General features: G+C 24.0%; 11 protein-coding genes and 2 pseudogenes across 11 annotated transcripts, besides 2 other annotated features; 4 read left to right on the top strand and 9 right to left on the bottom strand.

The window, feature by feature from the left end:
- Positions 1-18,973: 18,973 nt before the first annotated feature.
- PF3D7_0733000 (erythrocyte membrane protein 1, PfEMP1) lies at positions 18,974-27,620 on the top strand (the record flags this gene model as incomplete). Its single annotated transcript, XM_001349183.1, has 2 exons — positions 18,974-25,318; positions 26,178-27,620. 2 exons carry the CDS (start codon positions 18,974-18,976, stop codon positions 27,618-27,620), a joined length of 7,788 nt encoding a protein of 2,595 aa, XP_001349219.1.
- A 1,904-nt stretch (positions 27,621-29,524) lies between these two features.
- PF3D7_0732900 (rifin) lies at positions 29,525-30,774 on the bottom strand (the record flags this gene model as incomplete). Its single annotated transcript, XM_001349182.1, has 2 exons — positions 29,525-30,490; positions 30,721-30,774. 2 exons carry the CDS (start codon positions 30,772-30,774, stop codon positions 29,525-29,527), a joined length of 1,020 nt encoding a protein of 339 aa, XP_001349218.1.
- Positions 30,775-32,976: 2,202 nt separating this feature from the next.
- PF3D7_0732800 (erythrocyte membrane protein 1 (PfEMP1), exon 2) lies at positions 32,977-34,773 on the bottom strand (the record flags this gene model as incomplete). Its single annotated transcript, XM_024473150.1, has 2 exons — positions 32,977-34,233; positions 34,702-34,773. 2 exons carry the CDS (start codon positions 34,771-34,773, stop codon positions 32,977-32,979), a joined length of 1,329 nt encoding a protein of 442 aa, XP_024329055.1.
- Positions 34,774-35,232: 459 nt separating this feature from the next.
- Positions 35,233-36,427, bottom strand: PF3D7_0732700 (rifin; the record flags this gene model as incomplete). The annotated part of the gene is made up of 2 exons (XM_002808757.1): positions 35,233-36,243; positions 36,359-36,427. The coding sequence occupies 2 exons, from the start codon at positions 36,425-36,427 to the stop codon at positions 35,233-35,235; spliced, it is 1,080 nt and encodes a 359-aa protein (XP_002808803.1).
- Positions 36,428-38,142: 1,715 nt separating this feature from the next.
- On the bottom strand, positions 38,143-38,355 carry PF3D7_0732600 (Plasmodium exported protein, unknown function, fragment; the record flags this gene model as incomplete). Its single annotated transcript, XM_024473149.1, has 1 exon — positions 38,143-38,355. The coding sequence occupies one exon, from the start codon at positions 38,353-38,355 to the stop codon at positions 38,143-38,145; it is 213 nt and encodes a 70-aa protein (XP_024328952.1).
- Positions 38,356-41,229: 2,874 nt separating this feature from the next.
- PF3D7_0732500 (rifin) lies at positions 41,230-42,585 on the top strand (the record flags this gene model as incomplete). Its single annotated transcript, XM_002808756.1, has 2 exons — positions 41,230-41,298; positions 41,536-42,585. The coding sequence occupies 2 exons, from the start codon at positions 41,230-41,232 to the stop codon at positions 42,583-42,585; spliced, it is 1,119 nt and encodes a 372-aa protein (XP_002808802.1).
- Positions 42,586-44,525: 1,940 nt separating this feature from the next.
- On the top strand, positions 44,526-45,756 carry PF3D7_0732400 (rifin; the record flags this gene model as incomplete). The annotated part of the gene is made up of 2 exons (XM_001349178.1): positions 44,526-44,594; positions 44,677-45,756. 2 exons carry the CDS (start codon positions 44,526-44,528, stop codon positions 45,754-45,756), a joined length of 1,149 nt encoding a protein of 382 aa, XP_001349214.1.
- A 1,812-nt stretch (positions 45,757-47,568) lies between these two features.
- On the top strand, positions 47,569-48,771 carry PF3D7_0732300 (rifin; the record flags this gene model as incomplete). The annotated part of the gene is made up of 2 exons (XM_001349177.1): positions 47,569-47,637; positions 47,824-48,771. 2 exons carry the CDS (start codon positions 47,569-47,571, stop codon positions 48,769-48,771), a joined length of 1,017 nt encoding a protein of 338 aa, XP_001349213.1.
- Positions 48,772-53,164: 4,393 nt separating this feature from the next.
- PF3D7_0732200 (rifin) lies at positions 53,165-54,497 on the bottom strand (the record flags this gene model as incomplete). The annotated part of the gene is made up of 2 exons (XM_001349176.1): positions 53,165-54,211; positions 54,444-54,497. The coding sequence occupies 2 exons, from the start codon at positions 54,495-54,497 to the stop codon at positions 53,165-53,167; spliced, it is 1,101 nt and encodes a 366-aa protein (XP_001349212.1).
- Positions 54,498-56,170: 1,673 nt separating this feature from the next.
- PF3D7_0732100 lies at positions 56,171-57,455 on the bottom strand (annotated as a pseudogene).
- Positions 56,171-57,455: a sequence feature (erythrocyte membrane protein 1 (PfEMP1), pseudogene).
- Positions 57,456-58,581: 1,126 nt separating this feature from the next.
- Positions 58,582-59,573, bottom strand: PF3D7_0732000 (stevor; the record flags this gene model as incomplete). The annotated part of the gene is made up of 2 exons (XM_001349175.1): positions 58,582-59,403; positions 59,505-59,573. The coding sequence occupies 2 exons, from the start codon at positions 59,571-59,573 to the stop codon at positions 58,582-58,584; spliced, it is 891 nt and encodes a 296-aa protein (XP_001349211.1).
- Positions 59,574-61,683: 2,110 nt separating this feature from the next.
- PF3D7_0731900 lies at positions 61,684-62,798 on the bottom strand (annotated as a pseudogene).
- Positions 61,684-62,798: a sequence feature (rifin, pseudogene).
- Positions 62,799-64,438: 1,640 nt separating this feature from the next.
- Positions 64,439-66,590, bottom strand: PF3D7_0731800 (alpha/beta hydrolase, putative; the record flags this gene model as incomplete). The annotated part of the gene is made up of 2 exons (XM_002808755.1): positions 64,439-66,409; positions 66,534-66,590. 2 exons carry the CDS (start codon positions 66,588-66,590, stop codon positions 64,439-64,441), a joined length of 2,028 nt encoding a protein of 675 aa, XP_002808801.1.
- Between the last annotated feature and the right edge of the window lie 3,283 nt (positions 66,591-69,873).

Raw genomic sequence — 69,873 nt, 5'->3', positions numbered from 1 at the left:
TGAACCCTAAACCCTAAACCTAAACCCTAAACCCTGAACCCTAAACCCTGAACCCTAAACCCTGAACCCTAAACCCTGAACCCTAAACCCTAAACCCTAAAACCCTGAACCCTAAACCCTGAACCCTAAACCCTAAACCCTAAACCCTAAACCCTAAACCCTAAACCCTGAACCCTAAACCCTAAACCCTGAACCCTAAACCCTAAACCTAAACCCTGAACCCTGAACCCTGAAACCCTAAACCCTGAACCCTAAACCCTAAACCCTAAACCCTAAACCCTAAACCTAAACCCTAAACCTTGAACCCTAAACCCTGAACCCTGAACCCTAAACCCTGAACCCTGAACCCTGAACCCTAAACCCTGAACCCTAAACCCTGAACCCTGAACCCTAAACCCTGAACCCTAAACCCTAAACCCTAAACCCTGAACCCTAAACCCTAAACCCTAAACCCTGAACCCTAAACCCTAAACCTAAACCCTGAACCCTGAACCCATGAACTATCTTTCTTACTTCTTCTTTTACTATTTCTAGGTCTTATGTTGTATTTAGAGTAGTAATATTACTTGATTAGTAGTTCATATTCATCTTATGTAGGTCATATGTTCTTATAAGGTGCACCTACATGCATAATGTCATCCAATATATGTCATTTAGTAGTACTATGATGACTTATATGAGCATTATCCTGCTCATTACTTCATCTACTATCCTTATGGTACCTTACTATTACTAATTCTGTCTCTTCAGGTGCACTAACATGCACAATAATGTCAATTGTAACTCAATTTTTACTACTATCATGACTTATATCATATTTATTGTACTTCTTAGGTCAATTATGGTCTATATCTTACCCTTTTATTACTATTTTTATGTTCTATGTAGCACTTATGTGCACAATTATGTTCAATATTAGTCATTTATTACTACTATTCTCACTTAGGTCATCATTATTCTACACTTAACGTCATCTACTATCATTATTGTACCTTACTATTACCAAATCCAGGTCTAATGTTGCACTTACATGCACAATAATGTCAATCCTAAGTCATCTTTTACTACTATCATCACTTAAGTCTTCATTATTCTACTTGTCAGGTCAACTATCATCTTTATCTTACCTAACTATTACTATTTTCATGTACTATATTGCACTTACATGCACAATAACATCCAATTTAAGTCAACTACTACTACTATTCTCACATAAGTTGCCATTCTTCTACATTTAACTTCATTTACTAACATAATCTTACCTCACTACTACCAAATTCATGTTCTTAGTTGCACTTACATGCACAATAATGTCAATCCTAAGTCATCTACTACTACTATTATCACTTATATCATCATTATTCTACTTCATAAGTGAATTATAACCTTTATCTTACCTAAATATAACTCTTTTCATGTCCAACATAGCACTTATATGCACAATAATGTCCAACATGAGTCATTTACTACTACTTTGTTGACTTAGTTCATCATTATCTCACTTATAACGTCATCTACTAACATCATCTTACCTAACAAGTACTAATTCCATACCCAATTACTACTTATTATTGTCATATGTTGCACTTTAATGCACAATAATCACCAACATAACTCATTTACTACTACTAACCTCATTTATATCATCATAATTCTACTTCTTAGGTCAATTACTATCATTATGTTACCCAACTACTACCAATTTTATGTCCTACGTTGCACTTAGATGCACAAACATGTCCAATATAACTCATTTACTACTACTAACTTCACTTATATAATTATCATTCTACTTCATGGGTCAACTATTACCTTCATCTTACCCAATTACTACTAAATCTATGTCCAATGTTGCACTTACATGCACAATAGGGTCCAACATAACTCATTTACTACTACTAACCTGAATTATATCATCATTATTCTACTTCATGGGTCAACTATTACCTTCATCTTACCTAATTACTACTAAATCTATGTCCAATGTTACACCTAGATGCACAATCATGTCCAACATAACTCATTTACTACTACTATTGTGTCATTATTCATCACTATGGTACCTCTAACATCATCTACTAACTCCACTTCACTCAACTACTACTCACTTGGCCTCCATTTTGTACTACTATTTGTCATTTCATGCACCATCATGCACAATAATGTCCAATTTGTCTTCATTATTACTGCTTTTACCTTACTACAACATCATTTACTACTATAGAATGCCCATATATCTACGACTCCGGGTTTAGCTTTACTATAACTTGTTGTTTCTTACTACTACCCACACTTATAATTATACTACTTCCACCATTACTTACCAATTCCGGGTTTAGCTTTACTATAACTTGGTGTTTCTTGCTACTACACACACTTCTAATACTACTACTTCCTCTATTTAATTACCAATTCCGCGTTTAGCTTCAACATATTACAGTGTTTTACCACCTTGTGTTCCACCTCACTAGTGGTGTTGCACTAAGGTTCAAGGTTCTCGGGCTGTTTCTTTAGCTTAGGGGGGGTAAATATAGTGGTATGTCGTTGTATATGTGTGTGTGTGAAGGGGTAGTACCACTAGTTTTGTAGTTGTGGGATGTTATGTTTTTGGTTTTGTTATGTGTTTGTAGTTATGTGGATGTTGTTTGTTGGGTTAGTTGTACCCATTTGTGGTCATGGTTCACCAATTTTTGAAAAATTTTTTTTTTTTTTTTTCGGACTTCTAACTATCACATTGATGTCTCCTTGATGTGTTTTTAATGATGAAATGGTTTTTTTTAATTTTCATGAAAATTTTTCAAAATCGAAATTTTCAGCTACCTGCACCTCATGCATGGATGATGTTGTAGATGATGTCGTTTTTGTTATACTATGTTGTGTGCATGATATATATGTGATGTGTTGACGTTGTGGATGTGTCCTTTATCTACATTATGATTTACATTTATGCTTTTGTGTGCATTATGCTACTACTTATATGCATGGAGGTGCATTTTTTTACTTACATCGCCATTTTTACTATCATATGAGTTCACTCAGTTAATTTACTTCTGTTTTCATTCTCTCCTTGGTTGGACTAAATGGTTCCAAATGTCAAACAAACTGAGGAAGATGTGTGCAAACTGGAGGAATAAATTCTTTTTTTACAATTTATGACATGCACCTCTTTGCATTTAACAATGATGAACTTACTAACTGCCAATAATTACTACTTCCGAACAACATCTTCCTCTTTTTCATGAACTCATAATTATAATGTCCAAAATTACTATTCCATATTCTATTTCATGTCTCCTTTGCACACATTTTTACTAAAACAACCTCATTTTTTGCTCATCTATGGTCACTTACCAACTAATGAACACGTCCAACGTGAATTACTAAACGTCAACTTTCATCCTAACAACTCCAAATACGTCTATCTCATTTTTCATTTTTCATCAAAATTTCCATTCCCTAATTACCCCCAAAACACTGTCATTTGTACTTAATCATTCCATTATGGTGCATGGTAGTGCAATTCATACTTACTTTGACACTACTATTACTAACATATTAACTCATACAATACATAATCATCCTCTGTTTATTCATTGTTATGACATTGTTTTGATTTTGGACTAAATTTCCCCTTGCACTTTCCTTGCACAATTGACATGCACTTCCTCGCATCTAATTACTATAACATTGCACACACATTTTTAACATCAAAATCTTGACTTTTCATCACTTACTATGTAGGAAAATGGTCCAACATTCCCCAAATATTACTACTTTCCCATAGTAAAAATTTACCCATTTTTGAAATTTTTCATAGGGGGGGGTATTGCTCTTTTGGCCAATTTTTCATGAAAATTTTGGACCATTTTTTCAACTAATTGTCACAACTACTTCAATCAAAAGCTATTACTGCTGCATTTAGGTGCAAACTATTCCTATTATTATGATTTTTTGGTCATCCAAATTTTGGCCTTCATTTTCGACCAAAAAACGTCTTTACTATTCCCACACAAAATTGTATAGACAACATTCGAATATGTCATTACAAAATTATGGTTCGATATTTTGTCCTACAACTCATTAATAACATGCACGCTTAATATTTCTTTGTCAAAATGGTACTTCTTTTATAGGGGGAAATTGAACTGGAAATTCGGGTTTTAGACCCATTTTCTACAACATCATAAAAATTTCACACGCACTTCATTACTATTCCATCATATAGTCCATGATCAACTATACATACAAAATGGTAGCACATACTTCCCACTACGTTTATATTTTGTGTGCAACTGCTTTTTCCTTCATAGTCCATTTTCCCCTAGCACTTTGCTTGCACAATTCATATGCACTTCAAGGCATTTCATTACTATAACTTTGCACACACATTTTTAACATCAAAATATGAATTCTGGGTCACTTACTATATGGTCAAATACTCCAATTTTCTCTTAACATTACTACTTTCACGTACTAAAAAATGTCCCATTTTTCAAATTTTTCATAGGGGGGGGTATATCAATTTTTGTCAATTTTTCATAAAATTTTGGGTCCATTTTTTCACTTAATCGCAACAACTACTTCAATCAAAAGCTAATACTGCTGCATTTAAGTGCTTGATATTCCTATAATTACGATTTTTTGGTCATCCAAATTTTGGCCTTGATTTTCGACCAAAAGACGTCTTTACTATTCTCACACAAAATTATATAGACAACATCCGAACATGTCATTACAAAATTATGCTTCCATATTTTGTCCTACAACTCATTAATCACATGCATGCTTAATATTTCTTGGTCAAAATGGTACTTCTTTTAAAGGGCGAAAAAAATTGGAAATTCGGGTTTTAGACCCATTTTCTACAACATCAACAAAATATGGTACATAATTTCTATTTACTCCATCATATAGTCCATGATTAACTATACATACAAAATGGTACTATATGTGTCCAACATTGTCTATATTTTGTGTGCACTTTATTTTTCATTCATAGTCAATTTTCCCCTAGCACTTTCGCTGCACAATTGACATGCACTTCAAAGCATTTCATTACTATACTTTTGCACACACAATTTTAACATCAAAATATGAATTTTGGGTCACCAACTATGTGGAAAAATGGTGTACTGTTACCCACTTACTCCACATTTGTGGTACTAAAAAATCACCACTTTTTGACAATTTTCATAGGGGGGGGTATATCAATTTTTCTCAATTTTTCATAAAATTTTTGGTCCATTTTTTGGACACAACGTACAAAGTACCCCATTTTACTCGCAATAACGCTGCATTTTGGTGCCGGGGGTTTCTACGCTTATGTTTTGAATATTTCAATTTTTTGGCCGTTTTTGGGCAGGGAAAACATGGGGCAATTGTTCCTTTACATATACGTTTATCACTGTTGTGGTAATAGATATATATAGTTTATGGTCCAGAATTTGTGTTCCCACTATTTACTATCCCTTGAAACCATTATATTAGTCAAAAAACGACATCGAATTTATAGGGGAAACGAAACCGGAAATTCGGGTTTTAGGGCCAAATTATACAATATAACTGCCACTAGGTACGCCAACATGGATGTGTCTATCATATAGTCCGTGATCAACTATACATACTACGTGGTACTACATGTGTTCTACATCACACGCGTGGTGTTTAATCACCATTTTTTCATTGTACCCAATTTTCCCCTAGCACTTTGGGTGCACAATTGACATGCACTTCAAAGCATTTGATGATTATGATGTTGCACACACGATGTTAACATCGCAATCAAAATTGTGGGTCACCAACTATGTGGTAATGTACCCTACTATACCCCACATACTCCAGATTTCACGTAGTAAAAAATCACCACTTTTCCACATTTCCAATAGGGGGGGGTATATCACTTTTTGGATATTTTTCATAAAATTTTGGGACCAAAAATAAAAATTCCCGTAGCGACCAGTTCATTCGACTCAGAATACCGCTGCATCGCGGTGCAGGGGGTTCCCGCCACTGTTTTTGAAAATTTTGTTTTTTGGGCCCTTTTTGAGAAGGTGCTTAAACCCCTCGCCTGGTGTTTTTACCATATATTTTTTCCCCTTTTTTACTTTTCCTAATAGTTTTAAGTGGTTTTCCAACCTTGTGGATATCGTTAATTTTGGGGCCCGAAATTTACATGTGTCCAAATATTCGTGGTGGTTATACACAGTGGTCGACCGCACATAGTGGGGTTACATGATTCCACTAGGCCAAAAATTTAGTGGTGTAATAATATAGTACATTTTTATGTACCAAACAAAAACTATAGGTAAAAATGTGTGCAACTAATGTGGTGTTGTGCCAGTGGTGCAAACACGTACTGTTTTATATACCCCATATTATGGGTATAAAAGTACCCCACTAGGCCAAAAAGTGGTACATAAAATTTAGTGGAGGTATAATATGGTACATTTTTATAGTTCGATCAAAAACTATAGGCAATTTTATGTGTGATGGAAGTAGTAAAATTAGGGTAGTCCATTTACCCTATGTTTTATATACCGACATTTTGGTTCCCTTTGTACCCAAAAATTAGTACCCAAAATTGCATGCATATTAGAGGTAGTAAATGTGGGTGCACACATAGTACTAATATTTGTCCATGTAGTAAGTGTCCATCTCTTCGTATATCAAAGTTAATATGGGATATGTTGGGTCATTTTATGTCGAAAAAACGACATCATTTCTGCCATTTCTACACATTTAGTACTATCATAACTATACATGTTAATGTCATAAGTGCGATGTTAGTACTTCATTCTTCATTGGATGTAGTACACTTTGTGTTGGTGGTGTCATAAAATTTGCATGCTATGTTTTTAATCATTAATTTTATCATGCAACTTTTTTGTCGCACCTTTTATACTATAAACTGTTTCTTTTTGCATGCAAATTTACCTTTATTGCACACATTCATGCACCTTTACGCACATCATACCATTACTGTTGCACACAAGTGGCACAGAAATCATATGATGTCGGGTTACGTCTGACCATTCATCTTTATTCACACACAAATATTTGTTCAAACAATATTTATATATTTGTACATCCATTTTATCAATATTGTTTTAACTTATGTGTTCCATTATGTGTGCATGTCATGTATGTTTCTTCCAATATTGGTAGAACCTCTTTATGCGATGTTGTTTTAGAGGTGCCTTCCATTATTACTATCATCTTACTACTTCATTACTACTACGTTAGTATTACTTCTGTACTGCTGACTTAGTGGTATATTACTACTACCTTGGTATTACTTCATTACTACTAACTTACTGCTACATTACTACTACCTTAGTACTACTTCATTACTACTAACTTACTACTACATTACTACTATCATAACTATTTATGTTAATGTGGTAGGTGCGATGTTAGTACTTCATTCTTTATTGTTTGTGATGCACTTTGTGTGTGTGTTATCATAAATTTTGCATGCTCTGTTTTTAATCGTCTTTTTTATCTTGTAACATTTGCATATTCTATTATATACCATAAAATGCCTGTTTTTGCATGCAAATTTACCTTTATTGCACACATTTATGCACCTATGTGCAGGTTACATCATCATAGATGCACACACTTACTACTAACTTACTACTATTAACTTACTGCTACATTACTACGACATCATTACTACTTCTACAACGATATCATTACTACTTCTACAACGATATCATTACTACTAACTTACTACTACTTCATTACTACTTCTTCAACGACATCACTACTACCTTAGTACTACCTTACTACTACTTTTACAACGACATCATTACTACTTTTACAATACTTCGTTAGTACTATATGACTACTACTACATTACTACGACATCATTACTACTAACTTAGTACTACTAACTTACTACTACTTCTTTAGTACTACTAACTTAGTATTACTAACTTACTACTACTTCATTACTACTTCATTACTACTTCATTACTACTACCTTAGTACTACTAACTTACTACTAACTTACTGCTACATTACTACGACATCAATACTAGTTCTATAACAACATCATTACTACTTCTACAACTACTTCCTTACTACTATCTGACTACTGCTTCATTAATACTAACTTACTACTAACTTACTACTAACTTAATACTACTAACTTACTACGACATCAGTACTACTTCTACAATGACATTACTACTTCATCACTACTAACTTACTACTATATTACTACTACGACATCATTAGTACTACATGACTACTACTTCATCACTACTATCTTACTCCTACATTACTACGACATGAGTACTAATTCTACAATGACATTACTACTTCATTACTACTACCTTAGTACTACTTCATTACTACTAGTACTACAACTACTACTACGACATCAGTATTACTACCTTACTATTACATGACTACTACCTTACTACTACATTTCTACTACCTTAGTACTACTTTATTACTACTACTTCATTACTACTAACTTATTACTTCTACAACGACATCGTTAATTCTACATGACTACTACTTCTTTACTACTATCTTACTACTACTAACTTACTACTACTTCATTACTACTTCATTACTACTTCATTACTACTTCATTACTACTTCATTACTACTTGTAGAACCACATCATTACTACTTGTACAACTACTTCGTTACTACTATCTGACTACTACTTCATTAATTCTAACTTACTACTAACTTAATACTACTAACTTACTACTAACTTAATACTACTAACTTACTACGACATCAGTACTGCTTCTACATCGACATTAGTACTTCATTAATACTAACTTACTGATACATTACTTCTACTTCATTACTAACTTATTACTAACTTACTACGACATCAGTATTAATTCTACAATGACATTACTACTAACTTACTACTACGTTACTTCTACTTCATTACTAACTTACTACTAACTTACTGATACATTACTTCTACTTCATTACTAACTTACTACGACATCACTACTACTTCTACAACGACAGCATTACTACTATCTTACTACGATATCAGTTCTTCTTCATTACTACTAGCTTATTACATCATTAGTACTAACTTCCTAGTACATGACTATTACTTCAGTACTACTAACTTACTACTATCTTAGTACTACTTACTTACTACTATCTTAGTACTACTTACTTACTACTAAGTTACTACTACTAACTTACTGATACATTACTTCTACTTCATTACTAACTTACTACTAACTTACTACGACATCAATACTAGTTCTATAACGACATCATTATTACTACCTTACTACGACATCAGTTCTTCTTCATTACTACTAGCTTATTACATCATTAGTACTAACTTCCTAGTACATGACTATTACTTCAGTACTACTAACTTACTACTATCTTAGTACTACTTACTTACTACTATCTTAGTACTACTTACTTACTACTACGTTACTTCTACTTCATTACTAACTTACTACTCACTTACTGATACATTACTTCGACTTCATTACTAACTTACTACTACGACATTACTACTTCATTACTACTTCCTACCTTACTACGACATCATCTCTACTACTACTACTACTACATTACTACGACATCAATACTAATTCTATAATGACATTACTACTAACTTACTACTAACAACATCACTTACATGATTACTTACATGACTACTAACATGACTACTAACAACATCACTTACATGATTACTTACATGACTACTAACATGACTACTTACATGACTACTAACATTACTACTATCATGATCACTAACATGACTACTTACATGACTACTAACAACATCACTTACATGACTACTAACGTCATCACTAACATAGTAACTAACAACATCACTAACATGACTACTTACATGACTACTAACATAACTACTAACATGACTACTTACATGAATACTTACATGACTACTAACATCATCATTAACAACATCACTTACATGACTACTAACAACATCACTAACATGACTACTAACTTACTACTAACATGATTACTTACATGACTACTAACATCACTACTAACAACATCACTTACATGACTACTTACATGACCACTAACATCATAACCAACATAGTAACTAACAACATCACTTACATGACTACTAACATCATCACAACTAACATCATCACTTACATGATTACTTACATGTCTACTAACTTGACTACTAACTTGACTACTAACATGAATACTAACATCATAACTAACATGACTACTAATATGACTACTAACAACATCACTAACATAGTAACTAACAACATCACTAACATAGTAACTAACAACATCACTAACATGACTACTAAGATAATTACTAACATCATCATTAACATCACTACTAACATGACTACAAACATCATTACTAACATGACTACTAACATAGTAACTAACATCATTACTAACATGACTACTAACAACATCACTAACATGACTACTAACATTACTACTTACATGACTACTTACATGACTTCTAACATAGTAACTAACAACATCACTAACATCATTACTAACATCACTAGTAACTTAGGTCTTAATTGTACTAACCCTGTCTCATCATTACTAAGGTCTTTAGTTAACTAATGTGGATCTTAACTCACTAGGGTCTTATCTTAACTAATACAGGTCTTACGTTCACTAATATAGGTCCTAAGTTCACTAACTGAGATCATACTTCTTCTAACTTAGGTCATACTTCTACTAACATAAGTCTAAACTTGACTAACATAGGTCTTAGGTTGACTAACTTAGGTTTTACTTTCACTATGTGAGGTCCTTTTACTAACATAGGTCTTACGTTCATTAATTGAGTTCTTAACTTCACTAACATAGGTCTTAACTTGACTAACATATGTCCTAACATTAGTAATGTAGGTCTTAACTTCAGTAAGTTAGGTCTTACTTTTACTAACTTAGGTCTTACTTTCACTAACTGAGGTCATACTTCGACTAATATAGGTCTTACTTTCACTAACCTAAGTCTTACTTTTACTAACATAGGTCTTACGTGGACTAATATAGGTCTTACTCTCACTCATATAGGTCTTATGTTTAGTAACTTAGGTCTTAACGTAACTAACTAAGGTCATACAATTACTAACCTAAGTCATTAAGGTACTTACTTAGGTCCTAACGTAACTAATATAGGTCTTATAGTTACTAACTAAGGTCTTACTTTCACTAACTGAGATCATACTTCTTCTAACTTAGGTCTTACTTTTACTAACTTAGGTCTTACTTTTACTAACATAGGTCCTAACATTAGTAATGTAGGTCTTACATTCATTCATATAGGTCTTATGGTAACTAACTAACGTCTTACCTTCACTCATATAGGTCTTACTTTCACTAACACAGGTCTTACTTTCACTCATATAGGTCTTAATATTACTCACTTAAGTCATTAAGGTACTAACTTAGGTCCTAAGGTAACTAATATAGGTCTTAACTACAGAAACGTAAGTCTTAAGTTCACTAACTTAGGTCTTAAGGTAACTAGTATAGGTCCTAACTACAGTAATGTAAGTCTTAAGGTAACTAATATAGGTCCTAACATTATATACTTAGGTCTTAATGTAACTAACGTAGGTCTTAACTTAGCAAATATTGGTCCTAGCTACAGTAACGTAGGTCTTAAGTTGACTAACATAGGTCTTAACTTAGCTAACATAGGTCTTATCTTCATTCATATAAGTTTTACTTTTACTGACATAGGTCATACTTCGACTAACTCAGGTCTTAACTTAACTAAGTAAGGTCATACTTTTACTAACTTAGGTTTTAACTTCACTAACTAAGATCTTAACTTAACTAACTTAGGTCTTAATTTAGCTAACATAGGTCTTAACTTGACTAGCATAGGTCTTAAGGTAACTAATATAGGTCTTACGTCATCTAACTTAGACCTTAATTTCACTAATATAGATCTTAAGGTTACTAACATACGTCTTAACTTCAGTAAGTTAGGTCTTACTTTTACTAACTTATGTCTTAAATTCAGTAACTAAGGTCATACTTTTACTAACTTAGGTCTTAACGTAACTAACTAAGGTCTTAACGTAACTAACTAACGTCATACAATTACTAACCTAAGTCATTAAGGTACTTACTTAGGTCCTAACGTAACTAATATAGGTCTTATGGTTACTAACTAAGGTCTTACTGTTACTAATATTGGTCTTAAGCTTACTAATTTAGGTCATGTAGATACTAACATAGGTCTTAAGGTTACTCACACAAGTCATTATATTACTAAGTTAAGTCCTAACTTAACTAATATAGGTCATAAGTTTAATAACCTAAGTCATTAAGGTACTAACTTAGGTCTTAACTTCAGTAACTTAGGTCTTACGTTCACTGATATACGTCTTAACTTGACTAACATAGGTCTTAACTTGACTTACTTAGGTCTTAACTTAACAAATATAGGTCCTAACATTACTAACTTTCGTCTTAAGGTTACTATCTTAGGTCTTAAGGTAAGTAATATAGGTCTTAAGGTCACTAACATAAGTCATTAAGGTACTTTGTTTGGTCTTAACTTAACAAATATAGGTCCTAACATTACTAACTTTCGTCTTAAGGTTACTATCTTAGGTCTTACATTCACTGATATAGGTCTTATGATTACTAACTAAGGTCCTAACTTAACTAATATAGGTCATAAAATTACTAAGCTAAGTCATTAAGGTACTAACTAAGGTCTTACATTCACTAACATGGGTCATAACTTGACTAACGTGGGTCTTACCTTCACTGATATAGGTCTTACTTTTACTAACTGAGGTCTTACTTTCACTCATATAGGTCTTAATATTACTCACTTAAGTCATTAAAATACTAACTTAGGTCCTAACGTAGATCCTAACATAACCAATATAGGTCCTAACTACACTAACTTAGGTCTTACTTCTACTAACTTAGGTCTTACTTTTACTAACATAGGTCCTAACTTAACTAACTTAGGTCTTAATTTCAACTAACTTAGGTCTTAACTTGACTAACATAGGTCTTAACTTGACTAACATAGGTCTTAGGTTAACTAACTAAGGTCAGACTTGGACTTATATAGGTCTTAACGTAACTAACTAAGGTCTTACTCTCACTGATATAGGTCTTACTTTCACTAAGTGAGGTCCTTCTTTTACTAACATAGGTCTTACTTTCACTAACTGAGATCATACTTCTTCTAACTTAGGTCTTACCTTTACTAACATAGGTCTTACATTTACTAACTAAGGTCTTAACATGACTAACTAAGGTCTTACTTTTACTAACTTAGGTCATAACTTCACTAACTGAGGTCATACGTTTACTAACTCAGGTCTTACTTTTACTAACATAGGTCTTATGTTAACTAACTCTGGTCCTACTATTACTAACTTAGGTCTTAACATAACTAACTAAGGTCATACTTCGACTAACGTAGATCTTTCCTTAACTAACTTAGGTCTTACATTTACTAACTTAGGTCATACTTTCACTAATATACGTCTTAGCTTAACAAACTTAGGTCTTACATTCACTAATATACATCTTAAGGTTATTAACATACGTCTTAACTTCAGTAAGTTAGGTCTTACTTTTACTAACTAAGGTCATACTTGGACTAACATAGGTCTTAACTTGACTAACATGTGTCTTACATTAACTAACTTAGGTCTTAAGGTCACTAACATAAGTCATTAAGGTACTAATTTTGGTCTTAACTTAACAAATATAGGTCATAAAATTACTAAGCTAAGTCATTAAGGTATTAACTTAGGTCTTACTTTCACTAACTTAGGTCCTAACATAACTAACATAGGTCCTAATTTGACTAACATAGGTCTTAACTTGACTAACATAGGTCTTAACGTAACTAACTAAGATCTTAACGTAACTAACTAAGGTCCTAATTTGACTAACATAGGTCCTAACATTAGTAATGTAGGTCTTACCTTTACTAACATAGGTCTTACTTTTACTAACATAGGTCTTACTTTCACTAACTTAAGTCTTACTTTTACTAACATAGATCATACTTCGACTAACTAAGGTCTTACGTTTACTAACATAGGTCTTAACTTCACTAACATAGGTCTTATTTTCACTGATATAGGCCTTAAGGTTACTATCTTAGGTCTTAAGGTACTAAGTTTGGTCTTACCTTTACTAACTTAGATCTTAACTCAACTAACTCAGACTTTACTTTCACTAATATAGGTCCTATCATAACTAACATAGGACTTATCTTAACTAATTCTGGTCCTACTATTACTAACATAGGTCTTAACTTGACTAACTAAGTTCTTACTTTAACGAACTAAGGTCTTACTTTTACTAACTAAGGTCATACTTTTACTAACTTAGATCTTAAATTAAGTAAGAAAGGTCATACTTCAACTAACATAGGTGTTAAGTTAACTAACTAAGGTCAGACTTCAACTTATATAGGTCTTAACTTTACTAAGTGTGGTTCTGCGATTACTAACATAGGTCTTAAGTTAACTAACTAAGGTCACACTTCGACTTATATAGGTCTTAACTTTACTAAGTGTGGTTCTACGATTACTAACTTAGGTCATACTTCTACTAACTAAGGTCTTAACTTAACTAACTCAGACCTTACTTATACTAATATAGGTCCTATTTTAACTAACATAAGGTCTTAACTTGACTAACATAGGTCTTAACTTGACTAACATAGGTCCTAACATTAGTAATGTAGGTCTCACATTCACTAACTTAGGACCTAACTACAGTAACGTAGGTCTTAAAGTAACTAATATAGGTCCTAAGATCATGAAAGTAGGTCCAGAGATACTTAATGTAGGTCCTAACATAACTAATATAGGTGTTAATTGTGCTAACATAGGTCTTAAATAACTATTATAGGTCTTAAGATCATGAAAGTAGATCCAGAGATACCTAATATAGGTCCTAATGTAGGTAATATAGGTCTTAACTTAACTAATATAGGTCCATAGATACCTAATATAGGTCCTAAGATCATGAAAGTAGATCCAGAGATACCTAATATAGGTCCTAAGATCATGAAAGTAGGTCCTAACATAACTAATATAGGTCTTAATAAACTAACCTAGGTCTTAGGTTAACTAATATAGGTCTTAATAAACTAAACTAGGTCTTAAGTTAACTAATATAGGTCCTAAGATCATGAAAGTACATCCAGAGATACTTAATGTAGGTCTTACTTTAACTAATATAGGTCCTAATATCATGAAAGTAGGTCCAGAGATACCTAATATAGGTCCTAATGTAGGTAATATAGGTGTTAAAGTAACTAACGTAGGCCCTTATATACCTAATATAGGTCCTAAGCTTACTAAGTTAGGTCATATAGGTACTAATATAAATCGTAAGTTCACTAACTTAGGTCTTAAGCTTACTAATCTAGGTCATAAAGGTACTAATATAGTTCTTAATAAACTAACCTATGTCTTAAGTTAACTAATATAGGTCCTAAGATCATGAAAGTAGGTCCAGAGATACCTAATGTACGTCCTAATGTAGGTAATATAGGTCTTAAAGTAACTAACGTAGGCCCTAATATACCTAATATAGGTCCTAAGCTTATTAAGTTAGGTCATATATGTACTAATATAAGTCGTAAGTTCACTAACTTAGGTCCTAAACTTACTAATTTAGGTCTTAAAGGTACTAATATAGGTCTTAATAAACTAACCTAGGTCTTAGGTTAACTAATATAGGTCTTAAGCTTACTAATTTAGGTCATAAAGGTGCAAGTATAGGTCTTAATAAACTAACCTAGGTCCTAAGTTAACTAATATAGGTCCTAAGATCATAAAAGTAGGTCCAGAGATACCTAATGTAGGTCCTAATGTAGGTAATATAGGTCTTACTATAACTAATATAGGTCCTAAAATCATGAAAGTAGGTCCAGAGATACCTAATATAGGTCCTAATGTAGCTAATATAGGTCTTAGGTTAACTAATATAGGTCTTAATAAACTAACCTAGGTCTTAGGTTAACTAATATAGGTCCTAAGATCATGAAAGTAGATCCAGAGATACCTAGTGTAGGTCCTAATGTAGGTAATATAGGTCTTAAAGTAACTAACGTAGGCCCTAAGCTTACTAATTTATGTCCTATAGGTACGAATATAGGTCTTAGCATTACTAAATTCCGTCTTAAAAAGTAGTGCACCTATGGTGCACCTTCAAAAAAATAGTGGATCTAAACCAAGTGTTAGATAAACACTGGTTCGTGGTAATACAACACATGTGGTGGTCATACCACACAAGTGGTGTTTTGTCACATGTGTTGCTTTTACCTAAAACCAAGTGTTGGATAAAGACTGGTTCGTGGTGATAACACACAAGTGGTGTTTTGTCACATGTGTTGCTTTTACCTAAAACCAAGTGTTGGATAAACACGGCTTCGTGGTAATACAACACATGTGGTGGTCATACCACACAAGTGGTGGTTCTTCACAAAATAGTGGTGCTTTTACCTAAAACCTAGTGTTTAAAAATAGTGGAGCTACCTAAAACCAAGTGTTGGATAAACACTGCTTCGTGGTAATACAACACAAGTTGTGGTAATACCACACATACGTGGTAATATAACACATATATAGTGATACCACACATGTTGGTTATACCACATATATAGTGATACCACACATACGTGGTAATACCACATATATAGTGATACCACACATACGTGGTGATACCACATATATAGTGATACCACACAAGTGGTGTTTTGTCACATGTGTTGCTTTTACCTAAAACCAAGTGTTCAAAAATAGTGGATATACCATAAACCCAGTGGTCAAAAAAATTGTGTGCATGGTGGTGTAACTTTTTTTCCATGCATAGTGGTGCGACTTATTATATTGTGCATGGTGGTGCGACTTTATTGTGCATGGAGGTGCGAATTTCTATTTTCGTGCATGGTGGTGCAACTTGATAAACACTGCATGGAGGTGCGAATTTCTATTTTCGTGCAACTAGGTGCGCTTTAAAAAAATTTTAGGATCTAGGTCTTGTCTCAAAAAAAAAAAAAAAAAAAATTTTTTTTAAATCTTAAAAATAGGAAAAACAAATGTACGTTTTAAAAAAAAGAAAAAAAAAAAAAAAAAAAAAAAAAAAAAATTTTTTTTTTTTACGTCTTAAAAATAGGAAAAACAAATGTACGTTTTAAAAAAAAGAAAAAAAAAAAAAAAAAAAAAAAAAATTTTTTTGTCTCAAAAAAAAAAATTGTGGATCTAGGTCCGGCTTAAAAAAAAAAAATTGTGGATCTAGTCTTAAAAAATAAGGACCTAGTCTTAAAATAAAAGGATCTAGTCTTTGGGGTTCCCATGTACCAGGGTTAAGGATATACTTTTTTGGGTTTAAAAATTTTTGGGGTTCCCATGTGCCAGGGTTAAGGGTATAACTTTAGGGGTTAGGGTTTATATATGGATTATATGTATAATTGTTGAGTAGGTATATATTTTGTTTACATTTTCATGTATGTTTTGTATCTTATATGGTTTTATTGTTATATATGTAAAGGATCTATAGCTACTATATAAAGATCTGTATTCTCATAGAACGTAAGGATCTATATATTGTACCTAATTATATATGATAAGGATATATACATCCGCCATGCAAGTATAAATATATATATATATATGTATGTGGAAGTATAATGTTAACGAACATATCTGTTCATCAAGGTAATTTCATACATATGTGATATTCATATTACAGTGTCATAAGGACCAAGAAATAATAATTTAAAGTAGAATTAAGAGAAGAAGCCTATACTAAAATATGGAAGTAACGAAATCCATAGCAATGTAAGTACAAAAAATATGAAAATCGAAATGGAAGATACCATAAAATCGAAATCGTGCACGGACACATGCAGTAACCGAGAATTATTATATATATATATATATATATGTATATTTGATTGAAGAATACGTATGCCTTTATGTATATATTAATGGTATCAAGAATACGTATGCTTATATATATATGTATATATATATTTATATATTTTATATAAAACACTAAATATAAAAATTATTATAATTATTAATTTAATCATTTTTTTTTATCTTCTTGTTACCAAATATATATATTTTTTTTATTTCTATATCGATACGTTCTTGTTCTTGTTCTCGATGTTATATCTACGTTATACTACAGGATATGTCATATATTATATAATATATTATATATTACATTATGAAAAAAAATAAGAATAAAAAATATTATATTTATAATGTATTATTTTTAATATAATGAAAAATATAAATATATATATATATATATATGCATATATATTTTTTTATGTAGATATATGATAGATAGTATGGATAGAGAGAAACAGAAGAACATATTTGCCTCTTTTGTTATCTCTAAAATATATATATAATAAATTAAAATAAGGCGGAAAAAAAAAAATATATTAAGGTTTATAATTAAATATAGAAACATGTTGTATATTTTTATATGTTTGTATTTTCGTATTTTTTTTTTTTCTCATATATAATTTTACAAAATATATAAAACATAAGAAAATAATATATGTAATTAAATATATAAATAAAAGAATACATAATATATATAATATTTTTCATAAAATGTAATTGTTGTTTTTTTTTTTGTTAGAATATTTAAATTTATTATAAAAATATTAATATATATTTTTTTTAAAAATATATATATAAAACTAATAAGTATTATTATATACATATGAAATATTATTTATTAATATATATTATATATATATTATAATATTACTACTATTATAATTACTATATATATATAAATATATATATAATACTTATATATATATTTCAACACAATACTATTATTATTATTCTACCATATCACAATACTCCCATAACATACATAAATATATATATAAGGTTATATACTACTGGTAAACTACACTGACCATGTATTCCACATATTGTATGACATGACATAATGTAGTGCACCAATAACGAAAATGGCGAGGCCATCAGGTAGTGCTGGTGGGGGTGCTGGTGGTAAAAAGGAGGATGAAAGTGCCAAACATATGTTTGATAGGATAGGGAAAGAAGTGTACGACGAAATAGTGAAAAAGGATGTTGGTGCTGAAGCATATAAAGAGGCGTTGAAAGGAAAGTTGCAGAAAGCAGCAAGTACTATTTCGGAATTAGCTGGCATCACAGATACATGCAAACGTGTACAGAAATATTATGAGCACTTTAATGTTGGTGCTGCTCGCGGTAAAAGGTATCCGTGCACAAATTTAAAAAGAAATACAAATGAAGAACGTTTTTCCAATACACTTGGTGGTCAGTGTACTAACAAAAAAATGAAATGTAGTAATGGTGAAGGAGCTTGTGCACCATACCGACGTCTACATTTATGTCATCATAATTTGGAAACTATAGAAACAACGTCGAAGACGTCTACTGACACATTGTTGGCAGAGGTGTGTATGGCAGCATACTATGAAGGAGAATCTTTAACAAGACAACATGTCAAACATAAACTAACTAATTCTGATGTCAATATCAATATATGTACCGTTTTAGCACGAAGCTTTGCAGATATAGGGGATATCGTTAGAGGAAAAGATCTATTTTATGGTAATACATATGAAAGTACACAAAGAAAAGTATTAGACGATAATTTAAAAACAATTTTCGAAAACATTAAGAAAAGTGATACAAAACTAACTAAGCTTAATGATGAACAAATTAGGGAATATTGGTGGGAAGCCAATCGAGAAACAGTATGGAAAGCCATAACATGTAGCGACGACCTAAAAAATTCTTCATATTTTCGAACAACAGCGTGTGCAGGAACGCGGACTAATGACAAATGCCGCTGTACCAAGTCAAGTGGCGCAAAGGTCGACGACCAAGTCCCCACATATTTTGATTATGTGCCGCAGTATCTTCGCTGGTTCGAGGAATGGGCCGAAGACTTTTGTAGGAAAAAAAATAAAAAAATAAAAGATGTTAAAACAAATTGTCGTGATGAAAAAGAAAAATATTGTAGTGGTAATGGATATGATTGCAGAAAAACTATATACAAAAAAGGTAAACTTGTTATAGGTGAACATTGTACAAACTGTTCTGTTTGGTGTCGTCTGTATGAAAAATGGATAGATAACCAGAAAAAAGAATTTCTAAAACAAAAAAATAAATATACAAAAGAAATGAAAAAATATAAAAATGGAGAATCACGTAGTGGTAGTGATGGCAATAAGTATGATGGATATGAAAGTAAATTTTATAAAATACTTAAAGGCGGCTATGAAAAAGTCAATAATTTTTTGGAATTATTAAATGAAGAAAAAGAATGTAAAGGTATTAGTGAAGTAAAAGAAAAAATTGATTTTAAAACAGTTGATAATGGTTTTGATAAAAATATTAATAGTCCAGGAACGTTTTATCATTCGGAATATTGTAAACCGTGTCCCGGATGTGGGGTGAAACTTGAAGATAATGTTTGGAAAGAGAAAAAAGGAGGTACATGCGATCGTCGAAAACTTTATACTACTATAACTAATGCCGAATCTACTAATATAGATGTCCTTTCTTTCGGTGATAAACGCGAAGATAGAGAAACAAAATTAAAGGCGTTTTGTCCTAAAACAAATGGTGATACAACAAATGGTGTTCATGGTAGTGGTGATTGTGGTGGTACTAATAGTGATCCTTCTTTGTGTGAAAAATGGAAATGTTATAAACATGAACATGTACAGAAAGTTAAAAATGGAGAGGATGACGATGACGATGACGACGTCGACGGCAACTATGTAAAAAATGGAGGCGGATTATGTATATTGCCAAACCCCAAAAAAAAGGAAGAAGAAAAAACAAAAAAGTCTGAAAAAGAACCTGATGAATTCCAAAAGACGTTCAACGAATTTTTTTACTTTTGGATAGGACGTTTTTTGAACGATTCTATGTATTGGAGAGGAAAAGTTGGGGGATGCTTAAAAAATAAATCAGAAAAATGTAAAAATGAATGTAACACAAAATGTGATTGTTTTTTAAAATGGATTACACAAAAAAAAACCGAATGGGACAAAATAGTACAACATTTTAAAAAGCAAGATTTTGGCCCTCAAGTAGAAAATGGCGGAAGTGGAATGTTAGGCGGACTAATGAGTTGTCCTGATTTTGTTCTTAAAACAGTTTTGAAATTAGAGGATCTTTTCGAAAATATTAAATCGGGTTATGGGAATGTAAAAGAAACAGAAGGAATTAACAAAATATTGGATGAGGAACAAAAAAAAAATAAAGAAGAAGCAGATGATGGTGTTGGTGGTGGTGGTATCGATTTTGCTGCTTTTGCTGTTTCGTGTACTGAAGATGGTGTCGCTAAACAGAACACTACAATTGATAAATTGCTCAATCAGGAAGATAAAGATGCCACTGAATGCAAAAAATGCGAAGAACAAGCAGCTAGAGCTCGTTCCGCCGAAACCAACGACGAACCACCCGGCAGCCCACCACGTTCTGAGGAAGTCGAATCCGAAGAAGAAGAAGAAGAAGAGGAGGAAGACGAAGATCACGGCCCCGACGACGAGGAGGCGAAGACGGCGGAAGGTGCAGGTGAAGGTGAAGGCGCGGAGGCACCAAAAGAGGTGGTACCGGGACCAAAAGACGCGGAGGTACCCGCGGCAACAACAACAACACAAAACGATGTAAAGGTGTGCAAAACGGTGGCAGAAGCACTCAAAACCAGTCTTACTGACGCCTGTACCCTCAAATATGTTACTGGTAAAAACTACGGCTGGAAATGTATACCAACTAGTGGTGGTGACAAAACAGCCACAAGTGAGGGTAGTAGTGAAAGTGGTCGTCGTATAGCCAAACGTAGTGTTGAAACAAGTGGTTCTAGTGGTGGTAGTGGTGCCACTGGCAAAAGTGATGGTAGTATTTGTATCCCACCCAGGAGGCGAAAACTATACCTTGGTGGTTTCAAACGATTGACAGACGGCACCTCGGTGTCGAGTGAACCCACTACGGCGACCTCGTCGCCGTCACCAAAAGGTGACTCGCTCCTTACCGCCTTCGTGGAAAGTGCCGCTGTGGAAACGTTTTTCTTATGGCATAAGTATAAAGCGGAAAACACGAAGACACAAAGTGAGTCGCTACTACTACCACCACAACCAGTACCCGTTGTAGACAATGACAACCCCCAAAACCAATTACTTAGTGGTAAGATACCCCCCGATTTTTTGCGTCAAATGTTTTATACATTAGGAGACTATAGAGATATATTATTTAGTGGTAGTAAAGACGAGAAAAGTAGTACCTACAACGACATACTTAAAGGTGATAAAGAAATGAAAGCAAAAGAAGAGAAAATAAAAGAAAAGATAACGAGTTTTTTTCAAAATGGTGATTCCCAACCTCCTAATGGAAAACATGTCACCCAAACTAGTGACAAAACCCCCCAACAAACCTGGTGGCAAGCACATGGTCCCGATATCTGGAATGGAATGGTATGTGCCTTAACATACAAAGAAGACACAAGTGGCGCAAAAGGCGAAAGTGCCAAAATAGAACAGGATAATGAAGTGGAAACAAAACTTAAGGAAAAACTCCAAAAGGACAAAGACTACCACTACGACACCGTCACACTTAAAGATGAACAAAGTGGTGGTGACTCCACCCTCAACAACCCCAAATTAAAAAATTTCGTGGAAATACCTACATATTTTCGTTACCTGCACGAATGGGGTCAAAATTTTTGTAAAGAGAGGAAAAAGAGGTTACAGAAGATAGAGGGGGACTGTCGTGTAGAAGATGGTTCAAAAAACTGTAGCGGTTATGGTGAGGATTGTAAAGATAATCTTCTTAATAAGCCTTATGATACACTTCCGTCTTTTAATTGTCGGAGTTGTGGAATAGAATGTAGAAAATATAAAAATTGGATAAAAGGAAAAAGAAAAGAATTTGAGGAACAAAAACAAGAATATAGTAAACAAAAAACGGATGCTGAAGGTAATAATAATGGTAATGAATTTTATACAAAACTAGAAGAGTGCCCTGAGGTTAAAGACTTTTTACAGAAGTTAGAACCATGTAAAAAGGATAATGGAGAGGGTAAAACAATTTTTCAGGATGAAGCTGAAGCATTTGGACATAAAAAATATTGTGATCCATGTTCTCAATTTAAAATAGATTGTAAAAATGGTAAATGCAAGAGTGGTGATACAAAAGTGAACTGCAATCGTAAAAATACTATTGATGCAACAGAAATTGAAAATATAAAAACAAATACTAAAGAAGTTACTATGCTTGTGAGTGATGGCAATAAAAAATTTTTTCATGGTTTAAACAAATGTCGATTTGCTGGTATCTTTGAAGGTATTAGAAAAGATGAATGGAAATGTGGTGAGATATGTGGTTATAATGTATGTAAACCCATAAACGTTAATGACCTAAAAGTCAATGGAACACAAAATCAAAACCAAATTATAATAATTACTGCATTCGTTAAACTTTGGGTAGAATATTTTTTTGAAGATTATAAGAAAATTAAACATAAAATTTCACATTGTATAAATAGTGGAAATAAATCCACATGTACAAATGATTGTCCAAATAAATGTAAATGTGTGAAAGAATGGGTAGAAGAAAAAACGAATGAATGGAAAACATTAAAAGAACGTTTCAATGATCAATATAAGAATGATTCACAAATTTACCCAGTGAGAAGTATTTTGGAGGAATTGATACCTCAAATTGATGTTACAATTGATAAAAAAAATTATACAAGTTTAGAGGAGTTAGAGAAGACACTTAAATGTAATGGAAGTGATAAATCACAAAATGGTACACAAAAGGATATCATAGAATGTTTACTTGGTAACCTTAAAGATAAAATAGAAACGTATCCATCCTCAACTAGTGGTAGCGAACAGTGTACCACCCCACCCTCCAACCTTGACGACTACACACACACCGATGATGATGATGCACATGAGAAAGAAAAGCAGAGTCCAAAGTTTTGTAAGGATGGTGTGGTACCGGAAAAATCGAAAGTTCCAGAAAGTGAAGATGATTCAACCAAAACTTCAGAATCAACTAAAAAAGGTGAATCTTCTATTGAGGATATATTTAAAACATGTCCTTATGATAATGATACGTGTAATAATTATCGAAATAAAAATAACATTGGATGTCCACCAAAAACGCATCATACAAATTTGAATCATTGGAAAAACACACTTATAAAATTTGATAAAGGTAAAAGTACAGATATGAATGATGGTATTTTGATTCCTCCTAGAAGAAGGCAATTGTGTTTTAGAAACATTAGAAAATTTCATGGTAGAATAGATAGTGAACAAAAATTTAGGGAATATTTTATAGCTGATGTATACAATGAAGCAAAACAATTATCTCGATATTATGCTAAAGATAACGAAAAAATTTTGGAAGCTATCAAAAATAGTTTTGCCGATTATGGAAATATTGTCAAAGGAGATGATATGTTGGGAGATGGATTATCTGAAATAATACAAAAAATTTTAGTTAAATTAAATGAAAAGAAAAGCAACGCTGAAAAACTAGCTCTACAACAATTGTGGGAAAATAATAAAAAATATGTTTGGTATGTTATGTTATGTGGATATAAACAAGGAAATCATTCTGTTAAAAATATAGAAAATGAATGCACATTGCCAACTACTGAAAGTGAAGATCAATTTCTGAGATGGTTTCAAGAATGGGGAAAAATATTCTGTACAAGGAAAAAAGAATTAAAGGAAGAGGTAAAACAACAATGTAGTAATTCTATATGTACTAAACATAAAACAATTGAAAATAGATGTCAAAAGGCTTGTAAAAAATATAGTAATTTTATCTCAACAAATCAAAACGTATATCTGTTACTAAAGAGTCAATACGATAAAAATTATAAAAGAGATAAAACAGGTGGTAGAGAAGCTCATGATTATTTGAAAATTAAATGTAAAAATGGAAAATGCGACTGTATCGTTCAAAATTTTATTGACGACGATAAATGGGAAAAACCATATGAAACGTTGGATAAAAATCTGAAAAGTAAATGTGAGTGCATAAAACCTAAACCTACATGTACTACAAACACAGCTGAAACAGAAAAAAAAAAAGAAGAAGAAAACGATCAACTCCCTGCTCCAAAAGAACAGACCGATCCAGGTTCCGATACCCCTCCACCCTTACCAACCCCTTCAAAACCTGATGAGCTACTCCCCATCCAAGCAGACCAACCGTTTGACCCGACTATCCTACAAACAACCATTCCTTTTGGTATTGCGCTGGCTTTAGGATCCATTGCTTTTTTATTTTTGAAGGTAATATATGTATATGTGGTATATATGTATATATATATGTTTCTGTATATGTATGTGTGGGTATATTTGGATATATATTTGTGTATATATATGTATATGTATATATATGTTTGTATGTATATGTGTTTTCTGTATATATATCTGTTAGTATGTTTGGATATATATGTGTGTATATGTATGTGTTTTATATATATTTTATATATATGTATTTATATTAAAAAAGAAATATAAAAAAAAATTTATTAAAATAAAAAAAAAAAAAAAAAAGAGAGAAAGATTTTAAAAATAATAAAAATTAATATAAAAATATAAATTTTGATAAAATAAAAAATGAAAAATATTATCAAAAAAAAATTAAAAAAAATTTTATATATAAAAAAAATGATTATAAAAAAAAATTTATTAGAAATAAAATAAAAATAAATTTAATTAAATAAAAAAAAATAAAAAATAAAAAAAAAAAAAAATTAAAAAAAAAAAAATAAAATTAAAAAAAAAAAAAAAAAAATAAAATTAAAAAAAAAAAAAAAAAAATTTCTTTAAATAAAAAATAAAAAATAAAAAATTATATTTATCAAAAAAATTAAAAAAAAATTATACAAGGAAAATTAAATATAAATTTATATAAAAAAAAAAATAAAATAAAATTTAATACATGCACATATACACATAAATATACATACATATATATATATATATACCCATAACTACATACACATTTACACATATATATATATATATATATATATATATATATATATATACCCATAACTACATACATACATACATTAACAAACACATATATAATACCTAAGTACATATATACATATACACATATATGTTCAATTTTTTATTATAGAAAAAAACCAAATCTACTATTGATCTTTTGCGTGTCATTAATATCCCCAAAAGTGATTATGATATACCGACAAAACTTTCACCCAATAGATATATACCTTATACTAGTGGTAAATACAGAGGCAAACGGTACATTTACCTTGAAGGAGATAGTGGAACAGATAGTGGTTACACCGATCATTATAGTGATATTACTTCCTCTTCCGAAAGTGAATATGAAGAACTGGATATTAATGATATATATGCACCACGTGCTCCTAAATATAAAACATTGATTGAAGTGGTACTAGAACCTAGTGGTAACAACACAACAGCTAGTGGTAACAACACAACAGCTAGTGGTAACAACACAACAGCTAGTGGTAACAACACAACAGCTAGTGATACACAAAATGATATACAAAATGATGGTATACCTAGTAGTAAAATTACAGATAATGAGTGGAATACATTGAAAGATGAATTTATATCACAATATTTACCAAATACAGAACCAAATAATAATTATAGAAGTGGAAATAGTCCAACAAATACCAATATTACTACCACGTCACGTCATAATATGGAAGAAAAACCTTTTATTACTTCTATTCATGATAGAAATTTATATACTGGAGAAGAAATTAGTTATAATATTAATATGAGTACTAATAGTATGGATGATCCAAAATATGTATCAAATAATGTATATTCTGGTATCGATTTAATTAATGACACATTAAGTGGTAACAAACATATTGATATATATGATGAAGTTTTGAAAAGAAAAGAAAATGAATTATTTGGAACAAATCATACGAAAAAAAATACATCAACCAATAGTGTTGCCAAACTAACAAATAGTGACCCCATCCACAACCAACTGGAACTATTCCATAAATGGTTAGATAGACATAGAGATATGTGCGAAAAGTTGAAAAATGATAATGAGCGGTTAGCCAAATTGAAAGAAGAGTGGGAAAATGAGACACATAGTGGTGACATAAATAGTGGTATACCTAGTGGTAAACTAAGTGATATACCTAGTGATAACAACATACATAGTGATATTCATCCTAGTGATATACATAGTGGTAAACTAAGTGACATACCTAGTGGTAAACAAGTGTTGAATACGGATGTTTCTATACAAATACATATGGATAATCCCAAAACTACAAATGAGTTTACATATGTGGATAGTAACCCCAACCAAGTGGATGACACCTACGTGGATAGTAACCCTGACAATTCTTCCATGGATACTATCTTGGAGGATCTGGAAAAATATAATGAACCTTATTATGATGTGCAAGATGATATTTATTATGATGTACATGATCATGATGCATCAACTGTGGATAGTAATGCTATGGATGTTCCTAGTAAAGTACAAATTGAAATGGATGTAAATACGAAATTGGTGAAAGAGAAATATCCTATATCAGATGTATGGGATATATAATATATGTATGTATATATATATGTTTGAATTTTTTTTTTTTATGTGTGCATTATATTAAATTTTTTATTTGTTGATGTTATATTATATTTGATTTGTGTATTATATTATATTTTATATTTGTGTATTATGTTATATTTTTTAATTGTTCATGTTATATTATATTTTTTGTTTGTGTATTTTTTTTTTTTTTTGTATTTAATTTTTAGTGTTACAAATTATATTATATATATGTACATATATATATCATATTTATATTGTATTATATATATATATTTAATATGATAACAATAATAGTTAAAATTATTTAAATTAAAAAACATAAACTATTGGAAACGCATTGAATATAATAATATATTACTATTTGTATTATTGTTATTAATACTACTATTAATAGTAATATTATTAGAAGTAGTAATTAGTAGTATAACAATCAGTTATATTAGTGATAACAGTACTTTAAAAATTAAATATATTAATTTTTTAATTTATAATTTTTACTTTTTATTATATTAAAAAAAAAAAAAAAAATACAAATAAATTAACAGTAGAAAAAAAAAAATATATATATATAAATTATTATTATAATTTTTTTTTCCTAAATGTGTTTACATATAAAATAATAAAAAAAAAAAAAAAAAAAAAGAAAAATTTGAAATATATCATATAAATTTCATATATATAAAAAATAACAAAAAAAAAAAAAAAAAAAAAAATTTTAAATATATCATACAACTTTCATATATATAAAAAATAACAAAAAAAAAAAAAAAAAAAAAAAAATATATAAATATAAATATAAACAAAAATGGAAAACATTTTACAGAAGAAAAAATATTTAATAAACAAATTTTTTTTTTTTTTTTCTTTTTTTGCCACTTAATATATATAAAAATATAATGATAATAAATCAATGCATACCGTAATATAGAAACAAATAACACTTAAAAAAAAATTAAAAAGAACAATATAAATTATGAAATATATATGAAATTAAATCTCATAAATATATACATATTATCAAATAAATATATATATATAAAAACAAAAAATATTTACATATTATACTAAATAAAACAACATAATAAAAATTACAAAGCAAAATAAAGAAAAAGTGTATTATTATATTAAAATAAAAAATATACATTATTCTTTTTTTTATTGTGTTTTATTTTTATTAATTTGATTTGTTTTTTGTGTTTTTATTGGTTTTTTATGTATTGTATCTATTTGTTATATTACGTGTAATTATTATATTTTGTTATATGTTGACTATTTTTTGAATTCATTGTATTAGTAGTATTTCTAATAAAAAAAAATTAAAAAAAATAATAAAATATATTATGAAATAAATATAAATAACATTATATATAATATGATAGGTTTCTTAAGGAAGATAATTCTGAATTGAAATAATATACTTATTGGTTTTAATTTAAATTATATAAATATAGATATAATATTTTGAATAATATGTTTCTTAAAATATTTATAATAATAGTAATCATAATAATCATAATCATAATAATCATAATTATAATAATCATAAGTTTTATTGTTTTTTTTTTTGATATATATTCCTTTGAAAAACATATGAGGTATTTAAAAAATATACGTTACATTATGTTTTAAAAAAATAATATATTAAAATACGTATAAGTATTTTATATAAATTAAAAATTACATTATTTATTAATTAAAAGAGATTTAGAAAATAAATAAATAAATAAATAAATAAATAAATAAAATTATAGAAAAATAAATTATATATAAAAGCGCAATACATATAAAAATATATAGTTATTTATAATGGAGAAAAAAAAAAAAAACACACGGTACATTCAAAGAAAAAGAATACGTCTATCAAACGTCCTACCAATATCAAAATACCAAACACATAATAATATCTATTCTTCTAATAATTTTATATATTGCAGTTTTTTCTTCATTTTCTTTTTTCTTCGATAACGTAATATTAAATAAATTATTATCATAACCAAAACTATGACTACAATTGCAACCATAGAAGCAATAATAGCAGTAGTTAATGTATTAGTAGCAGGTGTTAATGTATTTATTGCGTTAGTTTTACCTTGAGTAACGGCTTCTGTAACTGCTGTTGAATATTTTCCATAAGTTCTATTAAAAGTAATATTTTTATATTTAGCCATACTAGATACAACCCCGCAAAATTTACTATATTCTTCAGCCTCTAATGTCGTGTACATAGTATTATTTATGTGTTGAACCATATCAAATAGTGTTACATTATTGGTAAATTTACCTGAGGAAAGCATTTGTGTAACAGTAATATTAGGTAAATTAGCTTTAGGATACAGAGATATTGTGAATTTCATTATTTGAGTTAAACCCTCTTTTATACCCTCAGAGATACCCACTTCAAGTATCTTTGCAGAAACATATTGTGACCATGTTGCATACCATAAACCGCTGATCAAACCCCAAGCAGGTGCAACTGCTCCCATAGTTTTTCCACAGTTAAGACATACCTTTTCTGTTTTATCTGCCACTGATTTTTCGCAAACACATGTGGGAATAGCATCACTTTGCATATCTGTGTGTAGTGTGGCAAATTTGTCCATTAATTCTTTTTCCAATTTATCTTTTAAAATAATTTTTTCGATTTCTTTATCACATTGTTCTCTACATTTTTGGCGTGTAGTTTTCATCCTTTCATCATATTCATGAAACCTTTCTGAGGTTTGACGATCGAAAATTTCCATCACTTCTTTCATTTCAGGATCGTTGTCATAGTTAGATGGTGCGTATAATTCGCACTCGCATAATAATCTAGTGATTGGTATTTTTAATGTATGATGTGTGGTGCTGTTATGGTTCCTTTGATTATATATCTATACAAAATGGTCACATATATATGTATATTATAATTAGTTCTTTTTTATTTTATATATATATGTTATAAATATGTATGTTTTTATGTTTATATATATATGTATATTTGGACTATATATATATAAAAATTATATATACGATATCGTAATATATTTATATATAAATATATATATTATATTATAATATGATTATATTAATCCTCTTTAATATATATGTGACATGGAATTACCAATATATTTAATGGAAGCTCAAACAATAATATATTAATATAATGGATTTTCATTTTTTTTTAATTGTGATACGTATATTATTTTTTGATAAATATTATAACTAAAAAAATCACATAAAATACTTTATTTTATATTATAAATAAATTAAATAAAAATGTTTAACATAAAATATGATTATAATTTATTTAATATAATTAACAATTATTTTCCCATTATGTAAATATATTTTTTTTTTTATAGTGGATCCACATTTGCCATTTTATTTATTACAAAAAAAAAAAAACAAAAACGTAAAAAAATTAATATTAAAATAATTTATCAAAACATTCTGCATTTTTTATAATTTTTTTTAATTTTTAATTTTTAATGAAATTTAATTTTAAATCAACACAATAAATTATTATGGTTATTTTTGGTTTATTTTTTTTTTATTTTTTTCATTTTTCTCAATAATATCTAACGATATAGTAATAATACAACATATTTCTGTGTTGTAAATTATTTACAAATGTGCAAAACCAAGGTTTTGGAAATTGTGTATGACATATATATAATACCAATTTATAATATATATATATGAAATACTTATGAAATAGTTATTAAAACATATAATTTCGTAACATTGTTGTTATAAAAACAATTAACAACAAATATTTTATAACATAATAAATGATATAAAATCTTCTTCAAATAATAATATATACATATATATTAATAAATAAATTTTCATATATTATGTTATTTGTTTTGTTCTAAAATTTATTGTATGTTATAAAATTCCCTCTAATTTATCTATGTTGTTACTAAGATTAATATTATTTTTTTTTTTTTATAAAAATATTACAAATAAATTAAAACGTTAATTTATCATTAAAGTAGTAAATTATATAATTATCGCAAAAAATATAAATATTTATTATTATTAAAAAAAAAACAAATAACAAAATAAGATATTATACGTACTATTACATAATACATTCTATTGTTTTATGTTATTCAAATATATTATAATCATAACGTGTATTATTATATATATATTTCTTAAAATAGAAGTTATGGTATTTTACAACTTATGATACATTAATTTTATTATTACATGTTGTAACAAAATAATTAATTACTACATATTTTAATAAATATATTATTATACAATAAACAAATAACGCGACATTATATATATACTATGAAAAAACAAGGAATCATTTATTTTTATTTTATACGTAATTAGAAGCGTTAAAAAAAAATTCTTCATATTTCTTAAAAAGAATTTATTTCCTATATTGATGATGATAGTACGTATGAATACAAAAAAAAAAAAAAAAAAAAGGATATCATATAAATATTGTTATTCCAATACAATTATTATATATGATATATTATATTGTTACTATTTTATAATAATACTTATTGTAAGATTAGATTAATTCATTATTATTATATTATAATGTGTTGATATATCCGTATATGGTGTTGAAAACATTTTTGTTGTTACTATATTAAATATATATATATATATAATAAGAAATATTTTAGTGTATTATATTAGTTTATTTTAATATGGAACCATATAATATACTACTATGAATATAATTTATATGGTATGGTATATGTTTCTATGTTTTTATTTTATTTTTTTTTTTTAATCATATATATATAATACAAATGAAACAAATTTATATATACAAATATCCAAAAACAAATAATTAAAATAAATTCGAACAAAATATATATACAAATAATCAAATGTGTCAAATAAACACAAAATAAAACATATATATATATTATACAAATAAAACAAATTTATATATACAAATAATCACATGTGTCAAATAGAAACAAAATAAAACAAATTTATATATATTATACAAACAAAATAAAAATTATATATTAAAATTATGAACAATGACATTTAAAAAAAAAATCAAAAATAAAATGAAAAAAAAATAAAAATATTACTCAAAAAATTATGAATCGAATATATTTAGAAATATTATACAAAAACAAAAAAACAAATTATATATATATATATATATATATATATATATATATATATATATTTACAAATATTATATAAAAGCCAAAAAAACAAATTATATATATATATATACAAATATTATTATACAAATATATCAAAATAAAAATATATATATACTATGAATATATATATTTATATTATACAAATGAATATACAAATAAAATATAACAAAAAAAAAAAAAAAATAAAATAAACAAGTAAAATAATATATTTTTTTTTTTTATATATTCCATACATCCGATATAGGAAATTGTTGTTCCAACGATCCATTAGATGTATTATTAAGGATTTTCATTTCAATATGTACTTTCTTAGGTACATCTACATCTACTTTATTATGATCCATAGGTATATCATACACAGATGGTTGATCATTATCATCATCATTATCATTTACATCATAATATATATCATCTTCCATATTATCCATAGTAGGTGTATCCACGTTTATATCCATATTACTAAATTGATTTATAGGTTTAGGATTATCCATATCTATTTCGATCGAAACATCCGTATTCAACACATGATTATCACTAGGTACATTACCTCCATCATTATCATTTTCCCATTTTTCTTTTAATTTAGCTAAACGTTCATGATGATTTTCCCACTTTTCACACATATCTCTATGTCTATCTAACCATTTATGGAACAAATTTATTTTATTTGTTATAGCGTCGTCACTATATGTATTTTTTGCAACACTATGTATACTCGTTTGTTTCACATGATTTGTTCCAAATAATTCATTTTCTTTTCTTTTTAGCACTTCATCATATATATCAATATGTTTGTTACCACTTAATGTGTCATTAATTAAATCGATACCAGAATATACATTATTTGATACATATTTTGGAATATCATTATTAGTGTTAGTACTCATATTAATATTATAACTAATTTCTTCTCCAGTATATAAATTTCTATCATGAATGGACATAATAAAAGGTTTTTCTCCCATATTATCATGTGACGTGGTAGTATTATTGGTATTTGTTGGACTATTTCCACTTCTATAATTATTATTTGGTTCTGTATTTGGTAAATATTGTGATATAAAATCCTGTTTCAGTTCATTCCATTCCTCATCTGTAAATGTATTCGTGGTAGGTACCATATCATCACCTAGTGTGTTACCATCACCCTTACTTGGTGTGTTACCATTACTTTTTGATGGTTCTAGTACTACTTCTATCAATGTTTTATATTTAGGACTACCTGGTACATATATATCATTAATATCCATTTCTTCATATTCACTTTCGGAAGAGGTTATATCAGTAGTATCAGACATAAATGCATATTTTTCATCCCCACTAGTATCTCCTTCAACATATAAGTATGTTTTGCCTTTATATTCACCACTTCTATATGATATGTACCTATTTTTGGATTTCAACGTAGGCATTTCATAATCTCGTTTCGGGATATTCAGTACACGTATGAGGTCAACAGTTGATTTCGGTTTTTTCTAGAATAAAAAAATAAATATATATGTAAGTATTTAGGTAGGTATATATGTATGTATGTATGGGTATGTATATATATGCATGTAATTTTTTTTTTTTTTTTTTTAAAGATAATTTATTTTTTACTTTTTTTATTTTTTTTTTTTTAATTTTAATTTAGATATCATTGTATAAAATTTTTTTTTTTTTTTAACATTTTTTTTAAATTTTTTTTTTTTTTTTTTTTTTTTTTGATAGAATTTCTGAATTTTTATTTTATCAAAATTTTTAATTATTTTTATTTTAATTTTTATTGTTCTAAAATTTCTTTTTCTTTTTTTTTTTTAATAACTATGTTCCTATATTCCTTTTTCTTATTTCCTTTTTTTTCTTTTTAAATTTTTAATACATAAATATATATAAAACACATACATATTTCCAAACATACACCCACACATACACAACATACACATATAAATACATCCATTTACCTTTAGTAAAAAGTAACTCAACGCAGCAAACCCAATTCCTACACTTAAAGGAAAAGCCGAAATCGACATCATTTCCGGTAATATGGAGATATATGTGGGTTTTTTTTATGTGTTTTTCTTTTTTTTTTTTTTGTATTTAATTTTTTAATGTTATAAATTATATTATATCATATATATGTACACATATATAACATGATTGTATTGTGTTATGTATTATGTTATATTTTTTAATTTTGTGGTCTCATTATATACAATCATATGTATAGTGTTATATATATTAATTATAATCACATAAGTAGTTAATATTATTTAGATTAAACATATTAAATATTATAAAAATAAATATATAATTTACATTCGTTTCACTAAAAAAAAAAAAAATGAATAAAATAATTTAATGACCACATAACATTAAACAAAAAAAAATACATATATATTGTTATAAAAATTCAATTATCATGGTATCCTTGTATTAAAAAATATAAAATTCACAAAACATTAAATTGAATTTAATATCATGAAACCATATATTTATTCATTTAATAATTTTGTGTATTGGGCTTTTTTCTTCATTTTTTTTTTTCGTCGATAACGTAAAATCAAATATATTATCAACATAATTAAAACTATAATTAATATGGCAAGGATGGAGTAACCAATTGCACCGTACAACTGTGTACTTGCAGCTTCTATAGTTTTCTCCTCTGCTGCTTTAATTTTTGCTGTTTCAATGGCTTCAGCAATCTCAGCGGCTGTATTAGCAGGTCCTTCGGCGTCTGACACCATATTTTGTACAGTTCTTTTTATAACTTCTTCAGTTGAAATATATTGTCTTGGTTGTGATACAGCTGAAGTTTGGTTCCACATCGACTGGCAAAAATGAATATCACGGCTACGGTCACCGACAGGGATGAACCCATCCTTTAAATAACCAAATTCACATTTCTCAAAATGTTGTTCATAAACAGCTTGAGCAATGCTTGCGACTTTTTTATAAGATGTTGTAGCAAAATAGGATTCCAATATCTGATTATCTAGAGTTGATATACCAATTCGTTTTAATCCTGAAATAACTAATACCTTACCTGTAGCCTCACCTGCCTTAACACCTGCAGCCGAAATATTAGCAGTACCCTCAGTTATAGCTTTCGCAATAGCGGCATCAAGTGCCGCAGGTTTCCAGATATTTATAGCAACCGCACCAAATAATCCAATACTTCCTGCAACACTTCCTAGCCCACACCCACACATAAGACAACCTTTTTCTATTTTTTCTGCTAAGTTTTTCTCCATTTTATCTTTATGAATAATTTTTTGTATATTTTTGTCACGTTGTTCTTTACGTTTTTGTCGTTTTTCTTGCAACCTTTCGTCATATTCTCGTAATCTTTGTGAGGCTTGTCGTTCGAAAATTTCCTTCACTGAATTGATTTCCTCATCATTATCATAAATTGACGATTCTGTGTCACATTCGCTTAACACTCGTGATGTATATCTTGGTGTATGATGTGATGTGATGGATGGTTTATTTTTATTATGTGCCTATAAAGAAGGTAATTTATAATTCTATATATATTTGTTATAATTATGTATATGGTATATTTACCATACATTATAAAATACTATATATATATATTTATAAATATTTGATTCGTACATAATATGATGTTAACAATATATTTAATGCAAGAGCGAACAATAATATATTAGAGTAGAGCAGTTTCATATTTATTGTGATACTTATATAATTTTATGATTAAAATTATAACTAAAAAAATTCATATATAAAATACTTAATTTTGTTTTATTAAAAGAATAACATATTTTTAATCTGAAATATTATTATAGGCTTGTAATATAATACACAATTATTTTTCCCATTATGTAAATATATTTTTTTATTGCAACCATATTTTTCCCATTTATTCACAACAAAAAAAAAAAAATAAAATAGAAAATAATAAATAGGAAGAAAATAAATAATATAGTAAAATATTTCCATGTTTTTTATAAACTGCCATCTTAATTTCTAACAAAACCTAATTTTATATCATACGATAAATTATAATATTAATTTTATTTTAATATATGTATATAATAAATAAAACTATATTTACAAATAAATAGTTTTTCGATGTAAATAAAATAAAAATGTGTAGAGAATTAATTTTTAAAGGTATACAATAAGTATATAAGAACTTATTATAACATATATGAATATATATTACAACATAAAATTGGTATTATTACAATTTTATAAAACAATTTAAAATAAATATTTTGTATCATAATATAAGAAATAAGTATTTTTCAAACTAATAGTAATTGTATTTCTTTTAGGTTTTGTTATTATTTTTTTTTGTTTTTCTAAAAATTGTTGCATGTTATAGCTTTCTCTCTAATTTATCTATGTAGTTGCAAAGATTAATATTATTATTTTTATAAAAATATTTGAACTTATTTGAAAAAATTATTAATTATTAAACTATTTAATTATATAATTATCACAAAAAAATATTTTTAATATTTATTATTATTAGAAAAGAAAATTCAAAAAAAAAAAAAAAGAAAGAAAAAGAAAAAAAAATTAGAAATTATAAATACTATTACACAATATATTGTATTGTTTTATGTAATGTTTTATCTTATACAAATATATTCTATTTTTAATTATTATATATATATATATATATATATATATATATATATATATATATATATATTTCTAAAAATAGTAATAGTGTATTACAATTTATCATATATTAATTATATTATTACATATTGTAACAGAATAATTAATTAGTATATATTTTAATAAATATATTATTATTATATATTAAATAAGTAACACAATGTTATACATCTTACCAAAAAAAAAAAACCGAGTTATTTATTTTTAATTTATACATAATTTATAATTTTAAAAAAAAAATTCTTAATATTTCTAAAAATAAAATTGTTAACTATAATGATGATGATAGTACGTATTAGTACAAAAAAAAAAAAAAAAAAAAATTAATAACTAGAACAAAATAAGTAAGCAAGAACAAAAAAAGAACAACGAAAATAGAAAACATTAAAATATTGCTACAATAGCATGAATCTTATACGTATATATATATATATATATATTTTTTTTTTTTTAAAAACACTTTTTAGCAATATGTGTAATAAATAACCGATGAATGAATTTCATAAATTAATAGATACATTAATACTATTAAAATTTAATTTTGAAATTGTTGAAGAATACTCACGAATAATTATATTTTATAATATATTTTATATTTTTTGTGTTATTAGTTATTACTTTATATACGAACTAATATAAAGCATTTAATAAATATACGTTATATTAAGTTTTTATAAAATAGAGTAATACTATACATATATATATATTTTCCCATATAACAATATAATTGACATTCATATAAATTTAATTTATATATCTAATCTTTGTGTATTTTTTATCCTTTCTGTAAATATTGTCTTATGTTCATTAAATAAATCATTTTTAAATGTATCATAATACTTTATAAAAACATAAATATAATTTTTCATTTCATCAATTGATTTTCCATCTTTATCTAATTTATAAAAATTAAGAGTATGTTCAATGTCTGTAGATGATAGTGCCACTCCAATATCATGCATTGATGTATACAATGTAGATTATTTAATATTTCAACATATACATTTTTTACCCCCTAAAATGATGATAACATTGATATTTATAAGTAAATAATCTTTTATATAATATGATAAATTCCTTCATCCTTTTTTTCACTTTTACCATATATGATTATACTCTGAAGAAAAAAAAAATATAATTAATATAAAAAGTAAAATGAATGTCGTATTAATATATAATAATTTATGTATTCAAATAAAATACAAAAAATATATAGATAATATACATATGTGTTATGTACAAAAATTGATACTACAAATATTAATATGATTATTATATATTATTTCATAGAAATAAGTTATATTTTAAATAAAAATTAAAGTGTATCTAATAACCATCACAACTAAATAACTATTATTATGCTATGAATTTCGTTTTACATATTTTATATAATTTTTATTTACATAATACATATATATATATATATATATATATGTGCGTTATTATATATATATATATATATATATTACGATAAAATCATAAAAAAATATAACAAAAAATATTTTAGAAACATCCATTTATATCTTTTATGGTTAGTATTATTTATACCTTCCTGTTTTATTTATTCACGTTTTATAAAATTGACGTATTGTTAATAAGTAGTTGTATATTATGAATTATAAGGTAATATAATTGCTATAATTATAATAACCATTATCATAATACTTATCATCGTTTTATTATCACAGTTTTAACTTCATATAAAATTTGCAAACGAATTTTCATTTAGATATATAAAATAAGCCAATTATATTATTTTATTGTCTTATTATTTGATACATTTTACTATACATATATATAGATTAATAATTAACTATATCATATCAATAAACATGTATAATACGAATGGTGCTACGACCATGTTAACAAAGCATGCATCTCTATATGTTTATATTGTCATCACTATATAAATGATTTCAATGCAATTATAAATTATTATTAATTGTGATATAAATTTTTTCATATTTTAGTAAAATATATATTCGATAGGTTATAGACAGGAATTTCGATATTTATGTTTCTTTAGAATGCTTATTTTGTTTTTTTAATAATATACATATATATATTCTATAATTTATGAGAACACATTAAAAGATAAAAATAAAATGATTATATTTTAAAATAAGTTCACGTTAAATATATGGCACCATTTATCATTGGTATAATATGGAATTTTTATATACTTAAGTATTTGTCATTACCATTATTATTATGTATATGTAAAATTTAGATAAATGTATAAATTAATTGGACGAACAATAGTTTATATATTAAGGCGATGAATATTTATTATTATAATAATAAAAACAAATATTTAAATTAGAATTTAGAGTATATATATTTATTTATTGCTTTATAATTATTATTGAACTATATCTTATAATAATAAATATATTATTGTATTTATATTTCATAATATATATATGTAATTATTCGATAGTATCTATAACTAATTTTGAAATTAAGATGTGTCAACACAATTATTCTTTAACATAATGGAAAGATGTGTTGCGCATTACATATTATGTTATACAAAAATGCTTTTTCATATGTTAAAATATTTTTTTTTATTATTATTTATAATATATTTGTTACATTATATATTTATATATTTTTCTCTTTTTATTTTTTTTTTTTACTTATACATACTATTATTATTATACGAAATAGCTACGATTTTAGAAATAATATGCAAACTATATATATATATATATATATATATATATATATATATTACTAATTCAACATAACAGAAAAAAATATATTTTTTATTGTATTTATTATAATATATAAAGATGTATATTTCTTTTAAATATATAATAATATAATTTTTTTATATAAATATATATATATTTTTCCCAACTAGTAATACTACAATTATTATATCAATAAATTCTAAAATAGTATATCTACAATATTAATATTTAATATAATACATATATTAACAAAATGGTGCAATAATTTCTATATTATCAATAGTATATATATATAACGTGCAATAATAGAAAAAACTATACAATAGTATTTTATTATATTAATATTTTCCTTTTACTTTAATTTCTTTTTAATATTAAATATAAATATTTTTTTAAATACAATATTATTTTAAAAATATATATATATATTTATTTAAATTTACATAATTTTAGATACATTAGAGAGAACGGTATAACATGCGATAAATTTTAGAAGAATTACATAAAAATAAAATTATAAAAATATATTTATTTTAATTACTCTTAGAATATATATTTTGTTTGTTTTACTTTTAAAAACAAATATTATGATATACAATAATACTTATATCAATATTGTTAACATATATGTTGCAATATTAATTTCTCATGCATGTTCTACCCAATTGTAAATTATATGTGATATACACCTTCAACAACTATTACATTACACATATATACATATTTTACAACAAAAAAAAATATAAGTTGTATTGTTATTATATTGTAACATGTTTTTGACGAATATAAAATAACATTTCAATTGTAATTTATCGTATTGCATAAAATTAAATTTAATTAAAAATTAAAATTGGAAATTATAAAAAATGCGATATATTTTGTTATATTGTTTTTTTAAATTAATTTAATTTTTTTTTTTTTTTTTTAGTGTTTTTTAAATAAAAAGGCAAATATGGTTCCAGAAAAAAAAATATATTTGTATAATAGGAAAATAATTGTTAGTTATATTAAATAAAATATAATAATATTTTAGGTTAGACATATGTAATACTTTTAATAAAATAAGATATATTATTATATATCAGTAATTTTTTTAGAATTTAAATCATAAATTATTATAAATATAACAAAAAATAAAAAATGAAAGTTCATTATATTAATATATTGTTGTTTGCTGTTCCATTAAATATATTGGTAACATTATGTCATGTATGAAAAAAATATTTTTAAACATAATTAAAATATATATATATATATATGTTAACATAAATTATATATAATAATTATACCTATATATTCACATATCTTATATATATATATATATGACATTTATATCAACATTCATTATATATTATAATTGTGATAAATATACATAATCATAAATTATAATTAATTATAATATATAATACTATATATATATATATATATATATCCATATTTTTGCAGGCGAATACCCACAAAAAACTATCCACCACAACATGTGATATACAAACTACCAGATTATTATGCGAGTGTGAATTATATATGTCAAATTATGACAACGATCCTGAAATGAAAAGGGTGATGCAACAATTTCATGATCGTACAACACAAAGGTTTCAAGAATACGATGAAAGGTTGCAAGAAAAACGACAAATATGTAAAGATAAATGTGACAAGGAAATCCAAAAAATTATTTTAAAAGATAAATTAGAAAAGGAATTAACCGAAAAGTTCGCGACATTACAAACTGATATACATAGTGATGCCATTCCAACATGTGTTTGCGAAAAGTCGATGGCGGACAAAGTGGAAAAAGGATGCTTGAGATGTGGAAGTATATTAGGTGCGGCCATGCCTGAAGTGGCTTCAATAGGTGCAACGGCTTTATATACTTTATGTCAATGGCAAACTAAGGCAATTGCTGCTGCCATTGAAAAAGCTATGGTTCAGGGTGCTGCTAAGGGTTTGGCTGCGGGTAATGTCAAAGGTGTGGAAATAGTTCTTCGTGGATTAAGAACATTGGGTGTAGAGGATTTATATCCTGAATTATTGAAATCCATAGGTACTAAGATACCTTATTATGATATCGCAAGAATTGCTAATGCTATTATTACAAAAAAAACTCAGATGTGTGGGCTGACTCAAAGTCCTGCTAATGTGCCTATCTGCAAAACAATCGACATTAAGTTTAGACTAATTCGAATTGATGGTCAACATTTTTTTGATACAACAACTGGTATAAAAAAAGGGGTAACCCAAGTTGTTGGAAAAGCAACACAAACTGCTGAAGCCGAAGCTGCTAAGGTGAGAACGATAACTTCTTCTAAAATCATAACTGAAGAGGAAGGTGTAATAAATACTATATATATGAGTAACCAGACTGCTATTATTGCTTCCATAATTGCAGTAGTGGTCATAGTTTTAATTATGGTTATAATATATTTCATTTTACGTTATCGACGAAAAAAAAAAATGAAGAAAAAACTCCAATATATAAAATTATTAGAAGAATAGATATACTTTGTTAGGTTCACGTTTATATATAATTTAAAGTATGTATTATATTTAGTTGAATATACCATGATTATTATTATTTTTTATATTTTAATAACTATTAAGATTTCATATATAATTTATTTTGTTACCATACTATTTATTTATTATTTATTATATTAATTAATTATTTATTATTATTATTGTCTTTACAACCTTCTTTTTTTTAAAATGAATAAAAGTATTTTTAATATATACTGAGTATGTCTCTTATATATGAATTTATAACATATATAATTATATGTATATTTTTTAAGAATATAATGTAACATATATTTATTAAAATCTTTATATCAGTTGTTATATAATAGATTATATAATAGAACAAATATAAAATATGTTGCATTATATTATAATATATAATTATTCGAGAGTATTAATCAACAATTTGGAAATTCAGTTTTAATAGTATCCATGTATCTATTAATTTATGAAACCTATCCATAGTTTATTTATTACTCATAATGTTAAAAAATGTTTTTTCTAAAATAAAGAAAAATATATTCTTATCACGCAACACATGTTATTATAATAGTATTTGTATATTTTCTATTTTCGTTGTTCTTTTTTTCTTTCTGGCTTTTTCATTTCTTTCTAATTATTTTTTTAATTTTTTTTTTTTGTACTCATATGTACTTCATCATAATTATAGGAAATAACATCATTCTTCAGAAATATTAAGAACTTTCTTTTTTTATGTTTCTAATTACGCGTAAAATGAAAATAAACTATTCCTTCTTTTTTCATAGTATATATAATGTTGTGTTACTTTTTTAATATATAATAGAATTTATTATAGTAAAAATTAATTTAATAAAATTATTAAAAAACATAATTACAATTATACTTTTAGAATATGTAATAATTTAATTATTATATCAAAAATTGTAAAATAATATATGACATGTTTATATATATATATATATTATTAAAAGAATATATTTTTATAAAGTAAACACTAAATAAAAACATGAAATATAGTATGTAGTAGTTTGAATAATTTCTCTGTTTCTTAATATTATTATTAGTTTTTCTTTCTGTTTTTGTTTTCTAACAATAATAAATATAGATATTGTTTTTATAGTTATATAATTTAGTAATTTAATAATGAATAATTTTTATAAATAGATTATAAAATATTTGTATACAATAAAAATAATAATATGAATTTTATTATGAACGTAGATAAATTAGAGAGAAACTTATAGCATACAACAATCTTTAGAATAAAAAAAAAATTGAATATACCAAATTAATTTATTAATATATATATTTACAATAGTTTAAAAAGATTTTATGTCATTTATTATGATACACTATGTTGTTATTTTTTTTTTTATAATAGCAATATCAAGAACATATATATTAGAATAACTATTTCATATGCATTTCATATATATGTTATAAAATGGTATTATATATATATATATGTTATATAAAATTTCCAAAACTATCTTTTCGCACATTTATATATAATTTAAAACACAAGAATACTTTGTATTATTATTATGTCCTAACGTATTATTGAAAAATATTAAAAAAAAAATTAAAAAAAAAATAATAATTATAATTATAATTTATTGTTTAATATAAAATTAAATTTCATTACAATTTAAAAAAAAAACAAAAAAATTATAAAAAATGTAAGATGTTTTGTTAAATTTTTTTAATATTAATTTTTTTTTCTTAGTTTTATCTGCTAAATAAAAGGGAAAATGTGGTTCCATTAGAAAAAATAAATTTGCTTGCATAATAGGAAAATAATTGTGTATTATTTTATTAGAAATATAATAATATATTAAATTAATCATATGTAATTTTTATAATAAAATAAAGTATTACATATTAATTTTTTAGTTTTATTTTTAATCAAATAATATATTATAAGTATAACAATAAAAATGAAGCTCACATACTTAAATATATTATCATGTTATATTATATTAAATATATTGTTATTATCATCACAAGTATGGATCAAATAATAATTATGATAATATAATATAAATATAAAACTATATATGTACTTATATATTATATACTTTTTTTTAGATAAATATACAATGGAACCTTTATAATACAACTCAAATACAAAAGACTAAACTAACGATTACAAACACTAGGTTATTATGCGAATGTGATTTATATACACCTTCCAACTATGACGACGACCAAGAGATGAAAGAACTAATGCAACAATTTGAAGATCGTACATCACAAAGATTTCATAAATATGAAGAAAGGATGAAAACTACACGCCAAAAATGTAGAGAACAGTGCGATAAAGATATTAAAAAAATTATTTTAAATTATAAAATCGAAAAGGAATTATCACAAAAGTTAGTAACATTGGAAACAAACATAGACACCACTGATATATCCACATGTGTTTGCGAAAAATCATTATCAGATAAATTGGAAAAAACATGTTTGAGATGTGGAGGTGTATTCGGTGGTGGTGTGATGCCTGGATTTGGTGCGATAGGAGGAACGGCTTTATATGCTTTAAACCAGTTGAAACCTACGGCGATTGCTACTGCTATTGAAGAAGCTATAAAAGCAGGTGCTTCTAATATTTCGGCTGCGGCTTTTAAAGCAAGTGAGGCTGCGGGTCTTGCTAAAGTAATTACAGAATTAAAAGCATTGAGTGTAGAAAAATTAATTCCTGGAATATTAAATTCCATTTTTAGTGAAACGCATTATACTAATGCCACAAAGATTGCTGAAATTATTCTTACAAAAAAATCTGTGACCTGTGGATTGTCGTCCCCTGGTAATCCTATATGCCATGAATTTGGTATTAATTTTAATATAATTGACCCTGGTAATGGATTTTTTTTTCCAGACAAAACGGGTATAACACAAAAGGTAACCGAAGTTGTTGAAGGAGCCAAAGGGGCTGCTGCTAATGCCTCTAAAGTTGCTAGTGAAAGAGTTACTGCTGCAATAAAAGCTCATGAGACCAATGTGATAAATGCTACATATGCTGGTTACGAAATTACTATTATTGCTTCGATTATTGCAATATTGATAATAGTTTTAATTATGGTGATAATATATTTAATTTTACGTTATCAACGAAAAAAAAAAATGAAGAAAAAACTGCAATATATAAAATTATTAAAAGAATAGACATTATGTGTGTGTTATGTAGATGTTAGCAGGACGTTTGGTGCACGTACTGTTTTTCTTTCAATGTACCATGTTTTTTTTTCCATTATAAATAACTATATATTTTTATATGTTTTAAGTGTACACATATAATGTATTTTGTTATGTGTCAACTTATTTGATTATTTATTGTATTAATTATTATGTTCATTTTTTTTTTTTTTTTCAAAGACTTTTATTCTTTAATAAATCATATATTTATTAATATATATATTAAATATTCATTTATATGTGTAGGTATATGTAATTGTTTAGGACAATAAAATATGGCTTATATATATATATATATTTACTTCTTTATAATTCTTATAGAACTAATCATAATATAATATATTATTATATTAATATTTAATAATATATATATGTAATTATTCCATAATATCTATAAATAAAATTGAAATTACGACCTGTTAACCAAATTATTCATTTAAAAATGTAAAGATGTATTGTTTATTACATATAATGTTACAGAAAGTTCTGTTCTCATATGAACCAATATATTTTTTTATCATTATATACAATATATTTTTTACATTATGTGTTCTGTTGTGTTTTTTATTTTATTTTTTAAAATTATAGATACTATTATAATTATAGGAAAGAGGTACCATTTTAGAAACAATATGTAAACAATTTATATATATATATATATATATATATATATATTATTAATTGAATATAACAGAAAAATATATTTTTTTATCCTATTTATTATATTATATAAAGTCGTATATTTCTTTCAATATATATATAATAATAATAATCAATATAATTTTTTTTATTTAAACATATATAGATATATTGTTAGAACTAGTAATACTACAATTATTATATCCATAATTCCTAAAATAATATATATACCATTTTAATATTTAATATAATACATATATTAACAAAATATTGCAGTAATTTCTATATTATGAACAGGATATATTTGTATAACATACAATATTACATAAAACTATACAATAGTATTTTATTATATTAATATTTTCTTTATTATTAAATTTTTTTTAATATTAAATATAAATATTTTTTTAATACAATATAATTTAAAAAATATACATATATATTTATATGTATATAATTTTAGATACATTAGAGAGAAAGATATAAGATACAAAAAATCTTAGAACCAGAAATTACATAAAAATAAAATTATTAAAATATATTTGGTTTAACTACTATTAAAATATATATTTTGTTTGTTTTACTTTTAATAACAAATATTATGATATGCAATGATTCTTATATGATAACAATTTTGTGAACATGTTGCAATATCCATTTCACTTATATGTTTTTCCAAATTGTAAATTATATGTGATATACACATTGAATAACTATTACTTTACATATATGTATTTATTTTACAACAAAAAATATATAAGTTCTATTGTAACTGTATCGTAACGTGTTTTTGAAAAATATAAAAAAATATTATAATTGTAATTTATCGTATTACATCAAATTAAATTTTATTAAAAATTAAAATTCAAAATTATAAAAAATGTGATATATTTTCTTATATTATTTTTATATTTAAAAAAATTTTTTTTTTTTATTATGTGTTAAAAAAAAAGGCAAATATGGTTCCAGAAAAAAATATATATTGATATATTGGGAAATTATTGTTAATTATATTAAACAAATTATAATAATATTTTAGGTTAAACATATTTAATTTATTTACAAAATAAAATAAGGTATTATATATCGATCTTTTTCATATAATTTTAATCATAAATTATTATAAATATAACAAAAATAAAAATGAAAGTCCATTATATTAATATATTATTGTTTGCGCTTCCATTAAACATATTGGTAAAATTATGTCGTGTATGAATCAAATATTCATAAATATTATTATATTATATATACTTATTACAATATCATACATATAATTATTATACATATAGTCCAAATATACATATATATAAACATAAAAATATACGTATTTATTATAAATATATATAATCATAAATTACAACTAAATATTACATATATATGACAACATTTTAATAGGTGCATTATCAAAGGAACCATAAAAGCCCTATACCACATAAAGAAAAAATACATAGAATATTATGCGAATGCGATTTATATACGTCCATTTATTATAATGACCCCGAAATGAATTCAGTGATGCAACAATTTGATCTACAAACGTCCAAACGTTTTGAAGAATATGACGAATGGATGAAAGAAAAACGTATACAGTGTAAAGAAAAGTGTGATAAAGAAATACAAAACATTATATTAAAAGATAAAATCGAAAAAGATTTAAAGGACAAATTTGGCGCACTACAAACAGATCTAGATAGTGACGCTATCCCTACATGTGTGTGCGAGAAGTCGGTGGCTGACAAAACAGAGAAATTTTGTCTCAATTGTGGGAAAAATATGGGAGCAATTACACCTTGTTGGGGATTAGTTAGTGGTTTAGGTTATTATAGATGGGAAATAGCCGCTACTGCAGCTGCTGTTCAAAAGGGTATTGATGCGGGTATTGCTAAAGCCATTGAATTATTAAAACAAAATTTCGGTCTAACTAGTTTAACGAACGATGCATGGACAAATCTTGTTAATGCAAAAACATTTAAAGATTCCGCTGTACTTAATTCATCTTTAAAAGAATTAGGTGAGAAAATTTGCATTTTCCGTGACGGTACCTACGACGGAGACCCTATGTGTATGTTCATGGAAAAGGGTCCTTTTAAATTTGCGGAGATTACAAGAAAGCATACAGAAACTGTTGCTACGAAGGCAGCTGCTGAAGCTACCTCTGTTACAGATGCAAATGTTGCTGAGGTAACTGCTTCAGGTTTTACATACTCGACAGCTATAACTGCTTCTATTGTTGCAATAGTAGTTATAATTTTGGTTATGCTTATAATTTATTTTATATTACGTTATAGACGAAAAAAAAAAATAACGAAAAAACTACAATACATAAAATTATTAAAAGAATAGATATATTTTGTTAGTTCATATATTTAGATTAATATATTTATTATTTTGCGTTTGTTATTGGAAGAATTATATAAAGAATAAATATATATATGATTATTATGTTTTATATATTTTATTTATTTATTTATTTTCTTTTATTTCAATACCATTTTCTTTTACTTATTAAAAACTATAATTTTTAATTTCTTTTTTAAAATACATCTCTTATATATTCACACACATATATATAATTATAATATATGATTTTCAAGAACAATGTAATATTTATTTATTACCTTCCTTTTATGAATTATTTTATGATTGAATATATAATTGAATATGTTTATTATAATTATATTAATATATTCCATTATTATTTAAATTATAATTTCATATATATGATATAAATGAACATTAATAAATATAATTTTAATTGTTCGAATAAACCCTAATTATTCTTATCGTATAATTTTTATAGAATATTTATTAATATTTACGATTTAAATCGAATGAATACTTTGAAATATTATATTCGTTAGCTATTAATTTATTCTTACTTTAACTAAAAATGAACAATTCAATATTTAATTATAACAGAAATATTAACAAAAATATAATATACATGTGTGTATATAATTATTATTAGATACTAACCAAAAATAAAAAAAAAATTTGTAAGTAGAAATATTGTTATATGGATACCTATATAATATAAAAATGTGCTTATATTGGGGTTCAAACTTTATTTTTTAAAATAAAATAATAAAAAATATATATATGTATATACTATATATTACTTATAATTGTATTGTACTACGAATATTTATATAACATTTTTTTTTATTATGTTCTAATATATATAATTATCACTATTAATAATATAAAATATTTTATGTATATTAATCTCATATAAATTAATAAAAAAAAAAAAAAATTTTAGAAAGTTTATTATATATCAAATTATAAATAATTTGGTATTTTAAAAATATACATTTATATAATATATAATAACCATCTTTTTATAATATATTATGAAAATTATATATAATTATAAATTTTTTACATTATTCCTTTTAGAGCTAAACAATTCACAATAGTTTATAGTTAATAGACTTTTTTTTAATCCGGCTATTTTTATATACATGCATTTAAAAAAAAAATATATATATAATATTATATTATAAATACATTATATATTATAAATTCTTTTTTATGTAATATTAAGTATCTACATCATATTTAATATTTATGATTTTTTTTTTAGGAAATTTTTAATAAATATATCTTTAATTTTTTCTTAAATATATTATCAAGGTTCTATAATACATACATATATTTTAAAAAAACAACTTTCGTTATAATATACTGAAATAATTAATATATTAAATTACATAGAATAACAATCATATATATATTTATATATATGCATATGATAAAATTATATAAAGGAACACACATTTTATTTTATTTTATTTTATTATTTTTTTTTTTTAATTTATTTTATTTTCCAAAGGGTGCACATAGTTAAAACGATATTATTTATTAATTATATTGAATTCTTAAAAAATATAAACAAAACTTATTCTACTAAAATCATATATTATGAAAAAACATAATTATAAAAAAAAAAAAAAAAACAAAGAACAAAAAACAAATAAATATGATACAAAGTAAGAACAAATATATCAAGTATATAAACATGTATTATATACATTTGGACATATTATATCATTACACCTTATACCTTTATTTCTATTCCTTACTTATATAATTTAAAATATTGATAATAAAAACATAATAAATAATAATTTTTTTAAAATAATATAGATATTTTTATAAAATAATATTCATATCTAAATTAATAAATATATATATTATTTTCCTTCTAACATGTTTATTATATATATATTTATCTATTTATTTTTTTCATTCTATTTATAATAAAGACGATGTATTCTACAATAATATAATATAATATAATATAATATAATATAATATAATATAATATAATATAATATAATATAATATAATATAATATAATATAATATAATATAATATAATATAATATAATATAATATACATTTCATTTTTATTTATAAATATATAAAGTATTCTGTAAACATATAGTATGATATTCTTCATATTAAATCAAAAATTCCAAAAGGGATTATTATAATCATTTAAAAATTCTTTTATATGTATGTATATATTTATAAGAATTCATAAATAAAAAAAAAACAAAAAAAAAAATAAAAATTAATATTATTATTAAAAATATAATATATAAAAATATTACATTTTGCATAATTTTTATTTTTAATTTGTAATAAAATTTAATCTTATTTAAAATAATAAAGTACAACTAAATTTATTTTTATAAATCTACATAACAAGTAAATCTGTAATTAAAAACAATTTGTTTTTTGTGTTGTGAATTATATGCCAATGTGTAGAACAATAGTTGTTATGCGTATAAACCACATATATATAATGATAACTCTTATGATTTTTATCAAATAAATATCCTAAAATATATTCTAATAGAATTACAATTGTGAAAATAACAATAAATTTTCTTGTAATTAATAAAATATAATATTAATTTTAAAACTAATATAATAATATACTCTTCATGTATATTTTAATATTTATATTTTTCTTTTTAGTTTATTTCATTTTTGTTGCTAAGCATTATTCTATGTTAGAAAATGCTCTCTATTGTATCTCTTATTTTATGTTACTTAATTATGCTATAATAATTTATAAATAATAATATATATATATATATATAATAGGATATTTAAAGCAATTATATATTAAAGAATCATAAAATATTTTTTTTAATAAATTATAAATATATATATATTTTTATTACAAGAATACAATATAAAATATTTTCCAAACATGTCACATAGTGAGATACTTTATTCTATATTGCTGTGTATAAATATAAATAACATAATTATTTTTGTATCAATAAATAGTATGTGGTAAAAAATTAAATATATCAATTGAATTTATATAATGCGAAAAATAATATATTATTTGTACAATACATAAGAAATTAATTGTATGATTACACTATAATAATACGTTTCTTAAAGATATACTTTTTAAAAATAAACATATAGTAATTTTTACTATTATATAATCAAAACCATAATAATAATAATAATATTAATAATGTATTAATATTATTAAGTTAATTGTAAAAATAATATATACATATATTTATTTTTAATATTTTACAAGTTATTAATATTTATATATTGTTTTAAATTTCCTATTTTATTAATTATATAAATTAGTATATCTATAAAAGAAACAAATATGATATAAATATGATTATTCTAATACAACTATAATTATTATATATTATATATTGTTACTGTTTTATAATAATAATTATTGTAAGATTAAGTTAATTCATACTTGTTATATTATAATATGTTAATATATACATATATTTTGTTCAAAACATTTTTGTAGTTACTATATATATATATATAACATAAGTTTTATACTAATTTAATGCTTAATCTATTTATATTTATAACATATTATATATTATTTAATATATGAAGTAATATATGTATATATATATGCAATATCAAAATAGAAATTGCAAAGGAAAGAAAAATTATTTTGATTTGTTTTTTGTTTTCTATATTGTTTCCTTTATTTAAGTTTATGATTTTATTTATTTAATATAATTGTTCTGCTGTCGTATTTTTTTTAGTGTTCTTTTTTATTTTTATATATTATGTACTTTTTTTTATTTATATTTTGCCCACTTTTTGTATTTATTGTGCTCTGGTATTTTTAATAATATATAAAAAGAACACAACAGGATATTAAATATATAAATTAATACATATATATATTTTTTTTAATATATATGTATAATATGACAGGTTTTTGTAGGTAATATATTTGACAAAATAAAAATGTTTATTTATATTAATTGGTTTATTATATAAATATAGACTAATTTTTTTTTCAAAAATATGTTTCCTACAATTAATAATTATTATTATTACATATATATTTGTTATGTTTTGTTATATAACATTTAATATGAAGTATTATATAAATATATATATATATATATATATATATGCCATATTTTATTTCCTAAACAATTACCTATACCTACACTTATGAGTTTAGTATTTAATATATATATTAAAAAAAAATATATGATTTATTAAAGAATAAAAGTCTTTGAATAAAAACATTTATACAATAACTAATGAAAAAATTGACACATAACAAAACACATTATATGTGTACAATTAATACATATAAAAATATATAGTTATTAATAATGAAAAAAAAAAAATGGTACATTCAAACGAAAACACTACGTGTACCAAACGTCCTACCAACATCAAAAATACCAAACGTCACATATCTATTCTTTTAATAATTTTATATATTGAAGTTTTTTCTTCATTTTTTTTTTTCGTCGATAACGTAAAATTAAATAAATTATCACCATAATTAAAACTATGACTACTATTGCAACGATGGAAGCAATAATAGCAGTCTGGCAACTACCATATGTAGATTCTACTGCACCAACGTTTGCTATTTTAAATTCTGCTGTTTTAGCGGCAGCCACCTCAGCAGCTTTGGCTTCAGCAACCTCTTTGATATTTCCAACAAGAGAGTCTAACACTTCTGGTACAACTTGATCTACTGGTTCAACGAAACTACTATCAGGTATACGCATTCCTATATTAAACTCAAATGTTTCGCATGTAGGATTGGTAGTAACCTTAAGGTCCAACGACTGACATTTCAGTGAATGTTCTTCAACAATAGCAACGGAAAAATTTTTGACATCAGCATAATGTCTTATTTTAACAATGGCATTATATATTTCAGGAAATAAATTATCTAATTTAAAATGTTGTAATGCCAAAATAACTGCTTTCTTACCTGCAGCTTCACCAGCAGCTACACCGGCCGCATCACCTGCTTTTTGAGCTGCCACAATAGCGGCCTTAAGTGCCGTAGGTTTCCACGCACCCACAGCAACTGAACCAATTAATCCAACCGTTGGTGCAAGAGTTCCTAGACCATACGTACATCTCAAACAATCTTTTTCCATTTTGTCCGCCATTGATTTTTCGCAGACACATGTGGGAATATCATCGGTACCTATCTTTGTTTCTAATGTTGTTAACTGTTGTGCCATTTGTTTTTCCATTTTATCTTTTAAAATAATCTTTTCAATTTCTTTATGGCATTTATCTTTACATTTTTGGCGTGTAGTTTTCATCCTTTCATCATATTCGTGAAATCGTTGTGTTGTACGATCCACAAATTGTTGCATTACCCTTTTCATTTCGGGATCACTATCATAGTTCGTAGGTGAATATAATTCACATTCACATAAAGATCTGTTGGTTTCTGTATGACGTGGTGTAATGTAATAGTTCCTTTGATTATATACCTATAAAGAAATGGTGACATATATAAATATGTAATGTTTAGTTGTAGTTTATTATTTTATATATTTGTAATAAATATGTATAATTTTTTGGTTTATAAATATGTATATTTTGACTATATATATATTATATATGGATATATAGATACAACAATTATATAAATGGTATCGTAATAAATATATATATATTTTATAACATTAATAAATATTTAATACATATGTAACATGGAATTACCAATATATTTAATGGAAGAGCAAACAATAATATATTAATATAATGGTCTTTCATTTTTTTTAATTGTGATACGTATATTATTTAATGATAAAAATTATAACTAAAAAAATCACACAAAATATTTTATTTTATTTTATAAATAAATTAAATATGTTTAACCTAATATATTATTATAATTTATTTAATATAATTAACAATTATTTTCCCATTATGTAAATATATATATTTTTTTTTTTACAGTGGAACCATATTTGCTCATTTATTTAAAACAAAAAAAAAGAATAAAAAAAATTAATTTTAAAAAAAATTTAAGAAAACATTTTACATTTTTTATTAATTTTTTTTTTTTTTTTTTAATTTTTAATAAAATTTTATTTTATATTACACAATAAATTATAATGGTAATTTTTTTTTTTTCTCATAATTTTCATAACACTTTATGATATAGTAATAATACAACGTATTCTTGTGTTATAAATTATTTACAAATGTGTAAAACTATAGTTTTGGGAATTCTCTATGAATTATATATATAATACTATTTTAGAACATATATATGAAATACATATGATATAGTTATTCTAACATATATGTTTCTAATATTGTTATTATAAAACAATTTAACAACAAATATTGTATAACATAATAAATTATATACAATCTTTTTAAACTAATAGTAAATATACATATTTATAAATTAATTTGGTATCCTCTATTTTTTGTTATTTTGTTTTGTTCTAAAGCTTGTTGTATGTTATACCATTCCCTCTAATTTATCTACGTTCTTCTTAAGTTTAATAATATTATTCTTATAAAAATATTTAAAAACATTTAAAATATTTATTTATTCTTAATGTAATAAATCATATTATTAAGATAAATATATATTTATATTTATTATTAAGTAACAAAAAACAAAAACAAAAATTATGGATGTGAAAACTTATACATATAATAAAATGCTATGTTTTTTTAGTTTTATGTACTTTTGTATGTTATCCTAATATATTATATTGATAATTTAACGATTGTAATATTTTGACAATATACTATTTTTACATATATATTATATAAAATATTAAAATGGTAGATATACTATTTCAGCATTTATTGATATATTAATTGTATTATTAAATGTTCTAGGGATGTATTTAAAAACATAAATTTTAATAATTATAATAATTGTTAGGATAATAATATATATGTAAGATGTAACAAGATATTATATATAGTAATTAATATAAGGAATAATATAATTTAATATTATTTATAATTAGTAATTATAAATGGAAAACTTAATTTTTATATAAAATGTTTTCAATACTATATAATGATAATTAGGTGTATGAATATCAAAAAAAATAAAAATAAATTTATAATAATTATATAAGTAAATAATTTGTAATTCATATTAAATGTTTTGTAATTTTTTCTACTATATATATATGTGAATGAATTTAAATATATTCCAATATGTTATAAGATAATTTATCCCACATTTATAATAAAATAAAAACACATGGTTTTTACAAATTTATATATTTTCCCTATATTTTTATATATTCCATATATTATATATATTTTGTTGTTTTTCATCATTCAAATTGGTTTTAATTCTTATAAGTTATTGATTTGTATATATATATATATATATATAAATCATCACCTAAATTATTTTCATTTCCTTATATGCTTCAGGATAATTATTTCCTATATCGTCAAAAATTCTACGAATTTTGCACCTCATCATCTTCATATGTTATATTGCTGTTTTCCAAATTATTATTTTGTTCATCAAAAGGTATATCCATAGATATATTTGTGCGCAGTCCATTATTTTGTTCCGTGGTAATATAACTGGGTATGATATTTGTTGATCCAAGTAGTTGGAGGGGGGTTTCCTGTGAGGGATGATCATATATATTATTTGTACTAATGATATTATATGTTTCATCCTTAATTTTAAGAATATCATCATGACTTGATGATGGTATATCCAACAGATCTTCATTATGTTCTATAGTCCATTCTTCATTCAATTTATGTAATATATCCTACTTGTTTTTCCACTTATCTCACATATCTCTATGTCTATCTAACCATTTATGGAACAAATCTAACTAACTATCTATAGGATCACTATATGTTTGTGTAGCGACACGATTAAACGTTATATTTTTTGTATGTTTGGTTCCAAATAATTCTTTTTCTTTTCTTTTGGGCATTTCATCATATATATCAATATTACGGTTACGACTTAGAGAATCATTAATTCAATAAATTCCAGAATATAAACTATTATCCTTAGGAGCATGGGTAATGTTAAAAGATATATATAAGTGTTTATTCGAATATTCCAATCAATATTATAAGTAACTTATTGATGACCACTACCAAGAAATCTATCTTATATTGATGTAATAAAAGGTTTTTCATCCATAATAACATGTAAAATATTAGTTTGGGTATACATATACATATTATCAGTTTGTAACTCATGTATAATGGTACAGCAGATCCTATATGAGTTAAATATTGTTCAATAAAATCCTGTTTCCATTGATTCCATTCATTATCTGTAAGTTTATTGGTAGATGTGTTACCACTTGATAAATTAAATGTATCCCTATTTAATGGTTCTAGTACTACTTCGATAAACATTTTATATTTTGGACTACCCGATACATATATATCATTTAAATCTATCTCTTCATACTCACTTTCTGATGAAGAAGTAATATCAGAGGAATATATATCACGAATATAACTGTAATCGTCCGTTTCGTCTCCTTCCACGTAAATATATGTTTTGCCAACATAACGGTCACTTTCATATGGGACATACCTATTTGATGATTTTGTTGTAGGTATGTCATAATCATTTTGAGGTATATCAATGACACGAAAAAGATTTGTACGTCCAGACGTAATATTGGGTTTTTTCCTATATATAAATATTAATATATATGTATTGGTATATATGTAAGTATGTATACAAGTAGGTTTGTGCATATATGGATATATAGGTATATATAAATGCAATATATATGTATATACATGTATATTTTTTTTTTTTTTTTTGCGTTTCATATTTTTAAACAAAACTGTATTTATTTTTTAAAATTTATTTATAAAACATTTTTCATATTTATTTTTTACATACTCAAATGTTTTAATTTTTTATATAACAAAAAAGATTACTATATATATATGTGTGTGATATAAATTATAAAATTTTCAGGGGATTTTTTATTATTCTTAACTCTCATAAAATCATATTTCAAAAAAATATTTATGTATTGTAAAAAATATATTTTATAACAAAAAAAAAACATTTAAATAACTAAAATAACAAATATAAATATTAGATATTTAAATTATTAAATATTTTAATATTACGCAAATATTTTATTAGAAATTATTTATTTGATAAATATAAAAATGCTTTAATATATTCTTTTTATTTGATTTCCAAATATTTACTATATTTTTCGATACAACATATATTTTTATATAAGGTTTGAAATATTCGTTGTGCGAATTATGAAATGAACCTGTACATTTTTCTTAAATAAAGTATAAGAAAAAACAGATAGTAAACATAATATTATAAGATTTAATATATTAAATAATACTATAGTTTTATTAGTTAAAAAACGTTGAAGATTTAGTTTATGTACAATAGAAATATGTATATACTATTTTTCAATTATATATACATAAATGATCATTAATAATTATTTAATTAGGAGATTAATTTTTGTATGTTCATTATATAATATTAATTTAATATAAAAATATAATAGGAAAGCATAAAATAAATTTTATATAAATACATCAATAAATAAAAATTATAAAATGAATTATATATTATAATAGTTATTATTTTAACAGAGAAAAATATACATTTGGTTAGAAATGTAATAAAAATAAAATATGTTAATTGATCAACAGATATATTATAACACAATATAATATAAGACTTTTAATACTTTTGTTTATTTATTTATAAATAAATATATATATTTTCTTTAAAAACAAATAATTCTAAAAATATTACTTCTGTAAAAAATAATTATTATAAAATATAATGTATATACGATTCACAAATTACATAATTCATATTTTTAAAAATTTATTACTTGCATAAATGTTTCTTGCATTCATGTTTCCACGAATTTTTTCTTCTCCTATACAACCATATATATAATATTATAAGTACAACAGCTAATATAAGCAGAACCAAAGCTGCAATACCACAAGGAACAAAAATTGCACTAACAGTAGTTGCTTCTCCTGCTAAATCAGCAACACAAACTGCTGTACCTACTGATTTTATAGCAGAAGACATAGAATCATAAGTAAGCATATGCAATATAGAAATAGAGGTGATGCAATTCTTAGGCACTTCTGCAAACTTAGCAATGATAGCAGCTTTTGCAGCTACCGTACCTATATATGTTAAGAGTGCACTACCTAGTGTGCAAGAACATATTCCACCTATACATCTGTGTTTTAGGTGTTTTAAATACTTATCTCTTCCTTTTGTTTTTGCTAATTTCACACCATTAATATCAGTACATTCACATGTTGAAGATTTTTCATCAACATTTGGACTCATTCCCGACTTCAACATATCACTTTCGTTACCAAACATTTCTTCATATGTTTCCAATAATTCTTTTTCTAGCGTTGACATAGGTTCTGCATCTTTACCACCTGTATATTTTGTTCCATTTTTTTCTACTACATCTTTCAATTGTTTATATGGATCATGAGTTTGTTGGTATTTTTTGATTGCTTCCTCGTTCATTTTATCAATTATTTCTTTGAGTTCTGGGTCATTATGATAATGCGGATTATGATTTTTTGTTTGTGCTAATAATCTTGAATTTATCGTTGCTCTTTTGGTGTTGTTTTGAATGAGACCTACATTATAATGGTTATTTAGATAATTCTCCTAAAAAAAAAGGAAGAAAGAAAGAATGAATATTGGATATATAATAATTGTTTTATTATATATTTATGTCATTGTAATAATAATGTATCTTTTTTGCATACATAATGTGGTAATACTAATGTATTTATTAAAAAGGTAAACAATAACATATTTAGGTAATACATATTCATTTTTAATTCAAAAAAATAATATGTTATATTTCAAATTTTATTAATCTAATTTACAAAAAATGATCTATTTTGTTTTCTAATGCATAATTTATATAATACGTGGATAAGCGGAAATTTTATTATATTTTCATGATATAATAACATAATATTTTCGTCATACATATAAATTATTTTATGACAATGTTCATCTAATATTTAAAAAAATATATAAATATCATATAAAATAAATAAAAAAAAATTTTTATTTTACATTATTTATTTATTTTTTTTTTTTTTTTTTTTTTGGTAATTTTTCTTAAAATAATTCTCTCATATATATAAATATATATAAACATTCTGATAAATTAATATTGATGTAAATTTTAACAAATATTAAATATATATATATATTATATAATTTTAATAAATAACAATATATTTTCCTGCAAATACACATATAAATGTGTAGATCAATAGTTGTTATGGGTGTAAACCACATATATATTATAATAGGCCTCATTAGTTTTATTAAATAAATATCCTAACATATATTCTATTATAATTATTATTTTTGAACTAATAACAAAAGACCTTGTAATTAATAAAATATAATATTAATTTTAAAATAAATAAAATGATATACTTTCATATATGTATTTTAATATTTACATTTTACTTTTTAGTTTATTTCATTTTTGTTTCTAAGCCTTCTTTTGTGTTAGAAAATGCTCTCTATTGTATCTATTATTTTATGTTATTTAATTATGGTATCCTAATTTATAAATATTAATATATAAATATATATGCATAATTAATAGGATATTTAAAACAATTATATATTAGTTAATTATAAAATGAAATTTTATAAATTGAAAATATACAACTATTAAAAGAATAAAATTTAAAATATTTTCAAAAGATACCACATACTGATATACTGTATTTTATATTGTTATGTATAAATATAAATAATGTAATTATAATATATTTATATTTTTTTTTTATGTTTTAAACATTACATATATATATTTTACTTATATAATACCAAATATCATATAATACTTTTACAATGCATCAGAAATTAATAGTATGATTATATTATAATAGAAGTTTTCTTAAAGATGTACTTTTTAAAAATAAAATTATAGTAATTGTTACTATTCTGTAATAATAATAATAATGATAAATTTTTTATGATCATATATAAATAGAAAAAATGAACTATATATATATTTATTTTTAATATATTACATGTTGTTAATATTTATACATTGTTTTAAATTTCCCATTATATTTATTATATGTATTAGTATAGTCAAGAAAAAAAAAGGATATCATATAAATATTATTATTCTAATATAATTATAACTATTACATATAATATATTGTTACTATTTTATAATTATGATTATTGTAAGGTTAGGTTAATTGGTTCTTATTATATTTTAATGTGTTAATATATACATATATCTTTTTCAAAGTATTTTTGTTAGTGTATAATAACTATATATATATATATTACATTTTTGATAATATGTGTCCTGTTATTATATAACACATATTTTGTTTTATTAAAAAAATGAGATAAAAAACCTTTAACATAATATCTAATATTACACAGGCCATTGTAATGTAAAATAATAATAATAATAAATATATATTATATATATTATAAAAATTAAATGATAAAGATAAATGTTATTAATTAAAATCATATATATTTATATTAGTTTATATTATATAAATATAATTAGATTTTAAATAATATATCAATATACGTTTAATGATAACATATATTTATTATATGATATATTCCATTATATATTATTTTATATATGAAGAATTTAAAATATACATTTTTTTAAGGTTTTCATAAATAGTGTACTATAAATAAATATATATTCATGTAGGTTCTTCATTTAAAAAAATATATATATAATAATCTTTTCACTAAAAAAAATTAAATAAATATAAATTAAATAATTTAATAACCATATAATAATAAACAAAAAAAAATTTACAAGAAAAAAAAATATAATGTTATAAAAATTTAATTATCATAATATCCTTGTATTCTAAGTCTAAAATTCACAAAACATTAAATTGAATTTTATATCATTAAACCATATATTTATTGATTTAATAATTTTGTGTATTGTTGTTTTTTATTCATTTTTTTTTTTTTTTTCTACGATATAACGTAAAATTATATAAATAATTACCATAACTAAAACTATAACTATTATTGAAAGAACTGAGGATATTATGGCAGTACTTAAAGCATTAGTAGCAGATGCGGTTTTGAGAAGTTCGGATTTTTCAGTAGCTGAGTATGCAATTTTACCAGCTTCATCAGCATCTGCTGCAACTTTTGAAGCAGGAACAAAAACATTTTGTCGGGTTTGTTGTATAGCATTACAAAAAAGCACATTTTCATTAGATTCGTTATAGCACATTGTAATATTTACCCACTGAAGTGCGCTCGAAGGTAGATTGGGATTGGAATAAGTTTCTGGAGTAACTATATTTGACCAGTTATCCCCAACTAGTTTACCTAATTCATGTAATGATCCTAACCCTTCAATAGCTTTAGCTATACCTGCTTCATTAGAATCATCAATAGCCTCTTCAAGGACCTTTGCAATAATATATTGTGACCATTTTTCATACCATAAACAGCTGACCAAACTCCAAACAGGTGCAACACCACCTCCTAATCCACAAGCACACATAAGACAAACTTTTTCCACTTTTTCTGCTAATGTTTTTTCGATTTTATCTTTTACAATAATTTTTTTTATATTTTTGTCACATTGTTCTTTACATTTTTGACGTTTTTTTTTTTTTGTTCATACGTTCTTCGTATTCTTCAAAACGTTGCGAAGTTTGTCGATAGAAATTTTCCTTCACAAATTTCATATCCGGATCATCATAAATTGACGTATTTATGTCACATTTGTTTAACACTCGTGATGTAGTATTTGGTGTGTGTGGTGTGATGTATGGTTTATTTTTACTATTTGCCTATGAAGAATGTAATATATATATAATATGTATGTAATATTTAGTTGTTTTTTATGATTTTAAATATTTTATATATATATATGTATATAGCATATTTACATAAATAATTAAACATTACATATATATATATATATAATAATTTTTTTTTATTCATACATATGATGATAGCAATATATTTAATGGAAGGGAAAATAATAATATTTTAGAGTAGTTCACTTTCATATTTATTGTGATACTTATATTATTTCATGATTAAAATTATAAATAAATAATTAATATATAAAAATGTATTCTACTTTACTAAAAGAATTATATATGTTTAATATAAAATATTATTATTGTTCTGTAATATAATACACAATTATTTTCTTATTATAAAAATAAATTTTTTTACTAGAACCATATATTTCCCTTTCATTTAAAACAATAAAAAAAAAAAAAAAAAATTAAAAAAATACTAAATAGGGGGGGAAAAAATAATTAATTAAAATTTTTACAAAATAATATAATAAAACCTTTTACATTTTTTATAATTTTGAATTCTAATTTCTAATAAAATCTAATTTTATATCATACGATAAATTGTAATAATAATTTTTTTTTTTTTTTTTTTGTTCTTAAACATTTATATAACCAGTAAAACTATACTTACAAACAACTTGTTTTTTATTGTAAATGACATAAATGTGTGTAGAGAAATAATGGTTATAGGTGTGCAATACATATATTACAACGTATTAGAACATATATGTATATAATAGATATTCCAATATATAACTTTGTATCACTGCAATTATATAAAACAATTATACAATAAACATTTTGTATCATAATAAAAGAAATAAGTATTTTTCAAACTAATAGTAATTGTATTTTTTTTATATTTTGTTATTTTTTTTTTTTTCTTTGTTCTAAAAATTCTTGTATGTTATATCTTTCTCTCTAATATATCGACGTATTTACAAAGATTAATATTATTATTTTTATAAAAATATTTGAACCCATTTAAAAAAATTATTAATTATTAAATCATTAAATTATATAATTATCACAAAAAAAAAATATATAAATATTTATTATAATTAGAAAAATAAATCAAAAACAAAATAAAAAAAATAAAAAAATAAATATTTATAACCTATTGAAAAAAACAAAAATAAAATATATATATATAATCATTATTTACTAAAGACCAAAAATATTTTAACACGGAAAATATTAATATTTAGATAATATATTCCTAATATAATATTAACGAGTGTGAATAGTATTCTAATAGGCATTATTCTAAAATAGCAACAATAAATTTTATAATAATTATAATAAAATTACACTAATAATATATATAAATACATAATCATTATTTTAAATTTAATTTTTATCATATGTTCTTATAATTCATTAATATTACACATAATATTAAGTATATATATATATATATATATATATATATATATATATATAATTAAATTAAACAGGTATTTGGCTTTTACTTAATTTGCTATATTGTTATTTTATTGATATATCTCTTATTATTATACTGTAAAAAACATAATTTTCTTATTTTATAATTTAAAAAAAAAAAAAGGAAAAAAAAGAAAAAAAATGGAAAAAAAAAAAAAAATAATAAATAATATGTACATTATGCGATCACTTAAAATTATAATAATATATAATTTATATTCTAATTAATACATATAATAAATAAAAATTTATATGTACACATAAATTAATGTACTACCAATTTTATTATAAATATATTAAATAGATAAAATAAAATAAAAAATATATCTTTTAATAACAAAATAGGCACACGCACATATATATATATATATATATTTATTTATTTATTTATATACATGTTAGCTAAATATATTATTAAGCCAATCAACAAATATCGATGACGTTACTTTATTATCTGGCTCACATGATAATTTGTGCGATCCATAATTTAATATATGTACACTTAAATGTTTATAATTATTCTTATCCTTTTCATTTTTTAAATCACTTTTTGTAGAATTCTTCTTCCTTTTATAATTTTTATAATGTCCATGATCACATGGTTTCCATAAAATATCATCACCTTTTAATTCCTTTCCTGAGAGAATTATATAATCTTTTTCATATTTACATGTTTGGTTAGATAAACTATTTGATTTATTCGATATCAAATTTTTATCATCCTCACTTTTTATAGTTTCTGATATATTTTCATTATTTTTAATATTATTTGAATGAATATGCGACTTTATATTTCCCGCATTATTTATATGATCATTATTGTTATTATTATTATTACTATTATTATTATTATTATTATTATTATTACTTTCATTATTATTTGAATCATCTTCTTCTTTTTTGTTATATATATTAACCATTTTATTCACAAAATTTACAGAACCTGTCGGATCCACTATATTATCATATTTTGATTGTAACACTATAATATCAATATCACTTTCGTCTATATATTTTAAAATTTTACTTTTCATACATGAATAGGTACCAAATAAACATTCTAAAGCTATACCAGCTTTTAATTCTTCATGGTAATGATAAGGATCTGTATCATCATCCAGTTTAACCCATGGATATTTTAGAGTCCTACCTAAAACTTTAAATTTATAAAGAGGAAAAAAATTTTTAAGAATATACCCTAGGCCTATTAACATTTTATTAAATAATGTACTTGTTTGTTTTTCTATACTAATCATAGGAGATATTAGTGCTAAACCTTTAATATATTTTCTCCATTCTTTTTTTTCATCATATATTCTTTCAAACATTTTTACAGCTATGCATCCACCCATAGATGTACCCATAAGTATTATAGGTTTTAATTCATTTTTCGCTTTCCATTCATTTACAAATATTTCTAATGCCTGAACAGCATCAGCAACGAAATTTTCAAAATCTTCAACAAAACATCGTTCATTTCTTGACGCCTCTGATAATCCATGTGATTGATTATCAATGCCACAAAAGGTATAACCATTAACATTTAATGATTGAATCCAACTATTTTCATAAGACATTGTCCTTTTACCACAATTACAATATTTTGAAAGACCACATTTTGAACAATAATACAAGTTCTTATAAACATCATTATCTTTATCACTTTCGGTAAACAATAAAACATTATTATCATCCATCGGTTTTCTAAAATCTTTTTTATTTGAAACATTTTCTGAATTAATATTTTTATTAACATTATTCTCATCATTAATTTTATTTGATATATTATCTTTAGATTTACAACAGTTCTCGGTTTTTTCATCAGATATATTATTCGATTGAGAACTACTATTCCTCAACTTATTATTATGATTAATAGAACATTCCTTCATTGTCATTTCATTTTTATTAGCCCATTCGGGCCTACCATGATAATTTAAATATTGATTCCTTAAATGTGTAGTAACTCCATGTAGAGCAAAAATATATGCTTTAGTTTTTTCTTCTTTGGGTTTCCAGCAATATTTTGCTATTTTTAAATTTTCTCTGTTTGTGAAAAAACTTATCTCTGGATTTCCATCTTCCATAATAATATTATTCTCGTTTCCATGATTTTCTTTATTCCCTGAAATATTATTATTTTCCTTATTTGATTTTACATCTTTATTTTTATAATCTTTATAATCATCAACTGTATTATCATCATCACTATATAAAACCCCCCTTGATATTTTATGCATATATTTTCTTGAATTATATAATTTTTCATTCAAAATATTCGCCATATCTACTTTTCCTAATAATAAAATCTTGTCTATACCCTGATATCCCAAAATAGAAGATAATTGTGTTTTGTGCAAAAATGTATTCTATATTAAAAAAAAAAAAAAAAAAATATATATATATATATCTATGTATATATATATAAATATTTATATTTTTTTATATTTTTTTACACATTATTGTAAATTAAAATTAAATTGTGAATAGTACCTCATAATATATTACACAAACAAATATGCAATATGTTATCCAAAAATATATTGACATTTTTATTTATCTTTATTCCATTAAATTTCCTATACTTAAAGAAAAACTATTCTTGAACAACATATGTTGATCAAAATAATACCTAAATAATAATCATTTATTAGTTTAAATTTTATTCCAAAAAAAAAAAAAAAAAAAAAATGAAAACTATTCAAAAAAAAATTTTTTTTTTTTTTTTTTTTTTTTTTTTTAAATATATAATATAGTAATATATTATATATTAATATATAATCATAATATAAATAAATTTTACATTTTAATAAAAAAAATATAAAATAAATTTATTACATCCAATATATGTATAAAACATCAATAAAAAATCTATGATGTTTTATATATATTCATTAAAAGACACTATAAAGTATTAAGTTCATTACTGTTATTATTTTATTATACAATAATACAGTTTAAATTTTATATAAAATTGTAACTCAATATGTATGTTATTATTATATTTTATTTAATAAAAAAATATATATATGTATATATTAGCAATAATACAAACAAAAATGTATTAATATAATATACGTATATTATACATATGTGTGTATCTTTTTATTTTTTTTTTATTTTTTTTATTTTTTTTTTTTATTTAATAATATTACGAAATCATAATTTTTTATAAATAAATAATAAAATAAAAAAATAATAATATCCAATAAAGAGATAACAGTATATGTTTTATATCTTATTTAAATTATATAAATAATTCCGTTGATTTATGTAAAATATAAATATATATAATATAATATATACACATAAATAAACACATACATCATAATATAAATATAAATATAAATACAAATATATATATAATAAATATATATTATATATAATGAAATAAATTACGCATATTTTCTATAATTAATTAAAATAAGAATAAAAAAAAAAAAAAAAAAAAAGTAAAATATAATAAAATAAATATAAAATCTTAAAAAATATATATATATATTTATTTTGTATGACAATAACAACATAGGTTTTTGTCTTCATATATTATAAATTTATTCACGTTTAATAATATTACATATATATTATATCTCATTTTTGCATATAAATATATTATATTCTTTTAATAATATTGATTATCCATAATTACAATTATATAAAAAAAAAAAAAAAAAAAAAAAAAAAAAAAAAAAACTTTCATACATATTATAATTTTATAATTTATGTTTTTAATAATAATTATATATGTATTCAATAAACTATATATAGATATATATATATTTATTTATTTATTTATGATAATATTAACAATTTTTTTTTTTAATAATATTTATTATATAAAAATATTTAAATAATATATTAATTTTTTTTCTTTTTATTTGTAATAATACAAATAATTCATTTCATAATATATTATTAAACATATTTTAATACATTAAAATAAGGTCTTATTTATAATTATACATACAATGAAATATTATTTATTTATTTTTTTTTTTTTATATTCAAGTCCAATAAAATAAATATTTTTAAATAATTAACATATATTTTTTTCAGTGGCACTTTTAAATTTATATATGAACCTTATTAAATGTATTGTATTTGACATTTTGTATATTTAATTATTTTTTATATAAAAATAAAAAAATTAAAATTTATTTTATATATATAATATATATATATATATTTGTTTATATATATATATATATAATGAATAAATAACTTTCAAAAAATTTTAATCTTTATAAATATTCTTTTTTTCAGCAAATATAGTTTTATTACATAATTATATATATTATATTATATTTTAAATATATTAAAATATATTGAGGAGCTATATAATAAAATCATTGATTTGTAATTTATTTTCTATAAATATAAAAAATACATATCCTGCAACCATAAAATAATTAAATAAATTTTAATAGGAATATTTATACTTCATACATGCTCCCTTCTATACAAAATAAATATATATATATATATAAAAAAAAAAAAACTACAACATCAAAGAAAGGCTAATTTTGATTTTTATATATATATAAAAAAAAAAAAGACTTTAATATTTTATTATTTTTAGAAATTATTTTTAAAAAAGCTATATATATATATATATATATATATATTCATTTATATATAAAAATATAAAACAATTAAAATAAATTTTTTTTTAATATTATTATTATAAAAAATTTTCGCGTGTACGCAAGAAAAAAAAAATATATATTTATATTAAATTACAAATGAAATATTAATATAATATATTAATACATATATGTTCATTTTTTTTTTCATAAAATTATATTCATTTAAAAAGTAATTTACCATTTAACTATTAAAATTTTTTTGAATATATTTTTATTTCTTTATATATGATAAAAAATAAATTATCTTTTTATATATAATATCATACGCAATTTATAAATATATTTTATGTCACAAAATAAATCCATTTATATATATATATATATATATATATTATAATTTTATTTTTAATTTTGTTTCTTTATCAAAATATTCATCACATATAATTTCTATCAGAAAAGTATCCAACATTTAATTTAATAATACCCAAGAAATAATATTCATATATTGTTTAACATAGATAATAAAAAAAAATTATTTATATACTCTTTATTTTAAACATAATTCTTAAATATATTCCCACTCTTATCATTACCAATGGTATATATTATACCATTTGTATTTACATTAACCCACAATTTTTATTTTTGCACTTAACATTTTTAATATTTTTATTTTTTTCTTCCTTTATCATAAAATTATCTTTTTCAATATCGAAAAAAGAAAAATTTTGTGTAAAACTTATATTATTTATCATTGAATTTATAAAACGTTCTTTTATTATTTTTATGTTTTTTTTTTTTTTTTTTTTGAATCTTTCATCTATTAGTTAAAGTAGCTCACATACGGAATAAGGTTGTCATCTCATTTACGTAACATCTAGAAACATTTTTAAAAAATACATCCTACACATTTTAAAATACAACTAAGAAATGTACAATCAAGTAAATTTATATATTCATTTTCCATTTTATTCGGTCAATTTAACTCTTTCATTTATACAAAATATTTGTGAGTGCTCTCTTAATTTGAAAGCTAATTTAACTTTTGTAATAATATAATCTTCATTATACATTCTACTTCACAAATTTAAAATATTTAAGGTTAAACATATATATCCTTTATAACTATCCATTATATATTGTTAACATATTTTATTATATAATAATTTCCAATATAATAAATCAATTCTTCTCAACTAAATAACATCAAAAAATAACATGGATAAATATATAAAAAATAGGTGATT

The sequence above is a fragment of the Plasmodium falciparum genome (genome assembly GCF_000002765.6).
Source record: "Plasmodium falciparum 3D7 genome assembly, chromosome: 7".
Classification (NCBI taxonomy): domain Eukaryota; phylum Apicomplexa; class Aconoidasida; order Haemosporida; family Plasmodiidae; genus Plasmodium; species Plasmodium falciparum.
The sequence above is the reverse complement of the archived record's forward strand: the minus strand, read 5'-3'. Positions and strand labels throughout refer to the sequence as shown.